The sequence below is a fragment of the Ovis aries genome, chromosome 17 (assembly GCF_016772045.2).
Source record: "Ovis aries strain OAR_USU_Benz2616 breed Rambouillet chromosome 17, ARS-UI_Ramb_v3.0, whole genome shotgun sequence".
NCBI lineage: Eukaryota > Metazoa > Chordata > Mammalia > Artiodactyla > Bovidae > Ovis > Ovis aries.
The window spans coordinates 2,883,539-2,955,627 of NC_056070.1; positions in this window are offsets into that span (position 1 = coordinate 2,883,539).

The window sequence follows — 72,089 nt, forward strand, 5'->3', positions numbered from 1 at the left end:
CCAACTCTCCTTTGGAATGAAGTCTATTTTCCTATTTGGGGGCTTGTCCATGTGACATGCTTTGGCCACTGGGAGATGAGCTCTAAATATGCTTGAATGGTGGACTCATGCTCTTGTGTTCCAGTGATTTGCAAGAGAAGAGCAAGCCCTGGGTGGCTGCTGCCCTGGACCCCAGAGTGAAAAATATGGGGCAGACCTGAGTTCATGCCAAAGCCCAGCAAACCCACAACTTGAAGCAGAGCTGTCCACTGCAGCTGAGCCTGTGTCAGCCCAGCTGAAGTTGACCTGAACTCGAGAAAAAGTGTTTATTATTGTGAAGCTCTGAGTGTGGAGTATTTTGCCATTATAGTGGTGAAGATTGTTTTACAGCTGTAGTCAGAGGTATAAAGGTCAAGTCGTTATCGCTCCTCAATAGTGGACTTGGCTCCATTTACTTCATTCTGCGTTTGCTCTATGAAACCAGAGATTCAGATTTCAAGATTTTTTTCAAGGCAAATTCTAAATGCCCAGGAAAGTTCTACCAAATTCCTTTGGAATTCGAAGAAAAGGATTTATTGGAGATGGGAATAAACATCTTTGGTGTTAGTGAACAGGAGGGAAGATCAGTAAGGAACTTCTTGCCGTAGCTACACTTGGCAAGATGGCCAGAGAGGCTACACCTGCATTCAGATGAGAGGTGCTGTCCCAGCATGACCGACACAGTTAGGAGATGCCCTACTTTGCTGAGACATATATAGAATTAGAGCATGGGTAGGTTATGTTTCTTAACAGCTAACTGTTGAAGTCAACAAAGCTGTATAACCTGCGAAAAGAGCAGTTTTAGAGGTAAAAATTGCATATTTGTGAAGAAATGGTAGATTTCACATCCTATGAATGTAAATTGGTCTAAACACTTCAGAGAACTTGGAGTAATTGGAAATTACTCCAAACATATTATATTAAATATAATATATATAATAAGTATAATATAGTATAATATAATATAGAGTTGAAGATGCTCATCTCTTAAGAGCCGGTAATGTGAGGCTAGATGTGTCCCAGTGGCACTCGACAGGACTGGTGCCACACCTGTGGGGCGTTTTTGTTTATAAGAGTGATGGGGAGTTTACTGTCAGATAGTAGGTAGGAGCCAGGTCTCCCATATGTCCTGCAATTTGAAGGCTTGTCCCATTCAAAAAAGAATTGTTCTGGGTTCTCCATGTCTTTCGATGATATACTATAACATTCATGTAGATGAAACACTTGTTATTGATTTTTTTATTTTTAAATTTTAGTTTACATAGGCAAATAGTTGATTTATAATGTTGTGTTAGGTGTACAGCAAAGTGATTCAGTTATACATATACATATATCTATTATTTTTCAGATTTTTTTCTCCAATTAGGTTATTATAGAATATTGAGAAGAGTTCCTGTGCTATACAATAGAATCTTGTTGGTTATTTATTCTATATATAGTAGTGTGTATATATTAATCCCAACCCTTTAATTTATCCCTCCTCACCCCCTTTCACCTGTGATAAACTTAATTTGTTTTCTAGGTCTGTGAATCAGTTCCTGTTTTTTAAATAAGTTAATTTGTATCATTTTTTATATTCCATATATAAGTGATATCATCTGATATTTGTCTTTCTGTGTGTGGCTTACGTTACTCAGTATGATAATTGTTAGTTCTGTCCAGGTTGCTACAAACAGCATTATTTCATTCATTTTTATGGATGAGTAATATTCTGTTGTATATGTGTACTACACTGTCTTTATCCATTTGTCAATGGACATTTAAACTGCTTCCATGTCTTGGCTATTGTAAACAGTACTGCAATGAACACTGAGGTGTATGGATCTTCTCAAATTACCATTTTCTCTGGATATATGCCCAGGAGTGAGATTGCTGGATCATAGAGTAGCTCTATTTTAGAGTTTTAAGGAACCTTCACACTATGGTCAATGGTGGCTCTACCAATTACATTCCCACCAACAGTGTAGGAGAGCTTCCTTCTCGCCACACCCTCTCCAGCATTTGTTGTTTGTAGACTTTTTGATGATGGCCATTCTGATCAGTGTGAGTTGATACCTCATTGTACTTTTGATTTGCGTTTCTCTTATAATTAGCGATATTGAGCATCTTTTCATATGCTTTTTGGCCATCTGTATGTGTTCTTTGGAGAAACGTCTATTTAGGTCTTCTGCCTAGTTTTTTGCTTGGATTACTTGTTTATCTCATATTGAGTTGCACCTGTTGTTTGTGTATTTTAGAAGTGAATCCCTTGTTGGTCTCATCATTTGCAAATATTTTCTTTCATTCTGAGGTTTGTCTTTTTTGCTTTGTTTCCTTTTCTATATAGAAGCTTTTATATTTTATTAGGTCCCATCTGTTTATTATTTATTTATTTTCATTACTAAAGGAGGTGGATCAAAGAAAAGACCTTGCTGCAATTTATGTCAAAGAGTATTCTGCCTATGTTTTCCTCTGAGTTTTACAGTATCCGGTCTTACATTTAGGTATTAATCCATTTTGAGCTTCTTTTTGTGTACACTGTTAGAAAATGTTCTAATTTTATTCTTTTACATGTAGCTGTCCAGTTTTCCCAGGATTACTTATTGAAGGGACAGTTTTTCTCCACTGTATACTCTTGCCTCCTTTGTAAGATTAATTGATGATAGGTATGTGGGTTTATTTCTAGGCATTCTATGCTATTCCATTGATCCACAAGTATGTCTTTTTGCCAGTACCACAATGTTTTGATTCAGTTCAGTTCAGTCACTCAGTCATGTCCGACTCTTTGTGACCCTATAGACTGTAGCACGCAAGGCTTCTTTGTCCATCACCAACTCCGAGAGCTTGCTCAAACTCATGTCCATTGAGTCGGTGATGGCATCCAACCACCTCGTCCTCTGCCGTCCCCTTCTCCTCCTGCCTTCAATGTTTCCCAGCATCAGGGTCTTTTCCAGTGACTCAGTCCTTTGCATCAGGTGGTCAAAGTATTGGAGGTTCAGCTTCAACATCAGTCCTTCCAATTAAATTCAGGACTGACTTCCTTTATGACTGACTGGCTTGAACTCCTTGCTGTCAGTCTCAAGCATCATTTCCAACACTGTAGCTTTATAGTATAGTCTGAAGTCAGGGAGCCTGATACTTTCCTAAGATTGCTTTGGCTATTCTGGGTCTTTTGTGTTTCTATGTAAATATTAAGACATTTTGTTGTAGATCTGCAAAAACCACACTGATAATTTGATAAGAATTGCATTGAATCTACAGATCCAATACCTTGGGTAGCATAGTCATTTTCATGATATTGATTTTTCAATACAAGAACATGGTAGGTCTATCCATCTGTTTCTGTCATCTTTGATTTCTTTGTCAGCATCTTTAAACTTTTGGAGGACAGTTCTTTTTGCCTTCTTAAGTAGCTTTACTCCTAGATATTTTATTCTTTTTGATGTGATGGTAAATGGAATTTTTTCCCTGATTTCTCTTCTTGATCTTTCATTGCTAGTATTTAGAAATGCAAGAGATTTCTGTATGTTAATTCTGTATCCTGACACTTTATTTAATTTACCGATCAGTTCTAGTATTTCCTGGTGTCATTTTCAGTACTTTCTGTGTATAGTATCATGTCATCTGCAAACTAACAGTTTTACATATTCCCTTCCAATTTAGATTTTTTAAATTTATTTTTCCTTTCTGCCATGACTAGGACTTCTAAAACTGTGCTGAATAAAACAGGCCAGACTTTAAATCACTGTTTTGTTATTGATCTTAGGGAAAATGTTTTCAGCTTTTCACTATTGAATATGTTAGCTGTGAGTTTGTCATCAGTTCAGTTCAGTTGCTCAGTCGTGTCTGAGTCTTTGTGACCCAATGTACTGCAGCATGCCAGGCCTCCCTGTCTATCACCAACTCCTGGAGTTTACCTAAACCCATGTCCATTGAGTCGGTGATGCCTTCCAACCATCTCATCCTCTGTCGTCCGCTGCTCCTCCTCCCCTCTGTCTTTCCCAGCATGAGGGTCTTTTCAAATGAGTCAGCTCTTTGCATCAGGTGGCCAAAGTATTGCAGTTTCAGCTTTAACATCAGTCCTGCCAATGAACACCCAGGACTGATCTCCTTTAGGATGGACTGGTTGGATCTCCTTGCAGTCCAAGGGACTGTCAAGAGTCTTCTCCGACACCACAGTTCAAAAGCATCAATTCTTTGGCACTCAGCTTTCCTGACAGTCCAACTCTCACATCCATACATGACTGCTGGAAAAGCCATAGCCTTGACTGGATGGACCTTAGTTAGCAAAGTAATGTGTCTGCTTTTTAATATGCAGTCTAAGTTGGTCATAACTTTCCTTCCAAGGAGTAAGCATCTTTTCATTTCATGGCTGCAGTCATCATCTGCAGTAATTTTGGAGCCCCCCCAAATAAAGTCAGCCACTGTTTCCACTGTTTCCCCATCTATTTGCCCTGAAGTGTCGGACTGGATGCCGTGATCTTAGGTTTCTGAACGTTGAGCTGTAAGCCAACTTTTTCACTCTTCTCTTTAACTTTCATCAACAGGCTCCTTAGTTGCTCTTTGGTTTCTGCCATAAGGATGGTGTCATCTGCATATCTGAGGTGATTGATATTTCTCCTGGCAATCTTGATTCCAGCCCAGTATTTCTCATGATGTACTCTCCATATAAGTTAAATAAGCAGGATGACAATATACAGCCTTGACGTACTCTTTTTCCTATTTGGAACCAGTCCATTTTTCAATGTCCAGTTTTAACTTCCGGACCTGCATACAGATTTCTCAAGAGGCAGGTCAGGTGGTCTGGTATTCCCATCTCTTTCAGAATTCTCCACAGTTTGCTGTGATCCACACAGTCAAAGGCTTTGGCATAGTCAATAAAGCAGAAATAGATGGTTTTTCTTTGGAACTCACTTGCTTTTCTGATAATCCAGTGGATGTTGGCAATTTGATCTCTGGTTCCGCTGCCTTTTCTAAAACCAGCTTGAACATCAGAAAGTTCACGGTTCACGTATTGCTGAAGCCTGGCTTGGAGAATTTTGAGCATTACTTTACTAGCATGTGAGATGAGTGCAATTGTGTGGTAGTTTTAACATTATTTGGCCATTGCCTTCTTTGGGACTGGAATGAAAACTGACCTTTTCCAGTTGTGTGGCCACTGCTAAGTTTTCCAAATTTGCTGACATATTGAGTGCAGCACTTTCACAGCATCATCTTTTAGGATTTGAGATAGCTCAACTGGAATTCCATCAGCTCCACTAGCTTTGCTCATAGTGATGCTTCCTCAGTTCAGTTCAGTTTAGTTCAGTCGCTCAGTCATGTCCGACTCTTTGCGACCCCATGAATCGCAGCACACCAGGCCTCCCTGTCCATCACCAACACCCAGAGTTCATTCAGATCCACGTCCATCGAGATAGTGATGCCATTCAACCATCTCATCCTCTGTCGTCCCCTTCTCCTCCTGCCCCCAATCCCTCCCACCATCAGAGTCTTTTCCAATGAGTCAACTCTTCGCATGAGGTGGCCAAAGTATTGGAGTTTAAGCTTTAGCATCATTCCCTCCAAAGAAATTCCAGGGCTGATCTCCTTCAGAATGGACTGGTTGGATCTCCTTGCAGTCCAAGGGACTCTCAAGAGTCTTCTCCAACACCACAGTTCAAAAGCATCAATTCTTCAGTGCTCAGCCTTCTTCACAGTCCAACTCTCACATCCATACATGACCACTGGAAAAACCATAGCCTTGACTAGACGGACATTTGTTGGCAAAGTAATGTCTCTTTTTTTGAATATGCTATCTAGGTTGGTCATAACTTTTCTTCCAAGGAGTAAGCGTCTTTTAATTTCATGGCTGCAGTCACCATCTGCAGTGATTCTGGAGCCCCCAAAAATAAATTCTGACACTGTTTCCACTGTTTCCCCATCGATTTCCCATGACGTGATGGGACCAGATGCCATGATCTTAGTTTTCTGAATGTTGAGCTTTATGCCAACTTTTTCACTCTCCTCTTTCACTTTCATCAAGAGGCTCTTTAGTTCTTCTTCACTTTCTGCCATAAAGGCGGAGTCATCTGCATATCTGAGGTTATTGATATTTCTCCTGGCAATCTTGATTCCAGCTTGTGCTTCTTCCAGCCCAGCATTTCTCATGATGTGCTCTGCATAGAAGTTAAATAAGCAGGGTGACAATATACAGCCTTGATGTACTCCTTTTCCTATTTGGAACCAGTCTGTTGTTGCATGTGCAGTTCTAATTGTTGCTTCCTGACCTGCATATAGGTTTCTCAAGAGGCATGTCAGGTGGTCTGGTATTGCCATCTCTTTCAGAAGTTTCCACAGTTTATTGTTATGCTTCCTAAGGCCCACCTAACTTCACATTCCAGGATGTCTGGCTCTGGGTGAGTGATCACACTATCGTGATTATCTGGGTCATGAAGATCTTTTTTTATATTTCTTCTGTGTATTCTTGCCACCTCTTCTTAATCTCTTCTGCTTCTGTTAGGTCCATACAATTTCTGTCCTTTATCGAGCCCATCTTTGCATGAAATGTTCCCTTGGTACTTCTAATTTCCTTGAAGAGATCTGTAGTCTTTCCTATTCTATTGTTTTCCTCTATTTCTTTGCACTGATCACTGAGGAAGGCTTTCTTATCTCTCCTTACAATTCTTTGAAACTCTGCATTCAAATGGGTATATCTTTCCTTTTCTCCTTTCTTTTTCTTTTCTCTTCTTTTCACAGTTATTTGTAAGGCCTCTTCAGACAGCCATATTGCTTTTTTTGCATTTCTTTTCCATGGGGATGGTCTTGATCCCTGTCTCCTGTACAATGTCACGAACCTCCATCCATAGTTCATCGGGCACTCTGTCTATGAGATCTAGTCCCTTAAATCTATTTCCCACTTCCACTGTATAATCATAAGGGATTGGACTTAGGTCATATCTGAATGGTATAGTGGTTTTCCCTACTCTCTTCAATTTAAGTCTGAATTTAGAAATAAGGAGTTCATGGTCTGAGCCACAGTCAGCTCCCGGTCTTGTTTTTGCTGACTGTATGGAGCTTCTCCATCTTTGGCCGCAAAGAATATAATCAATCTGATTTCGGTGTTGGCCATCTGGTAATGTCCCTGTGTAGAATCTTCTCTTGTGTTGTTGGAAGAAGGTGTTTGCTATGACCAGTGGATTCTCTTGGCAAAATTCTATTAGCCTTTGCCCTGCTTCATTCTGTAACTCAAGGCCAAATTTGCCTGTTACTCCAGGTGTTTCTTGACTTCCTACTTTTGCATTCCAGTACCCTATAATGAAAAGGACATATTTTTTGGATGTTAGTTCTAAAAGGTCTTGTAGGTCTTCACAGAACTGTTCAACTTCAGCTTCTTCAGCATTGCTGGTCAGGGCATAGACTTGGATTACTGTGATATTGAATGTTTGTCTTGGAAATGAACAGAGATCATTCTGTCATTTTTCATATTGTTTCCAAGTACTGCATTTTGGACTCTTGTTGACTATGATGGCTACTCCTTTTCTTCTAAGGGATTCTTGACCACAGTCATCTGAGTTAAATTCACCCATTCCAGTCCATTTTAGTTTTGATTCCTAAAATGTCGACGTTCACTCTTGCCATCTCCTGTTTGACCACTTCCAATTTGCCTTGATTCATGGACCTAACATTCCAGGTTCCTATGCTATATTGCTCTTTACAGTGGCCGACCTTGGTTCTATCACTGGTCACATCCACAACTGGGTGTTGTTTTTCCTTCGGCTCCCTCTGTTCATTCTTTCTGGAGTTATTTATCCGCTGCTCTCCAGTAGCATATTGGGCAACTACTGACCTGGGGAGTTCATCTTTCAGTATCCTATCCTTTTGTCTTTTCATACCGTCCATGGTGTTCTCAAGGCAAGAATACTGAAGTGGTTTGCCATTCCCTTCTCCAGTGGATCACATTTTGTCAGAACTCTCCACCATGACCCATCTCTCTTGGGTAGCTCTACCCAGCATGGGTTAGTTTCATTGAGTTAGACACGACTATGGTCATTAGTGGCGGCTGTGAGGAGATATCCCAAGTCCAAGGTAAGGAGCAGTGGCTGTGCTTTGCTGGAGCAGTCGTGAAGAGATACTCCACGTCCAAGGTAATAGAAGCCCCAGTAGGATGGTAGGTGCTAAGAGAGGGCATCAGAGGGCAGAGAGACAGTTTGTCATATACGGCCTTTATTATGTTGTATATTCCCTCTAGGGATTTCCCTGGTAGGTCAGTTGGTAAAGAATCAGCTTGCAATGCAGGAGACCCTGGTTCGATTCCTGGGCTGTGAAGATCCTCTGGAAAAATAGGCTACCTACTCCAGTGTTCTTGGGCTTTCCTAGTGCCGCAGATGGCCAAGAATTCACCTGTACTGAGAGAGACCTGAGTTCAATCTGTGGGTTAGGATGATCCCCTGGAGGAGGGTGTGGCAAACCATACCAGTATTCTTGCCTGGAGAATCCCCATGGACAGAGAAGCCTGGGGGCTACAGTCCATGGGGGTCTCAAAGTGTCAGACACAACTGAACAACTAAGCACGGCACATATTCCCTCTATGCTCATTTTCTGGAGATTTTAAAATCATAAATGGGTGTTGAATTCTGTCAAAAGCTCTTTTTTGCCTCTACTGATGCAAAATCATATGAATCATATAATCATATGGATTTTATTCTTCAATTTATTTTTGTGGTAAATCACACTGATTGATTTGCAGATATTGAAAAATGCTTGTATCCCTGGTCTAAATACCAGTTGATTATGGTGAATGATACTTTTAATGTATTGTTAGACTCAGTTTGCAAGTATTTTTTTGAGAATTTTTGCATGTAGGTTCATCAGTGATGTATGTCTGTCATTTTCTTTTTTGTGTGTGGTATCTTTACCTGGTTTTGATATCAGGGTAATGGTGGCCACATAGAATGAGTTTGGGAGTTTTCCTTCCTCTGAAAATTTTGGGAAGAGTTTCAGAAGGATAGGTGTTAACTTTTCTCTGAATGGTTGATAAAATTTACCTGTGAAGCCATCTGGTCCTGGACTTTGGTTTGCTGGGAATTTTTAAATCACAGTTCAATTTCAGTACTTGTGATTGGTCTATTCATAATTTCTATTTCTTCCTGGTTCAATCTTGGGAGATTATACTTCTAAGAATTTATCCATTTCTTCTAAGTTGTCCATTTTATTGGCATACAGTTGCTTGTAGTAGTGATCCTTTGTGTTTCCATGGTGTCAGTCGTAATTTCTTCTCATTCATTTCTAATTTTATTGACTGGAGCACTCTCCCTTTTATTCTTGATGAATCTGGCTAAAGCTCTATCAATTTTTTTTTAACCTTTCAAAAAGCCAGTTTTTTTGTTTGTTTGTTTCTTTAATCTGTGCTATTGTCTTTGTCTCTATTCTATTTCTCCTTTGATCTTTATGATCTCTTTCTTTCTACTAATTTTGAGTTCTCTTTCTTTTACTTCCTCTAGTTGGGTTAGGTGTTAGATTAGCTTGTTTATCTGAGCTTTATCTTGTTTCTTAAGGTTAGATTGTATGGCTATAAATTTCCCTCTTAGAACTGCTTTAGCTGCATCCCATAGGTTTTGAATCATTATGTTTTTGTTTTATCTCTCTCTCTCTCTTTTTTCCCATTTCCTCTTTGCTTTCTTCAGTGGTCCATTGGTTGTTTAGTAGCATACTGTTTTGCCTCCTGTGTTTGTGTTTATGTCATTTTTTTTTCTTGTGGTTGATTTCTGATCTCATAGTGTTGTGTCAGAAAAGATGCTTGATAGGATTTTAATTTTCTTAAATTTAGCAAGACTTGCTTTATTACTCAGCATGTGATATCTCCTGGAGAATGTCTCAGAATGTGTACTCTGCTCCTTTCAGATGGAATGTTCTATAGTAAAACATGTATAGATAGGATGTTCTATATATAAATATCCATTAAGTCCATCAGGTCTAATGTGTCATTTAAGGCCTGTGTTTCCTTATTGATTTTCCGTCTGGATGATCTGTCCACTGATGTGGGGTTTTAAAGTCTCCCACTACTATTTTGCTACAGTCAATTTCTCCTTTTATCGCTCTTAATGTTTGCCTTATATATTGCGGTGATCCTATATTGGGTGCATATATATTTACAGTTGTTATATCTTCTTCTTGGTTCCATCCCTTGGTCATTATGTATCATCTTCATTTCTTGTAACAGTCTTTATTTTGAAGTCTGTTTTGTCTGAATGAGTATTGCTGCTCCAGCTTTTTTTTTTTTCCTCCTATTTGCATGGGGTAACTTTTTCTGACCCTTCACTCTCAGTGAGTATGTGTCCCTGGATATGAAGTGGATCCCTTGGAGACATAATTTATATGGGTCTTGGCTTTGTATCCTTTCAGCTAGTCTGTTTTTTGATTGGAGCATTTAATTCATTTGTATTGAAAGTAATTACTGATATGTATGTTCTTATTGCTTTGGAGAAGGAAATGGAAACCCACTCCAGTACTCTTGTCTGGAAAATTGCATGGATGGAGGAGCCTGGTAGGCTACAGTCCATGGGATCACAAAGAGTCAGACATGACTGAGCGACTTCACTTTCTTTCTATAGTTCCTTTTGGAGAAGGAAATGGCAACCCACTCCAGTATTCTGGCCTGGAGAAGCCCATGGACAGAAGGGCCTGGTGCACTGTGGTCTATGGGGTTGCAAAGAGTAGAACATGACTAATCAACTAACACACACACACACACACACACACACACACACACACACACACGTTCTTATTGGTATGTCATTAATTGATTTGGATTTGTTTTTGTGGGTCTTTTTCCTTCCCTTCCACTTTCGCTCTCTTCTCTTGTGCTTTGATAAGTATCTTTAGTGTTCTGTTTGGATTCCTGTTTCTTTTTTGTGTGTATAGCTATTGTATATTTTTGGTTTGTGGTTAGCACAAGGTTTTAATATAGCAGCCTATCTATATACACACACACAAGATCATTTTAAGTAGCTGGTGTCTTAATTTCAAATGCAATTCTAATTTTTATTCTTCTCTCATGATTGCTGGCTTTGCTATCATATTTGTGTGGGGATGATTTCCTATCTTTACTGTATGTTTGCCTTTACTGGTCAGTTTTCTCATTCGTAATTTTGTTTTAGTTGTGGCCTTCTCTTCTTTGCCTAGAGAAGTTTGTTTACTATTTGCTGTAAGTTGGTTTGGTGGTACTGAATTCCTTTAGCTTTTTCTTACACGTAAAGCTTTTGATTTCTCCCTACTGAATTTCAATGAGAACCTTGCTGAATAGAGTATTCTTGGTTGCAGGTATTCTTTCTACAGTAGGGCGTATTTTTCCCTTTCATCACTTTAAATATATCATGCCACTCCTTTCTGGCCTGCAGAGTTTCTGCTGAAAAGTCAACTGATAACTTTATGTGGAATCCCTTGTATGTTATTTGTCGCTTTTCCTTTGTGCTTGTAATATTTTTTCTTTGTCTTTAATGTTTGTCTATTTAATTAACCTTGTCTCTAGAAGTTCCTCCTTGGGATTATCCTGTATGGGACTCTCTGTACTTCCTAGATTTGACTGACTATGTCCTTTCCCACATTAGGGAAATTTTCAACTATTATCTCTTCAACTATTTTCTCAGGATCCTTTTCTCTTCTCCTTCTGGGAGCCCTATACCATGATTTTTTGTGCATTTAATATTGTCCTAGTGGTTTCTGAAACTGTCTTCATTTTATTTCATTCTTTTTTCCTTATTCTGTTCCATGACAGTGATTTATACCAATTTCCCAGCTAAATAAAGCTCCTCATTTATTTTGCTAAAGATTCCTTATAGTGTTTTTCCATTTTAGTTATTGTATTGTTTTACTCTGTTCTTTTTATCTTCTAGTTCTTCATTAAACATTTCTTGTATCTTCTCAGTCTATGTCTCTATTCTTTTTCCAAGATATTAGATCATCTTTACTATTATTTCTCTGAATTCCTTTTCAGATAGATGGCCTATAACACTTAGTTGCCTGTACACTTATTGCTGTCACTTAATCGTTCTTCTGGGGTTTTATCTTGTTCCCTTGTCTGGAATATGTGCCTCTGCGGTCTCATTCTCTTTACACTTCTGTGTTTACAGCACATGTTATGCAGGCTGCAGGGCTGTAGTTCTTCTTGCTTCTGGTGTCTGTCCCCTGATGGGTTGTTGTTGCTGCTGTTCAGTCGCTCAGTCATGTCCAACTCTTTGTGACCCCATGGACTGCAGCACGCCAGGCTTCCCTGTCCTTCACTATCTCCCAGAGTTTGCTCAAACCCATGTCCATTGAGTCGGTGATGCCATCCAACCATCTCATTCTCTGTTGTCCCCTTGTTCTCCTGCCTTCAGTCTTTCCCAGGATCAGGGTCTTTTCCAATGAACTGGCTTTTCCCATCAGGTGCCAAAGTATCGGAGCTTCAGCTTCAGCATCAGTCCTTCTAATGAATATTTAGGACTGATTTCCTTCAGGATGGACTGGTTTGATCTCCTTACAGTCCAAGGGGCTCTCAAGAGTCTTCTCCAGCACCACACTGCGAAAGCATCAGTTCTTCAGCTCTTAGCCTTTTTTTTTTTTTTTTTGTCCAGCTCTCACATCTGCACATGACTACTGGAAAACACATATCTTTGACTATATGGACCTTTATACACAAAATAATCTCTCTGCTTTTTAATTCACTATCTAGGTCTGTCATTGCTTTTCTTCCAAGGATCAAGTGTCTTAATTTCCAGCCTGCAGTCACCATCCACAATGATTTTGGAGGCCAAGAAAATGATGACTATCACTGTTTCCATTGTTTATCTATTTGCCATGAAGTGATGGGACCAGATGCCACAATCTTAGTTTTTTGAAAGTTGAGTTTCTAACATCACCAGCCTCTATGAGTCTGCAATTTTAGGTGACTTCATTTCATCTCCTAATGTACTATCGTGTATCTGTGGCCATTAACATATTGAAATACCTATTGTTTTATTTAAGTTAACTTCCTTATAGCACAGTAAATACATTACATTTGATTTTTTACTATGTGTAGATAAGTTAAATTATTTATGAATTTCATTTCAAGATAGTAAATGAGGTGACACAAAATAAATTTGTGATGTTTGACTGTACTGAGAATTACCACTCTAGATAAATTCTCATATGTATCCAAAGAGGCAAATGTAGTACAGAACTGTGGTGTACAGTAACCACATGAATTAAAGTTAAATACCATTTAAAAATAAGATCCTTCACCCAGACTAGCCACATTTTAAATTCTCTAGAGCCATACGTGGCTAGAGTTATGCTACTGTAGCATCTGGATATGAGACATTTCCATCAGTCATTTCCATTTCCCACATTTCTAGTGGGCAGAACTAATGGTCTAGAGTTAAGGCAACAATACTCATAATATCAAAACCCTAGAAATAATCTAAATGTCCACTAACAGGGGAATGGATAAGAAGGTGGAAATCTATACAGCAGTGAAAATAAATGATTATGTGTATCAACACAGATGAATCTCATAAACAAAATTGTGAAAAGCCAAGACCTGTGTTTTGACAGTATTTTAACTTAACAATGCTGTGTGTGGTTTACAGATCCATATGTAGCAAAAGCATTTTTAAAACGCATGGGAATAATAAACACCAAGTTCAGGACAGCAGTTCCCTCTGGCAGCAAGGAAGGAGATACAATTGAGAAGAGTGAAATGAAAGCTTCCCTGCGCTGCTAAAGTTTTATTTCTTCACGTTTCAGTTCAGTTCAGTTCAGTTGCTCAGTCGTGTCTACTTCTTTCAGACCCCATTAACTGCAGCACGCCAGGCCTCCCTGTCCACCACCAACTTTTGGAGTTCACCGAAACTCATGTTCATTGAGCCAGTGATGCCATCCAACCATCTCATCCCCTGTCGTCCCCTTCTCCTCCTGCCTTCAATCTTTCCCAACATTAGGATCTTTTCAAATGAGTCAGCTTTTCACATCAGATGGCAAAAATATTGGAGTTTCAACTTCAGCATCAGTCCTTCCAATGAACACTCAGGACTGATCTCCTTTAGGATGGACTGGTTGGATCTCTTTGCAGTCCAAGGGACTCTCAAGAGTCTTCTCCAACACCACAGTTCAAAAGCATCAATTCTTCGGTGCTCAGCTTTCTTTATAGTCCAACTCTTACATCCATACATGACAACTGGAAAAACCATAGCCTTGACTAGATGGACCTTTGTTGAGAAAGTAGTGTGTCTGCTTTTTAATATGCTGTCTAGGTTGGTCATAACTTTCCTTCCAAGGAGTAAGCATCTTTTAATTTCATGGCTGCAGTCACCATCTGCAGTGACTTTGGAGCCCAGAAAAATAAACTCAGCCATTGTTTCCACTGTTTCCCCATCTATTTGCCATGAAGTGATGGGACTGATGCCATGATCTTACTTTTTTTAATATTGAGCTTTAAGCCAACTTGTTCACTTTCTTCTTTCACTTTCATCAAGAGGCTCTTTAGTTCTTCTTCACTTGCTGCCATAAAGGTGGTGTCATCTGCATACATATCTGAGGTTATTGATATTTCTCCCGGCAATCTCGATTCCAGCTTATGCTTCATCCAGCCCAGCATTTCTCATGATGTATTCTGCATATAAGTTAGTAAACAGGGTGATAATATACAGCCTTGATGTACTCCTTTTCCTATTTGGAAACAGTCTGTGGTTCTCTGTCCAGTTCTAACTGTTGCTTCCTGACTTGCACACAGGTTTCTCAAGAGGCATGTCAGGTGGTCTGGTATTCCTATCTCTTTCAAAAATTTCCACAGTTCATTGTGATCCACATAGTCAAAGGCTTTACATAGTCAATAAAGCAGAAATTAATGATTTCTGGAACTCAATTGCTTTTTTGATGATTCAGTGGATGTTGGCAATTTGATCTCTGGTTCCTCTGCCTTTTCTAAAACCAGCTTGAACATCTGGAAGTTCACAGTTCACATACTGCTGAAGCCTGGCTTGGAGAATTTCAAGCATTACTTTACTAGCATGTGAGATGAGTGTAATTGTGCAGTAGTTTGAACATTCTTTGGCATTGCCTTTCTTGGGGATTGGAATGAAAACTGACTTTTCAAGTCCTGTGGTCACTGCTGGGTTTTCCAAATTTGCTGGCATATTGAGTGCAGCACTTTCACAGCATCATCTTTCAGGATTTGAAATAGCTCAACTGGAATTCCATCAGCTCCACTAGCTTTGTTCATAGTGATGCTTTCTAAGGCCCACTTGACTTCGCCTTCAAGGATGTCTGGCTCTAGGTAAGTGATCACACCATTGTGATTATCTGGTTTGTGAAAATCTTTTTTGTACAGTTCTTCTGTGTATTCTTGCCATCTCTTCTTAATCTCTTCTGCTTCTGTTAGGTCCCTATCATTTCTGCCCTTTACTGAGCCCATCTTTGCATAAAATGTTCCCTTGGTACCTCTAATTTTCTTGAAGAGATCTCTAGTCTTTTCCATTCTATTGTTTTCCTCTATTTTTTTGCATTGATCACTGAGGAAGGCTTTCTTATCTCTCCTTGCTATTCTTTGGAACTCTGCATTCAGATGCCTATATCTTTCCTTTTCTCCTTTGCTTTTTGTTTCTCTTCTTTTCACAGTTATTTGTAAGGCCTCTTCAGACAGCCATTTGCCGTTTTGTATTTATTTTTCTTGGGGATAGTCTTGATCCCTGTCTCCTGTACAATGTCACGATCTCCATCCATAGTTCATCACGCACTTTATCAGATCTAGTCCCTTTAATCTATTTCCCACTTCCACTGTATAATCATAAGGGATTTTATTTAGGTCATATCTGAATGATCTAGTGGTTTTCCCCCATTTTCTTCAATAAGTCTGAATTTGGCAATAAGGAGGTCATTATCTGAGCCACAGTCAGCTCCTGGTCTTGATTTTGCTGACTGTATGGAGCTTCTCCATCTTTGGCTGCAAAGAATATAATCAATCTGATTTCGGTGTTGATCATATGGAGATGTCCATGTATAGAGTCTTCTCTTGTGTTGTTGGAAAAGAGTTGTTCATTACATTTTGTTTTTGATAAAAAGGGTATACATTTTTTTTCTTTTTTTGTACACAAAATAAAATTTTAAATGGAGCACATGGCTATGTTTTGCTTATTTCTCTATGCTGCTGCTGCTGCTGCTAAGTCGCTTCAGTCATGTCCATTTTGCTTTGTGCTAAATAAATCCTGGCACAGAGTAGGTGTTCAATTAAAGTCACCTTAATAGTTCAAATAAAGGAAAGTTCACAATGTTACAGTTTTGGCTGTTAAAATATTTCCATCCTATCACATTAGAGTCATTAGGTTATGTAGCAACACAAACTTTTCAAAAGCATGTGTTCATTTTACAAATATTTATTAAGGTCCTGGGCTTCCCAGGTGGCTCAGTGGTGAAGAACCCACCTGCCAATGCAGGAGACATGGGCTCAGTTTCTGGGTTGGGAAGATCTCCTGGAGGAGAAAATGGAAACCCAGTCCAGTATTCTTGCCTGGAGAATTCTTGTCCCATGGACAGAGGAACCTGGAGGGCTATAGTCTATAGGGTCACAAAAGAGTAGGACACGATTGAGCAACAGCACACACGCACACATGAAGGGCTTACTCTATGCCAAGCACTCCTCCAGTGTTAAGGGTACAACAGAGAACATAAAATTCTCTGCTCTCAGAGGGCTTACACTTGAGTGTAAGGTGAGGGTGCAGGGGTGAGAGTGCAGCAGAAGAGTATTGGTAATAAAAAATAAGTAAGTAAAACCGACAGTAGGTCAGATAGGAATAAGGGCCCTCAAGATAAATGAATCAGGGTAGGGGGACAGGAAATGTTAGAAGGTTTTAGGCACAATTAAACAGGGTTGCCAGGTTGTTCTCTTTGAAAAGCTGACTTCTTGAGTTGAGACCTGAAGGGATAGAGAGGCAGTGAGAATCTGAGTCAGAGGGAGAAGGACGTGCAAAGACCTCGAGGCAGCCTGGAAAGGAGGCCAGTGAGGCTGGAACCGAGGGAGTGCCTGGGAGATGGTTGGAGAGGGGATCCGAGGCTAGACATTTTAAGGACTTTGACTTTTACTCTAGGTGATACTGAAGAGGTGGAACAAAGGACAGACATGGTCTGACTTACACGTTTAAAGGATGACTCTCTTTTGGGAATAGAAGATAGTGGAGAGTAGAAATAGGGACACCAGTTAGGCGATTATTGCAATAACTGAGGCTCTGCTGCAACGAGGGTGGCAATAGTGGAGGGGATAAGTGGACAGAGGTTTGGCATGTTTTGAAGGCATAGGTGCAGAGCTGTTGCTGATGGACTGTATGTGAAGCATGAGAAAAAGAGAGCAGGCAGGGATGACATGAAGGTTTTTGGCTTGAAGCAGTCATTTACTGAGAAGAGGAGGTATTGGATGGTGGTGGAGTGAAGTTCAGCTGGGACATGTTAAGCTTGAAATGCTTACTAGGCATCCAAGTGGGACTGCTAATTAAACAACTGATGTATGAGTAAGGTAGAGGAAAACACAGAAGCTGGAAAAATTAATTTGAAAGCCATTAGTATACATGTTCTAACTGTTGCTTCTTGATTTGACTGCCTACAGATTTCTCAGGAGGCAGGTAGGTTGGTTTCCATCTCTTTAAGAATTTTCCATAGTTTTTTGTGATCCACACAGTCAAAGGCTTTGGCATAGTCAAGAAAGTAGAAGTAGATGTTTTTCTGGAACTCTCTTGCTTTTTCAATGATCCAGTGGATGTTAGCAATTTGACATCTGGTTCCTCTGCCTTTTCTAAATCCAGCTTGAACATACCTGCCTCCTGAGAGATCTGTATGCACGTCAAGAAACAACAATCAGAAAGGAACATGAAACAATAGACTGGTTCAAAATTGGGAAAGGAGTACATCAAGGTTGTATATTGTCACCCTGCTTATTTAACTTATATGCAGCGTACATCATGTGAAATGCCAGGCTGGATTAAAGCACAAGCTAGAATCAAGGTTACCAGGAGAAATATCAATAACCTCAGATATGCAGATGACACCACCCTTATGGCAGCAAGCAAAGAAGAACTAAAGAGCCTCTTGATGAAAGTGAAAGAGGAGAGTGAAAACTCTAGCTTAAAACTCAACATTTGAAAAACTAAGATCATGACATCTGGTCCCATCACTTCATGGCAAATAGATGGGGAAACAATGGAAATAGTGACAGATTTGAACTTTTGTTGGCTCCAAAATCACTGCAGATGGTGACTGCAGCCATGAACTTAGAAGATGCTTGCTCCTTGAAAGAAAAGATATGACAAACATAGTGTATTAAAAAGCAGAGACATTAATTTGCCAGCAAAGGTCCATCTAGTCAAAGCTATGGTTTTTCCAGTGGTCATGTACACATGTGAGAGTTGGATCATAAAGAAAGCTGAGTGCTGAAGAACTGATGCTTTTGAACTGTGGTGCTGGAAAAGACTCTTGAGAGTCCCTTGGACTGCAAGGAGATCCAACCAGTTCATCCTAAAGGAGATCAGTCCTGGGTGTTCATTGGAAGGACTGATGCTAAAGCTGGAACTCCAATACTTTGGCCACCTCATGCGAAGAGTTGACTCATTGGAAAATACCCTGATGTTGGGTGGGATTAGGGGCAGAAGGAGAAGGCAATGGCAGGGGATGCCATGGTTGGATGGCATCATTGGCTCAACGCACATGAATTTCAATAAACTCTGGGAGTTGGTGAAGGACAGGGAAGCCTGGCATGCTGTAGTCCATGGGATCACAGAGTAAGACAGGACTGAGTAACTGAACTGAACTGAGCATTTGGTAGGTGGCACTAGGGATAAAGATTCAGCTTGCCAATGCAGCAGAGAGGCAGGTTCCATCCCTGGGTCAGGAAGGTCCCCTGGATAAGGGGATAGCAACCCACTCCAGTATTCTTGTCAGGAAAATCCCATGTAGAAAGGAGTCTGACAGGTTGCATGCAGTCCATGGGGTCGCAGAGAGTCAGACACAACTGTGGTTCAGTTCAGTTCAGTTCAGTCACTTAGTCGTGTCTGACTCTCTGCGACCCCATGAATTGCAGCACGTCAGGCCTCCCTGCCCACCACCAACTCCCGGAGTTCACCCAAATTCATGTCCATCAAGTCGGTGATACCATCCAGCCATCTCATCCTCTGTTGTCCCCTTCTCCTCCTGCCCTCAATCCCTCCCAGCATCAGAGTCTTTCCAATGAGTCAACTCTTTGCATTTGACTCAGATGACCATTATATCTACTACTGTGGGCAGGAACTCCTTAGAAGAAATGGAGTAGCCATCATGGTCAACAAAAGAGTTCGAAATGCAGCACTTGGATGCAATCTCAAAAACAACAGAATGATCTCTGTTCATTTCCAAGGCAAACCATTCAATATCACAATAATCCAACTCTATGCCCCAACCAGTAATGTTGAAGAAGCTGAAGTTGAAAGGTTCTATGAAGACCTCCAAGACCTTTTAGAACTAACACCCCAAAAAGGTGTCTTTTTCATTATAGAGGACTGGAATGCAAAAGTAGGAAGTCAAGAAACACATATAGGTGGTATCTGAAATACAGGTGGTATCTGAAGGTTAAAGATAGGATGAGATACTTGCGGGTGTAAGTGCAGCTAGAAATGAGGTGAGGTCCAAGGACCATATCTTGAACATTGCCATGTTTAAAAGAGGAAGAGGAATATCCAGCAAATGACACAGAGGATTATCAGACAAGGAGATAGGAGACCCCCACGCAACTGTAGTGCTGTGGGAGCCAATTAAAGTACTTAAAGGAGAAGTGCCTAGCAGTGTCAGAAATGCTCAGGGTCCAAGTGAGATGATTATAAGAGACCACAGAATTAAACAAAATAAAGGTTTTGGGAGACTCTGACAAGGGCAGTTCTGGGGAAATGGTAGCATGTTAGGGATAGACAATTCTTCTGAGGCTGTTTTCTTGCCTCATCTGACTTTTAGACAGAAAGAAATTCCATGTGTTCCTGATGAAATTGACACAAATATATACTGTAAAGCAGCAGCAGTCTGGTCATATCATGCCTTATTTCATTCTAAAGGAACAGAGCTCAAAACATCTAGAAAATACCACAAAAGTGCAATAACCCACTTCACTTTCTTAAAACAGAAAATTGTTTTCTGTACCAGGAGGAACTGAACTAGGAATTCTGGTTGCCTAACTGAAGTGGCCACCTTCCTCCAACTATGTTATGTGAAGCCAAAGAATTCCCTTTCATTTGTCAACAAATCAAACTTCCCTCAAGTTAGTTGCTGGAAAAATAGATTAGCTCAGGCTTGTGCTATTACCTTATAATGCCATTTATCTCCTGAGAACTTTAACCCCAGGGGCCAATGCATCTGTCTGATTCATCCAGGGTCAGCACAGGTGAGTCTCAGATAATGCCAGCCTCCTGTTCAAAAGCCTCGGTAGAGCTGCCATGAGTCTAGGAGAATTACGAACAAGATGTGGCAGGAGGAGAGGCCTCTGATCCCTGATCCACCCTGCTCTCTCTGCATCCAGAAAACCGGACTGAGGGGAACGACAGAGAGAGGACTGATTTTAGCCTATCATTTGCAAACTTACACTTTTGGACAACTTCCAAAGCACTACTGTCTGACTATATGCTAAAGAGAAAAAAAAAATTAAAACAATGTCCTTCTTATAATGTAGGGATTTGCTAAATTATTATGATATAACACCAAACTCCAGTGTGGCCCATTACAACAAAAGATTGATTTTCTCATTCTGTAGGGTGCTGTGAGATCTTCAGAAAACACAGGTTAAACAATGTCTAGAATTTGAAAGTAGGAACCAGTATTAGAGGAATAATTTGATAATTAAAAATTCTCATGGGGGACTTCCCTGGTGGTCTAGTGGCTAAGACTATGAGCTCCCAGTGCAAGGGTCCTGGGTTCAATCCCTGGTCAGGGAACTAGATCCCACATGCTACAGCTAAGGGTTTGCATGCAGCAACTAAGACCCAGTACAAATCAATAAATACACATTAAAAAAATTTTTTTTATGGAGTGGAGTCAAGTTATTATTGCAACTGAAATAGCTGCAAGAGATAAGAAATTTTCATATTTTTGAATCAAATTGTATTTATTTAATACATTTTTCTAATTTAAATATTCAATTTGTAGGATAAACTATTTTAACAGCCAGTAGAACTCTTAATATTTACTGCAAAATATTCTTTTGGGTTCTGTTTTTTTTTTTTTTTTTGATGGAGATATCTTCCTCTTCCTCCAAAAACCAAAATGTAATCATAAATTTTGAGACTTCTCAAACAGAACCTTTTGAGATATAGAGTAGAAAAAAAATGAGCTATCTTTTCTTTCTCTCTGCCCATACTCAACATCTAGTGAATTTACAATTTAATCAAAAACAGGAATGAGAAAAGAGCTATATGATCTAAATTACAGATATTAGAAAAAATATTGCTTTATAAAAACATGGCAAGAGAATATTATTTAAAAAATTGGGGTTTGGCATTTCAGAATATCTTGTCTCTGTATTAAGTATATCTGAGAATGTGAGCTGAATATCTAGGTATTTGACAGATCCATAAACAGTAAGGAAGGACTCTAACAACTGCATTGTGGAGAACAATCATAAAGTTAAGTTACTCTTAAGAAAGAACTTAATTAAACTCTGAAGAGAGAACTTAATTAAACTTACATTCATAACAAAATTATTTTAGAGAAGGATGCAACATTTTGGTGCATTTCAATTATATTAAGAGTACACTTGCATTCAAAACTTATGTGTATTGCACTCTATACTATGTACTGTGAAGTCAAGTGGGCCATAGGAAACACTACTACAAATAAAGCTGGTGGAGGTGATGGAATTCCAGCTGAGCTCTTTCAAATCCTAAAAGATGATGCTGTTAAAGTGCTGCACTCAGATATGCCAGCAGATTTGGAAAACTCAGCAGTGGCCATAGGACTGGAAAAGGTCAGTTTTCATTTCAGTTCCAAAGAAAGGCAATTTAAAGAATGTTCAGACTACTATGCAACTGTGCTCATTTCCCACGCTAATAAGGTTAGGCTCAAAATCCTTCAAACTAGGCTCCAGCAGTACATGAACTGAGAACTTCCAGATGTACAAGCTGGGTTTAGAAAAGGCAGAGGAATCAGAGATCAAATTTCCAATAATTGTTATATCATAGAGAAAGCAAAGGAATGCCAGAAAAACATCTACTTCTGCTTCATCAACTATGCTGAAGCCTTTGACTGAGTGGATCACAACGAGCTGTGGAAAATTCTTAAAGAGCTGGGGTTACCAGACCACCTTACTTGTCTCCAGAAAAACCTATATGCAGGTAAAGAAGCAACAAAACCTTATGTGCAACGATTGACTGGTTCAAATTTTGGAAAGGAGTACAACAGGCTATATATTGTCACTCTGTTTATTTAATTTCTATGCAGAGTACATCATGAGAAATACCAGGCTGGATGCCTCACAAGCTGGAATCAAGATTGCCAGCATAAATATCAACAATATGCTATTTGCATATGATACCAGTCAGAAAGTGAAGAGGAGCTCTTGATGAGGATGAAAGAGGAGACTGAAATAGCTGGCTTAAAAGTCAACGTTCTAAAAACAAAGATCATGGCATCCAGTCCCATCACTTCATGGCAAATAGAAGGGGAAAAGTGAAAGCAGTGACAGATTTTATTTTCCTGAGCTCCAAAATCACTGCAGACAGTGACTTCAGCCATGACATTTAAAAAACATTTGCTCCTTGGAAGGAAAGCTGTGACAAACCTAGACAGCGTACAAAAAGCAAGGACATCAATCACCTTGCCACTAAAGATCTATAGTCAAAGCTATGGTTTTTTCAGTAGTCAAGTATGGATGTAAGAGTTAGATTGTAAAGAAGGCTGAGCACCAAAGAATGATACTTTCCAATTGTGGTGCTGGAGAAGACTCTTGAGAGTTCCTTGAACTGCAAGGAGATCAAACCAGTCAATCCTAAAGGAAATCAACACTGAATATTCATTGGAAGGACTGATGCTAAAGCTGAAGCTCCAATAACTTTGTCCACCTGATGCAAAGAGCTGACTCATTAGAAAAGACCCTGATGCTGGGAAAGACTGAAGGCAAAAGGAGAAGGGGCGGCAGAGGAAGAAGAGATGATTAGATAGCATCACTGACTCAATAGACATGCGTTTGAGCAAACTCCAGGAGAGAGTGAAGGACAGGGAATCCTGGCGAGCTGCAGTCCATGGGGTTTAAAGAGTCGGACAGGACTTAGCAACTGAACAACAATGACAACAGCAATTGTTATACAGCTGTAGGATCAGAACTCGGAGAAGGCAATGGCACCCCACTCCAGCACTCTTGCCTGGAAAATCCCATGGATGGAGGAGCCTAGTGGGCTACAGTCCATGGGGTCGCTAAGAGTCGGACAGGACTGAGCAACTTCACTTTCACTTTTCACTTTCCTGCATTGGAGAAGGAAATGGCAACACACTCCAGTATTCTTGTCTGGAGAATCCCAGGGACGGGGGAGCCTGGTGGGCTGCCATCTACGGGGTCGCACAGAGTTGGACACGACTGAAGCGACTTAGCAGCAGCAGCAGAATCAGAACTCAGATTTATTGAATCTCAACAAAATGTTTTTTGCCACTACCTTAACCTGATAAAATAAAAAGTGCTGCACAGGGTAGACATTATAATCCAAACAAATATCTTATGGCTGATTTCATATTGATATATGGCAGAAATCAACACAGTATTGTAATTATCCTTGAATTAAAACTATTAAGAAAAAACCCAAATAAATATATACTTTCATCTTTCTATGAGAAAGACTAATAAAGGGACCTAATTTATACTGAGAATTTTCTATGTAGAGGAAGGGAATAAGCAAAGGAAAGAAGCATTTCAGGTGCAACATAAACAGAGATGCATGTACTTTCTCATTCCTGAGATTAAAAAAAATAATAATAATAACACATGGCATGTTAGAGGAACTGAAAGCAGGGCTGGAGTGTGGGAACTCAGAGAGGTCCTCAAAGCTCCCTGGGGAGATGGACAGAGGTTGGTCCAAGTGGAAGCACGGAGTCCTGGACTGGGTTTTTTCCTAGATGCGAAGGAATTCACAGAAGGATGCTTAGCAGAGGGGCCATGTGCCCAATATCTTGACTATGTAAAAGAAATGTTTTTGCCTCTAATGTGTAAACCATATACAATATCAGGTTCCAAAATAGGATATTCATTAGAGTTCATCTCACTCCTGTTTTACAAGCACCCACTTCTCTGTCTCAGATCAAACACTATTTCTTCTTTTCATTTTTTTTTACAAAAATTGAAATACACACATTGTTTGCATTTTGCTTTATTTCCTTAACCATCTTAGAGCACTTTTCACATCAGCTCACTTAGAGCTGACCAAAAGCTGCATAGTACACCATTGCATGGATATACAAGTCTTTATTTAAATCAGTTTTCCCTTTATAGATATTTAGGAGGTATACCGGAGAAGGCAATGGAGACCCACTCCAGTACTCTCGCCTGGAAAATCCCACGGACAGAGGAGCCTGGTGGGCTGCAGGCCATGGGGTCGCTAAGAGTCGGGCACAACTGAGCGACTTCGCTTTCACTTTTTACTTTCGTGCATTGGAGAAGGAAATGGCAACGCACTCCAGTATTCTTGCCTGGAGAATCCCAGGGACAGAGGAGCCTAGTGGGCTGCTGTCTATGGGGTCGCACAGAGTTGGACATGACTGAAGCGACTTAGCAGCAGCAGGAGATATACACACATATATGTACATACACGTATGCCACATTGAGTAGGCATATATCATTTTGCCTTTCTGTAAGATACTTAAAGGATGAAATTCCAGAAATAAGCAGCTGGGTCATAAAGGCTTTACATACATTTAATTTTGATAGATAATGCCATATTGTTCCCTAAGGTGAGTAAATTAATTTATACTCCCATCAAGGTGTTGAGCACCTATTATCCTATTATCACTCTGTCGTGTCCAACTCTTTGCAACTACTCAGACTGCCACCCATCAGGCTCCTCTGTTCATGGAATTTTTCCAGGCAAGAATACTGGAGTGGATTGCCATTTCTTTCTTCAGGGGAATCTTCCCAACCCAGGGAGCAAACCCGCATGTCCTGCATCCCCTGCATTGGCAGGCGGGTTCTTTACCATCGAGTCACCTGGGAAGCCCTCTTGCCAACACAAGATATGATCAGAATTGTTAGAATTCACCAGTCTGCTAGATGGAAAATGGCATCTTGTTGTAACTTGAATTTCTGTTATGAAGAGGACAGGTCATCTCCACTGCACATGGCAAAGACTTGAAGGGGGCGAGAGTGAAGTCAGGGAGAGCCGTGGGCCCGGCTGGGATGGCTGGGTGTGGCAGTGGAGACTGGGCAAAGCCCCACACGCCGTGCAGGTGGAACTGAACCAGCAGGGTGAAGCTGTGCACAGCACTGACTCTGGGGGTCAAAGGTGACGCAGGTGTGTGAATGATGGTGGGAGAGGGATTTGGAAGTGACATGTGAGGCTGAATGAAGACCTCAAGCTCCTTTAGGACAAACGTGCTATTTTAGTGTTGCCTAGGAGAAATGCATGCCGAGATGTTGTGGAGGCATTGGATATGCAGGTCTGAAGCTTGGAAGGCAGGTCTAGGCTGGGGAGGTACATTCAGGACAGCCCATACTTGCAACACACTTTACCTAGGGAAGCCGTGGAAGGGTTTCAGATCATTCAAGATGTACCTCAGTGTGACACTCCATTGACCAAAACATAAAATCTATAGAAATGTGAGTTCTTTAAGAAATCTTGATTCAAGTACTCTCATAAATGTAGGTAGAGCTAGGACTGGGAAGGATGCATCTTCTGAGAGAAGGAATAGATGTTTTATGAAAAGTTCTTGTTAAAAATAAGCTATATCTCCATCTTTACATTTTTCAGTCTTTCTTTTATATTCAACCTTTAAAAAAATAAAAGGACTTCTGTAGCACATTTGGGAAACACAAAAAATCATAAAGAAGCCATATAATCCATTAGGTAGAGAACATATCACAGATTTAGTTATCTGTAGGATTCTATGTTTGGAGAAGGCAATGGCACCCCACTCCAGTACTCTTGCCTGGAAAATCCCATGGATGGAGGAGCCTGGTAGGCTGCAGTCCATGGGGTCACTAAGAGTCAGACACGACTGAGCAACTTCACTTTCACTTTTCACTTTCATGCATTGGAGAAGGAAATGGCAACCCGCTCCAGTGTTCTTGCCTGGAGAATCCCAGGGATGGGGGAGCCTGGTGGGCTGCCATCTACGGGATCACACAGAGCCAGACACGACTGAAGCGACTTAGCAGCAGCAGCAGCAGGATTTTATGTAGATAGTATAACATAGTCTTTGATTTAACAATATAATGTGAATATTTACATGCCAGTATTCTTCAAAATATTATTTAAAACTGTCTCCATATGAAAGTGTCTTCACTTAATACAAATATTGTGTATTATAATTTAAAATAATTTTTTCTAAATTGTACACACATACTTTTCATTTCTTTATTTGTAGTAGAGCTCACATTTCGACATGCTTACTGCCTATATGTATCAATGAGTTTTTCTTATTTTATTCACAGTTTTTGAAATCAGTAATTAATGCTGTGAGAATATCTACAAATAATAACTTCCTTTCCTTTAAAAGAATAACCGGCTTTATACAGCCATCATTACATTTGCTGTCCACTCACTTTCATTAGCTACTTACTCTAACTTTGAACTTTTATTTTTGTGAAAATTAACACCAAAATATCCAGAAGCATATTTTTCTTTGCCTCAAATCAACTTACAGAGCAATGAAACTCAATTAATCGAAATCAACTTTATTCTCTTATCAATACCACCTAATTCTAATTTCTCACTGTCGCAGAATAAATGAGTCTGGCCTATATATACCAATCTAATTTGGACAACTTCATTTTCTAATCTTTCTATAACAATTCTAATATTTTTGAGCAGAAATATAAAAAGATATGAACTGAGACACAAGAGGGTCTGACGGAAGCGTTGTTTATAGGGCCAAAGGACTGGAAACAACCTAAATGCCCACCATAAAGGACTGTCACAGTCATAGGGTAAAATATAACGTGGCTGTGACAAGGAATTGAGGACATGAGGAGGAGGGAAACTATAATCTATTGGCTTAAAAAAATCAATGTTTAGTGTGACTTGCACTGTAACTGTGTGAAAAATGGAGATATTGTATATAACACTATTGCTTGATTTTTAAGAAGCAGCTGTAAATAAATTCTTGTCCACATATAGAGGGTTTATAAGAAAGTTTTAACCTTCTGGAGTGGAACTAGGGACTTGGATTTAAGGTGGAAAGCTAACTTAATTCTCACTCTGTTTTCTGTTGTGTTGTTTGAACTCTGTTGTGCATTTTTAAAAAATTTAAAAGTAAACAGAGACATAAAATTACTCATCTCAGCCCATGCCATGCACGCCACCTCCCTCCTCCTTCGCTCACTGCCTTGGGGAGACAAGCATTGCTTCTCCCCACCCTCGGCTCTGCAGCCACACTCTGACGATTCGACCCTAGTCACACTCCACTTTCCTGAACTGGTTCTTCATTAACTGATGCTAATCCCTCTTTTAGAAATGTGACACACTTCATGGGAAAGCTTCTGCCTGAACTCTGTTCTGCTGATAATGTTAGTCTCTTCTGTCCAATAACAAACACATCATTGTGACTCTTGTTTATCATTCTTGCTTCCTATTCTCCCCTACTGTCACCCCAAAGTTTGCTTGCCCACAGAAAACTGCACAGAAGGCCCCACATAGCTATTATATCACATTGACAGTAAACTGTAGCTATAAGGTGATTTTTTTAAAAAGTCAAGACAATTGTAAGAGAAGGGATTTGATAGTAGCTGTGCCCTCTGGAATACTATAAGACTAGAGTTGGGGGTTGACCTGTCCATGACCTACATCTGTCACAGAAAAATAAACAGCTAAAATAAACATTAGTGATGCACTTTCTACATACTATTGCTACTGACATCTCATTATATAATTTGGAGCAGAAACTATCTTATTATCAATCGACAGGAATCTGAGGCTAGGTTTGTGCATGAAACAGTAATTTACACTCACAGTATTAACCTCCAGTCTTGGTTCTGTTGAGGTCAACTACATGTTTCTAATTATTCTACTTCCTCTAAATCCAGAAGATAAAACGTTTTCTGGGGAGGAGGGTGATACTTTCCTCCAAACAAAAGGGGACAACATAGCCAACTATTAAACCAAGGACCCAACACACTTATGAGATCAGTCAAAATATTTATATATACTCAAGCACTTTGAAATCTCAAGCTGCTTTGACCAGCTGTCATTTTGGTGTCAAACTCCGGTCATTTTAATATGAAACAAAGGTCAATTGAGGGTTTGTCTTCCTCTTCTCCTATTAGTGAGATACTCTATAGCTACTGAACTCTGCTTAAACTCCCGAAAGTAGGTCCCCACTCCAGACTGCTGTTATCCAGGCCTGTGGGGTTTCATGACTGTTTATAAATAAAATGCAAAGAAATGGAGAAAAGTAAAAATGTCAAATTAATATTTTATGGTATTGTCAACAACCAAAAAGATAGACAACCCAGTATGTCCTATGCATGGTTTTGGCACTGATGGCTAGGAAACATTTGCATGTAAGAATGATATCCAGTGTGTGCACCATGCCAATACATCTTTCTCTCTGCATCTAAAATAAGATGGCACCAACATAAGAGCTATAGACTTCCATGTGTGAAATATATGAAAGGTCTTGTCATGGTATGAAGTGTACAGTGCAGGGAATAGAAATAACTATACAACATCTCTGTATGCTGCCTAGACTTATGTTAGTGATCATTTTCAAATGTATAGAAATATCAAGTCATTGTGTTGTATAATAGGAACTAACAGGGTTTTAGCTCAAGTATACTTCAAAAATAAAGAGTCATAGAAAAAGAGATCAGATTTGTCGTAATCAGAAAGGTACAGACTTCCAGTTATGAAACAAATAAATATGGAGATGTAATGTACAGCATAATAAACAGAATTAACACTGCTGCAGCTGCTGCTGAGTCACGTCAGAGATGGCAGCCCACCAGGCTCCCCCGTCCCTGGGATTCTCCAGGCAAGAACACTGGAGTGGGTTGCCATTTCCTTCTCCAATGCATGAAAGTGAAAAGTGAAAGTGAAGTCGCTCAGTCGTGTCCGACTCTTAGTGACACCATGGACTGCAGCCCACCAGGCTCCTCCGTCCATGGGATTTTCCAGGCAAGAGTACTGGAGTGGGCCGCCATTGCCTTCTCTGAGAATTAACACTATTGTATGTTAAATATGAAAGTTGTTAAGAGAGTAAATCCTAAGAATTCTCACCAAAGGGAAAATATTTTTCAATTTCTTTGATTTTGTATTTGTACGAGAAGATAGACATTCATTAAGCTTATTGTGGCAATCATTTTATGATGCACATAAGTCAAATAATTATGTTGTATGTTGTACACCTTAAACTTACACACTGCTGTATGTCAATTATATCTTAAAAAAAAACTAGAAGAGGAAAAAATTAAAAATAATAAGACAGCATAGTCTTTTTTCCATTGCTCATTCTAAAAACTCCACTATAAAGATCATTACTTTAGCTATAAGAACTTCCTTCATAGCTCAGTTGGTAAAGAGTCTGCCTGCAATGCAGGAGACTTGGGTTCAATTCCTGGGTCAGGAAGATCCTCTGGAGAAGGAAATGGCAATCCACTCCAGTATTCTCGCCTGGAGAATCCCCATGGACAGAGGAGCCAGGCAAGCTACAGCCCATCGGATCCTAAGAGTTGGACACACCTTAGTGAATAAGCCACCGCCACCAAGGATCACCACAAATTCTAATAGATTGTTGGTCTTAAAAATACATGTTTATTTCTAAAGTTTAATCTCTCAGTTTTCTGTTTAACCCTCGAATTTATATGCTAATACCTATTCCTGGCTGTTTTTCCTAGACTTTTAATTCTCACCTTAAGTTTTTTTTGCTAACCTGCATCAGGATAATTAATTATATGAGATTATTTTATTAGTCATCACATTAAAGAAGAAGGGCCTAGAATTACACATTCAAACCATGAAAATGAGGGAAAGTATTTGCAGGTATCCCCTTGGTTCCCTTTAAGTGAGGTTCTGAGTAACGCACTAGTCCATTCATCCGTCGTTGAACATAAATGTGCCGCGCATCCGCCGCGAGCCCGGCATGACCATCTGCTGGGGAGGTGGTGGTGAACGAAAACCATCACTTATCCTCTGAGAAATGGTAAAGACACGACAGATCAATCATGCAGACAGTGGTGAGTTTTATGACAAAAAGTAGTAGGCGTACAGGACAGTGAGAGAGGAGGTGCTGCTTCGGCTGTGTGATGAAGACGGCCTCTCTGGAGAGGGCCATCTGATACCCACACCAGCAGAGGCCATCGGGATTGAGTCAGGAGAACAGGAGACCTGGGCTTGGCGTGTTCAAGGAGCAGAAAGAAGGCAGGGAGTGAGGGCGAGGCGTGGGAGGTGATGTCAGGGAGATAAGCAGGCCTCAGGGAAGGAAGGCGCCTTCGCCACAGGAGGAGTTTGTTTTCTGTGCTAACGGTCGTGGGAAACCATCACTGGGAAGATCACTCTGGAGCCTGTGTAGAGAAGTGCAGGGCTGCAGAGATGACTCTAGGAGGCTAGAAGGCCTTAAAAACAGTGCTGGCAAGGGAGGAAGTGATTTAGATTGGAGTTCAGCACAGGATATGGTAAGAACTGGGTGCCTTGGACGTAGCACTGATAGGGACTTTTTGAAAATTTAAGGTAAAGAAACTTAATGTTTCCTATACTTTAGCACTTTTTATTTAGAAGAAAATGAGTAAGAGTGAACAAAAACCGTGGTATATCACTTCTTTCCAAATGGGTATAATCCTATTTCTCCAACAGCTTATTACTCTTTGACATCATTTAATCATAGAATATTAGACTTGGAAGAGATCACAGAGTTACATAACCTAATTATCTGTTTTGCTCTAGCTTGAACAGGTTGGAATCAAAGAAAGCACAGGGAATATCACATGTGGTCATTAATGCTTCCTGTTGCAATTATAATATAAATACTAATAAGCCAAAATAACAAATTGTTTTTTATGTTCACATAAGAATTCAGAATGAACAAGATTTCTTTACAAATTTTCTCTTGAGAAATAATTCTATGAGCAGCCTAGATTTCTAAAATAGCAATGGGCTGAACATAACTATCTATTTTCCTTTAATTTTGTGTGTCTAGGGGATATCTTTAACTTAAAATTTAACTACATTTCCAGGACACCAATTTTGAACTACTCACATTTCTAAGACTTTTCTTAATAAGACCCCAGATAAGGTCCCATATCATAGCTCTAATCATTAGAGAAATAGTTGGTGTGAATAAATCTTATGTATGAAAATTCTATCGTATAAAGTTGAGTAAAACATTACTACTCAACTTATAGTACTGTGTTTGATTTAAAATGGTGTTTCTGAATATTTTAGTTTAAAAACTTCATAGTCTTCATCTCCTAGAGATAGTGAAAATTTTCTGTGAAACAGAAAAAATTATTTATTCAACAAATATCTATTGAGTACCTTCAGGGGCCAGGCATTGTTCTAGTCATTGAGGATACAGCAGTGAGAGAAAGGCTATAGAAAAGCAGCCACTTGGTAATTTGTAATTACTTCATCAGAGTGATAGTGCCATGGGGAAAACCGAAGCATGGAAAAGCCGATGAGGAATGTGGTAGAAGGAACTGCTATTTTATCCATAAGAGAAAAAGCCATTCAGATAAAGGGACTCTGTGCAGGCAGAGATGACAGCAAATGCCAAATGCACGAGGGGGAAGCACGTTTGGTGTATGGGAGGAGTAATAAGAAGACGTGGGTCACAGTATTAAGCGAAGTGAAAGTGTTAGTTGCTCAGCCACGTCCAACTCTGTGAAATAGACTGTAGCCCACCAGGGTCCTCTGTCCATGGAATTCTCCAGGCAAGAATACTGGAGCGGGTAGCCATTCCCTTCTCTAGGGGATCTTTCCGACCCAGGGCTTGAACCCAGGTCTCAAACCCAGGTCTCTTGCATTGCAGGCAGGTTCTTTACCATCTGAGCCACCAGGGAAGCCCAGGTCACAATGTTAGGCAGGGGCAAAATTCTGGGGGCCTCATGGGCCACTGTGGAGACGTTGGCTTTTGCTTTGAGTAGGCAGGCACTGGAGAATTCCAAAGAGGAGAGCAGCGCAATCTGATTAAATGTTGTAACAGGGTCACTCTGGCTGCTGTTTTGATCATTGTGAATGTGTGTACAGGTGTTCACGCTGGGGGCAGGTACTCCGTGGTGGAAGAAGTGCTGTTAGGACACTACTGCAAAGATCCAGGCAAGAGAAGGTGAGAGCTTGGACCACGGTGGGCAGTGTGGAGCTGGCAAGAAGTGGTTAGTTAGGCCCTGCGCGTCAACCAAACTGCCACTAAATCTGACATGGCTCATGAAAGAGAGGAGTGAGGGGTGACTCTGTGGTTGGGGCCTGAGCAACCAGAAACATGGAGCTGCCCTTTACTGAGCGGGCAGACTGTGAGAGGCAGGTCTAGAGTGAGCCCCTGGAGCTGAGTTTTTCCCAGGGTAGGTTGGAGGCACTAATCAAACATCCAAGAGGAAACGTTGCAAAGCAGTTGAGCTATGAGTTTAGCAGCTGAAAAGGGAGGTTGTGGCAAGAAATATAAATTGAGAAGCATGAACTTTCAATAATATTTAAAGCTGTGACATCAGCGACATTTAGGGTATGGACCCTTTAAGATTTTTGTGTATGAACCCCTTTGAAAATTTGTTAAAACCCACAGACTCTTTCCCTGAATGACATTTTAAATACACAAAATAAAATATATCTTAAATATTTAGGTATATATAATTGGTATAAAGAAAGCCAGTTATAATAAAACAAGTCATCAAAACATCTAAAAGTTACACAGTAGTAAACTAATATTTTTATTGATACATTAAATAATGAGATCTAACAGTGAGCAAAATGATCACAGTCACTTCAAAGAAATCATATGCATAAATATTTCAAGATATCTGTAACAGTTATAATGAGATGGAAATATCTGCAATTTTTTACTCACATATAAACTCACAGATCTAGCTGATATTACTGTGGTTTGGTTGTCTATGTTCATGATTTCAGGAAATGCAAAGTTCATCTAGAGGTCCATGAAAATAAAGAAATGTTTCCCTTTCAAGATCACAGAGACTAGGCCTGTGGACTCCAGGTTAAGAATCCCTCACTTAGGGGTGGAACACAGCTAGAGAAGAGGGGAGGGCCACGGTGCAGAACTGGGGATTCTCCAGCATGAACAGGCAGGGGCAAAGGAGACATGGCAAGGAAAATGGAGAGAACGGGACAACAGTTAAAATTAAAAGGAGACAGTCTAAGTCAAGGAACGTGTTCCTCTTTAAATATCCTCAGTCCTACCTATGCATTTGGCAGACAGCCTCAGCGTACATACTTCACGTCCTTATCAAGTCTTTTATTTACACGTGCTTTTCCATATTGTTTTAGAATTCCAGTTCCTTGATAAGGAATTGTGTTTGTATTATATTTAGGGAAACCTAGTCCATGGGGTCGCTAGGAGTCAGATGCGACTGAGCAACTTCACTTTCACTTTTCACTTTCCTGCATTGGAGAAGGAAAAGGCAACCCACTCCAGTGTTCTTGCCTGGAGAATCCCAGGGACAGGGGAGCCTGGTGGGCTGCCATCTCTGGGGTCGCACAGAGTCGGACACGACTGAAGCAATTTAGCAGCAGCAGCAGCAGCAGGTTTTTTCCTAGAGTATCCTTTACCCAGGGCACATTAATCACTAGTATTTTCAATTTTATGTAGAGTAAATTGATTTTCTACATGACATGCTTTCCTTTCAATCACTAGATTGGATTTTATGGGAAGATTAGATTTTGTGGGATCTAATGATCCCGCAAAATAGCTACTTTATCCACTTTGGCAAATATTAAGTCACAATTCACCATCTAAACAATGAAAACAGCAGTTTATAATATATACAGAAATGTAGACTTTAATTGGCTTATTGAAGACATAAAGCTGATAATTTATGTGATGATGCTGATAAAATACAATACTCATCCATAGCCACAAATGGAAGATGGAAAGGCTGATCATTAAATTGGCAAATAGGAGGATACCGCTAATATATGTTGGAAATAGATTCATATATATTTTAGATATATACACATATATAAGATACTATAAATTGATGTGGGCATCTAAAATGAAAGCCTAGAAAGATTATGGAAAAGCTCTGACAAATGGCAACAGAATTGCAACATTAAGCCTACTACTAAAAGGCATATCAAAATCTGTTAGAGTAATGTTAAAAATAGATACAGCTTTCAAGTATCTTCCTTTAGTCTATTTAGGTTGAAAGATACTTTGAGAGCAACTGGAAAGTGTAAACACATACTGAAGATTAGACAAGGATATTGGTGTTAATTCTCTAGGGTGCAGTTACGCTGCTGTGGTTACATAGGAGGTTGTCCCAGAAATGTGGGCTGACGTGTGTAGGGCTGAAGTGTTACACTGTCTACAGTTTAAAGTTTCAGTAATCCAAGGGGGGAAAGTAAGTGTCTCTGTGTGTACTTATGTGTGTAGAGAGAAAGAGAAAGAAAAAAAAAAAAAAAAACAGAGAAAGGAGACAGGATGTGAGGGAAAGTTTTAATTACTGAATGTTAGAAAGTGACAAAGGTATTCACTCTACTAGTCTTTAAATTTTTCTATAGATGGGAAAACTATCAAAATTAAAAGCTGTGGAAAAAATTCCACAGAAATGTATAGATTGTTAATCTCCTACAATAATGGTACATAAATCTATAACAGACATACCTAAAACAAGGAGGTAATGATGTATACAGCATAAATTTTAAAAGAAATATGAATTTCATATAAACTGAATTCAAAATACAAATCATTAAATAGGACAATCATTTCATATGCATTAAAAGTGTGATACACAGGGAAAAATAACTTCCTGATGTCCCCTAGTTGTGCCCTTCCAATTCAGGGTCTCTAATCTCAACCGGATCTCACTGGGGCTCAAAAATGATCAGTCCTCAGTTTCTCCAAAGCTCCAAAGCAGTATTTACATTGTTATCATTCTCAAAAGTTCCATTACTCTTTGAGCAGATGATCTCATTTCCAAGTTGAAAGAAAACAGAACCATCAGATGGGAAGTCCTTCGCCCGCATGCTCTTTTTTTTTTTTTTTTCAAATAATTGTTTTACTGGTAAACAATTGAAAAAACAACAGTTGTTTCTCAGAGGGGGAAAATAAAGTTGTGATAGCTACTTAATAGTTTTAAATCTACTGGGACCCATGCAACAGGTACATTAGAAAAGTGCTTTGATAGTACAATAGATAACAATAACTCAACATTCATTTATTCTTTCTCTCATTGAATCAAAGAATTAAATACATACAATATGTTAGCCATTATTCATTTGTAGATTCATTAAATAAATATATTATGGATAAATACAATACATTGTACTTGCTGCTGGAAAACCTTAGAGAGTTGTTTACAATGGTAGATGCTGCCATCTGGCTGATCCAGCTGCCATTTCAAGTCTCTGATTTCTTCCACCCAGAAGAGAAGAAGAGGAACGCTTTCCCAGCCTCTCTTGGAGTGACACATGGCCATGTGACCCAGTACTGGCCAATGAGATGTGAGCAGAGGGATCCTGGAGGCCTCTGGAAACACTTTCCTGCTTGGAGGACCAAGTGTAGCCAGCACCGTCCCTCCCCCTTCCTCCTGCCTTGCTCGTGGCCCGAGAGGGAAAGGTTAATGCAAGGAGGCCACCCGCTCAGCGGACCTCGGCGAGGTGCACCCTGGCACTGAGCACAGAAGCCATGCCAGCAGGTGCTTCCCTGAGAGAAAGACTGTCACTTCAGAAAACTAAACCTCTGCAAGAGTGGGCACTCTTAGTAGCTGGGTTTTCTGTTATTTGCAGTGGACAGCATTCCTAGCTGACACTGAAGCTGTTGTCTCGAGGGCTCCTTATCCAGCACTATGGATCCCACTCCCACCTTCTCAGCGGCCCCTCTGTTGACTGCACCCCGTCCCCTTCAGCATCTTCAACCTTTCTCTCTCTAACTATTTCAGATCATCAGTGTTTCACACACTCGTTTCCCCTTACTAAATAAAACATTCATGTATGAAACAAACTGTCCCTCAACCTGCCGTCTTCCTGAGTTGCTTCTGGCTTATCTCTGCCCCTCCTTTCACCATCATTCTTCTTAAAAGAGCTGTCTACATCCACAGTCTCCAATTCCTTATTTCCTGTTTCTCGACTCACTGTATCTGGATTGTGCCCTGGCCACTACTGAAAGTGCTTTTGCCAAGGTCACCAGCTACATCTTATTGAAAAATCCTATGGGAATTTTCCTGTTTTTAACTTAGTTGACCCCTTTGTCGCATTTGACACCATGACCATACTATCCTTTTTGAAATATTTTCTCCCTTAGAATTTTAAAAAGTATTCTGTCCTAGTTTGCCTTCCTTCCTCTGGGAGAGCCTTCTGAGCCTCTTTTGAGGGATCCTGTTTTTGCCTGTTGGCTGAAATTAGTATCTATATATGGCTGCATCCCCAATCTGCATCTCTTCAGGAGCTCAAACCCTCCTCTTGCCCATGTTTTCTTTCTCCACATCCACCCAGTGCTCCAAGCCAGATTCTTAAAGGATCCTTGATGTCCCCTCTCCCCCTGTTCCTCAAATCCAGTTAATAGTAATCCCTGTGAATTCAGCATCCCAAAGCTCTGTGACCAGCCCCCTCTTTCAGTCCTGCTAATCTTCTCCCAGGTTAACCTCTTCCTGCATCAGCTTCCTAAGCCTCTCCCTCAGGTGACCTCATCTTTAGGCTGTTGTTCTGGTGGTCTTGCCACCCTCTCTTTCACTTCTAAGCTTGTGTGCATGTCCTCTGACCAGAATTTGTTTTCACAAGGCTGAGTATCACTAATGCTAACCTTTCAATTCTCAGTTTAGGTTTCCACTGCTCTGGGACCTTAAGCTGGCTGGGTGTTCCTGCTTGTGTTTGTATAACATCCTATACCCCTTCTATCTTATTTTTGTTTTGTTTTGCTATGTAAGGACACATTTCATTGCTCCAAGTACATTCCTTAGTTAGATTATAATGCCAAGATTTGAATTTTCTTGGCACTAGGACAGCAATTCTCTGCATAGCACAGGTATTCATTAATGGTTGTGGATTGAATCCCTATAATATTAAGGATCTGCACTTAAGTTTTTAAAGAATCACTTACTCTACAATGAGAAAAAGGACATAAATATAAAGAAAGCCATTAAAATTACTTTAGCAGTCATTTAGACAATTATATTCCACTTATTGAGGAGCGCGTGGAAACCCACTCCAGTGGAGAATCCCCACGATAGAGGCCTGGCGGGCTACCATCCATGGGGTCACAAAGAATCAGACATGACTGAGCAACTAAGCACAGCGCAGCATTCCACTTATTAGGATGGATATATGCTACTTTTGAAGACAAGAAGTGACCTTCTGTCATCCCTGAGGTATATAAATTGGTATTGCCTATTGCAGTAAAAATTCCAAGAAAAATAATTAAACAAGTTTTGTATAAACCACTAAATCTATGTGGACTGTCCACAAGGAAAAGGGCATAAAATGCATTCAGTCACTTTAGTGTTGGTGAGACTAGCAGAACTCTCATATACTGCTGGCAGGACAGTAAGATGATATCATCACTTTGGAAAACTCCATAACCATTTCTTAAAAATTAAACATGCACCTATCATATACCTCAGCCAGTAAAAATGCATGAGGAAAAATTATGGAGTGATAGAAATGTGCTATATATCTTGATTGTGACAATAATTATATGAGCCTACACATTTTTCAAAAGTCATCAAATTGCATACTTATATGTAAGTGACATTATCTTATGTAAATTAACTCAGTTTTCTTGATTTTTCAAAAAAATGCAAATATTTTGACTGGGTAATTTGATGAATTAAAGAAGTACTATCTTAAGATATGATAATGTTATTTTGTTTATAAAAACTAAAAAATAACATCCTATAATTTATAGTTACATCCTATTAATAACATACTGACAGAATGTTTTAATGACTAATATTTGCTTCAGAACAATTCAGACCAGAATTATGTATAAGTATTTAATAAACAAAACTTACCATATAATGAGAATTATTGAAGCTGGGTGACTGATATATGGGTAGCACTATACATTTATCTCTACTTTTTTGTAGCCTTTTGAGAATTGTTAGTTTAGAAAGTAAAGTAAATAAAAGTGTAAAAATATTTAAATGCATCCCAAAGTTTTAACATGACTTAAGTAGAAAATTTAATTAAATAAAGTCTAATTAAGTCAATCTAATTTAATCATCAGAGAAGCAGAGGCCAACAAGACTAAAATAATTTAAAAATAAGACCCTTATGTAACAGTGTTACACATAAATTCGGAAATAACAGCGTGACATTCTTGAAACATCAGATTATTACCAGGATTTACTGTAATTAGTTTTCTTTACTTAATATGCATGTGCTTCAGATTACAAAACCAAGAAGTTGCTTTGTATGATGAACCAAAGGCTGACACTTTGATCAGCTGAAGCTTTAAAAAATTTTTCAGCAATCTAATTGTCAACACAATATAATTTAATACAAAAAATGCCATCTGAATTCCAGATAAATTTTAAGATAAGCCACCTATTTCTTGATTCTAAGGAGAAAATGGATTTTTTTCCCCCCCAGGTTATGTAAGCTATGTACATGGGATTCCCTAGTGGCTCAGATGTTAAAGAATCCACCTGCACTGTGGGAGACCTTGGCTAGGAAGATAGCCTGGAAAAGGGAACAGTCACCCACCCCAGTATTCTGGCCTGGAGAATTCTATGAACAAAGGAACCTGGCAGGCTACAGTCCAGGAGGTCACAAAAAGTCAGACTGGACTGAGCGATTTTCACTTTCTTTCACTTCAAGTAGCTCAGCTGGTTAAACATCCGCTTGCAATGCAGGAGACCCCAGTTCAATTCCTGGGTCGGGAAGACCCAATGGAGAAGGGATAGGCTACCCACTCTAGTATCCTGGCCTGGAGAATTCCATGGACTGTATGGGGTCACAAAGAGTCGGACACGACTGAACGACTTTCACTTTCATGCACATGAAGTGTACGACCAAAGGGTAATATTGTCCTCTTTACTGCTAATACAAAATATGTTTCAGTACAATAAGTTCACAAAGGAAAATTATGTCTATATGCCAACACACTCAACATCCAAGAAAAAAAGATCAAGGCCAAAAAGTCAAAGAAATAAATGTCAGTTTTAAATTTTATCAATGATGTTTCAAGCCAAATATGGTATGGGGATATGATTTGGGACAAAATGCCCGACAAAAACTGTTAAATCAATTCATCCTTTCAATTCTATGTTCATATGCTTTAGGATTTCAGATCATTAGCACTTCTATGACTATTTGCTTCTCCCTCTAAATTGTAAGCTCTCTGAATGCAGGCGCTCAGTCCTAAGAAGTGTTTGTATCACCCATTAAACCCCATACAACACTGGGATTCACAAAAATAAAAGCCTGGAGCCGAATGAATAAAGCCCACCTCACATACTGTGGCACCCTAGATCTTAGAGCCATATTGCTCACAGATGGGGTGGCTGACTGCCTCACAATTTCCAGGTGGCCACGCCTGTGTGACACCCTTTCTCTGGTTAAAGACTCTACCATCCGGTCACACAAACCAAGAGCAGGCATGCAAACCAAGCCTGACTCATGAGAGTCCTTCTTCCAGATCTTAGAAATGGATTCTGAGGAGACATTGCATCCCTTTCCTCTAGAATCTGAGAGCTTTAGGCGTGTAAGCTTTGGGGCTGTCAGGGGCTGCTTGTTTAGTTGCTCAGAGAAGCTAGTTTCTACAGCCAACATCCAGAAAGCAGAGCGGGGAGACAGCACGTGCTCAGATGAGCCAGGCATCTCTGAAGTCAGCTTCACCCCTGCTCTTTCCACAGTGAGGTTCATGTAAGGACTGCATCACTAGATGCCAGAATTCCAACTAACACAGGCAGAGTTCTGTATTACTGTAAGGACTTTCGGAATTTATGGGGTCCCAAATCCTCATGCTACTTATTAGGAAGATGGATTAGAAAGGTTAAGTACCTTGCCCACAGTCTCACAATGAATTTGTAAGGAAGTAGGAAGCTCTGGAAGGTTCTACAGCTGGGCTCACCCTCACTCATCCTAACTCCAACATTTTTCAGTGTTCTTGCAGCTAGGTTGCAGGCATGTGGCCAAGGCTCCTGGCCAGCAGAGCTGTCTAGCCAGATCTTGGATGAGAAATGAGCAGTGAGAGGTGACAGCCGTGGAGGAGCTGGTGTCTTCTGGGAAGCCTGGTGGGGGAGCCGTGTGCTGCTCCCAGGACAGCGAAGGGGGCCCTGGGCGCGCACCTGCTGCCTGCCCGAGGCAGCTGTGGCTCCGAGGCACCCCTCTGTGTCTGTGCTGTGATTGAGAAGCACCCAAATTGTGTTCCCAAGATTCTGGGAGCCACCTAATAGCTTTTAATAAATCTCTTTCTGCTTAAACCACTTAGAGTTCTGCTAAGATTAGGAACCTTGACTTACATAGAATTTGGTACCTGAAAATGGGGTTCTGTGCCTAAAATGTAGAACTGGGTTCCTGGAGGAGGTGGAGCTCTGAGCAGGAAAGGCACACATACTGGAAGCAGAAAGCTAGTAACTCTGTGACACGAAATGCTGTCAAACTATCCCCGGTGCACCTCAGAAGACAGGCGAGGTGCTGTGGATGTTCTGTTAGAGGAAATAATACGAAACATTTGCCTAAATTCAGGAGACTTAATAGGAGTACTCAGAATTCCTAAACTCCTTCCCAAATTCAGTATCACTTAGAAATTGTTTTCAACTGCATCAAAACCTAAAACAAACAAACAAAAACCAGGGAGATAAATCTGGGATTTTTTTTCCTCAAGCTTTGAAGATGAATGGACATTATAAAGGAAGAGTCAGTCTACACACTTAATATGTTGAAAATGGCAATCCCAAATCATCAGGAAACAATAAAATGATGAGCAATTTGCTAAGAAGAGAGAGGAGTAGATAACATGCTATGGCGAGAGTTCACTGAGATCACTTTGTATTTCGCTCATGGACGCTGCTTTGCAGCTTAAAATGTATTTTCATATATTCCTCCTCTCTCTTCTTCCTCCTCGGTGTCTCCTCCTCCTCTCTCTCCTCCTGTCTCTCTGCCCTTCACTTCCCCCCTCCCCTTCTCCTGTCTTTCTTTGAGAACCCTATAACCCTATAGGATATCTGGACAGGCATTATTCATTATTTATCGTTGTTCTCAAAGAAGAGAAGGAACTGGAGCTTTAAAAAGTTTTACAACTATTTTAGCATTAAAAATCAAGTGTTAGAATCATTAATTAGAAGTAGAGCAGATCCAGGTTTGGTGAGGCCTGAAGCTAATATAATTTGCAGAAACCTTGCTAAGGAAAATAATACAAAACTAAAAATATAAACTCTTATATGAAAGTTAATAAGAAAAACCACAAATTATAATTTTACAAAGCTGAAAAATATCACCAATATCACAGAATATGGCAAAGAGAATTTTTTTTAGTAATTATTTGCTTAATATCTTCTCCAATATCTTTTCCTACATGTCTATGCGGCATAATCTGATCACCTCTTCATATGAAAATAATTTTTTACATATAAATGTCTATGTAAATAGTTAAAAAGCTTTTCGTTCTTCAGTGAAGCAGATTGAAATGTATTCTTTATTATTAATAGTTCTGAAAAAGATATTCAGCTTCACAACTCTTTTGTGTCCTGTAAGCTTAAGTTTGGGAAAGAAGTTTCTTTCATGCCCTTGCTATAGGAGGTCAGAACATTTCCATGCTCTTGTGCCACTTAATCTTACACGCTTTATGACAACACTCAACCCACTTGTAATGATGGTTTCTTTTGTGTGATATTATGAGTTTTATGCTATTTTATTTACGTCAGTGCTGCTCTAGGTGTGCTTGGTCATATCCAGCTCTTTGAGACTCCATGTCGCCTGCCAGGCTCCTCTGTCCATGGAACCTTCCAGGCAAGAATACTGGAGTGGATTGCCATTTCCTACTCCCGTGGGTCTTCCCAATCCAGGGACTGAACATGCATCCCTAATGTTTCCTGTATTGGCAGGTGGATTCTTTACCACTAGCGACATTGATGTTAGTATTTGTTGTCAAATCAACAAGTTAATTTACAGTTTGGTGGAAGTGGACAGAGATTATAAGAGTCCTGCAGATAAAACACCTTATTCTTAGAAAATTTACAAAACATCTGCCTCTTTGAGCACAACGGTAGGAAGGGGCCCATGCATCAGGGATCCTGGAGTTTAAGCTTCACTGGCTTTATGGTGACTATGCCTCTCTGCTTTTTCCATTATGTGTTCCTTGTTTTAATTTAACTTGATTCTTTTTGTGACTTTATTGGGATATAATTGACATAAACGTTGTATAAGTTTAAGGTGCACAATGTGATGATTTTATATAAGTATAGCTTGCAAAATGTTTACCACAATAAGGTGAGTTAACAAATCCTTTGCCTCACATAATCGCCAAATTCTTGTTATGGTGAGAGCATTAAAGCTCGACTCTCATAGCAACTTTCAAGCTTACAGTGCAGCAGCATCAACTTAGTCACCCTGCTGTACATTAGATCCCCAGAACTTATTCAACTCGGAACTGAATCGTGTACTTTTTGACTACCCCCTCCCCATGTCCCCTGCCCCTAGGCCCTGGCCACCACCGTTTGACTCTGTTTCCAGGAGCTCAATGTTTTTGATTCCATATGTAAGTGAGATCATATACTATCTATCTTTCTCTCTCTGACCTATTTGACTCAGGCTAATGACTTCAAGGTCCATCCGCGTTCACATGTGTGTATATCACAGTTTCTTTACCCATTCAACTATTGATGAACAAGTTAGTTGCTTCCATGTCTTGACTACGGTACATAATTTTGTGAGGAACATGAAGGTGCATGACTTAGCCTTTTCATTTCTTTTGGATAAATACCCAGAAATAGAATTGCTAAATCATATGGCAATTCTAGTTATAACTTTTTAAGGACTCCACATACTGTTTACTATTTTGGCTACACCAGTTTACATGGGTGTAAAAGGGTTCCCTTTTCTCTAAATCCTCACAAGCAGCTGTTAGCGCTTGTCTTTTTGATAATAGCCATTATAACAGGTAACAGGTAATAACTCACTGTGGCTCTGGTTTACGTTTTGCTGATGATCAGTGGTACTGAGCACCTTTCCATGTACTAGTACCACATTTGTATGTCTTCTTTGGAAAAATATCTTTTCAAATCATCTGCCTATTTTTAACTGGATTGTTTGGTTTTCTGCTATCGAGTTGTAAAAATTCCTTATATATTAAAAAAAATAACTCCTTGTTAGATATGTGCAAATATTTCCACCCCTTCTGTAGGTTGCCTTCTCATTTTGTGGATTATTTCTTTTTCTGTGCAGAGGCTTTTTAGTTTAATGTAGTCCCACTTCCTGGTTTTTGCTTTGCTTTAATTTTTAAAATGTAAGTCTTGCTTTGCCAAGATTCAACTCTCTGCTCCACTTTAATCATTGGTAGAAGAAGAGGAAAGAAGTGGCAAGAGAATAGAACATTTCCTGTGACATTATTGTCACTGGAACATTTTACTTCTCTTCTTGGGAACCAAAGGAGGACAGCTGCCCTCTCTCATCTGACCGACTTCATCTCTCTAAGCCTCTGTTTCTCCATATGTAAAATGGGGGTACTCAAGGCCTTTCAAAAGTTATGTCCAAATGAATGAATGAGTTCGCTGGATTAGAACTCTGAAGGCTCCCGAGAGACCTGGCCCTGTGACTGGAGCAGGACCATTTCAGATGTGAGGAGAGAGCCAGAGAGCTGTGGGGAAGGGACTTGTGTGCCAGGGGTGGTGTGGCACGTGGCACTGTGAGACCCATCACAGGGTGCCAGGACAGAATAGACCGTTCTGGAGAAGTAGATGGGAATGTGGAGGGACTGTGAGCCAGGATCGGGGTGGCGGCAGGGCACAGCAGGCCTAAAATCAACTTTACCATGTTCCTTTATCTGGGACTACACTTCAGTCCATCATTTGGAATACACATAATGGGAAATACCGACAGCACACTGAATGTCAGGAGGTTTCTAAAATTCTGGTAAGTATTATGAGAAGAGGTATATATCAGATGAATGTTTAAAAGATATTAAAATGCTCAAAGGCAAAAGGGATGGAAGTACAGTACAGTCCTTGTAACTTAGCACACATTGCCAAGTTCAGGAGGGCTAAGTAATGAATGTTATAATTGAGCTGGTGACAAGAAAGCAAGGGATTCTTGGGCAAGTTCTTAGAGTTACTGTAAAAATATGTATATCTACCCATTCCAGTCCTGGCTGGTACAATTTCTCTTCAAAAGTTTTTCACTGCCGCCTTCTATTTACGATGTTGCTATTTAGTTGCTCAGTCATGTCCAACTCTTTTTGGGACCCCATGGACTGCAGCCCATCAGGCTCCTCTGTCCATGGGATTCCCAGGCAAGCATACTGGAGTGAGCTGCCTTGGAGTGAGTTGCCATTTCCTTCTCCAGAGGATCTTCCTGACCCAGGGATCGAACCCGAGTCTCCTGCATTGCAGGCCGATTCTTTACTGCTGTGCCACTGGGGAAGGCCCTTTTGTTTATGATGTACTGAAAGCCAAAGGACTACTTCTCAGGGACCCTAGTAGCAAAGAGTAGAAATTAACAAATGAATAGGTCAAAATAAGGCACAAATCTGTGCTTGCATAGCATGAAAGATTATTTTCTGGACCATAGAAATATCTCTAGTTTGCATGATTACTATAGGGGTTTATTATTATCTGTTCCCAGTTATGCCATCCATGTCCACAAAAATAAACATCCTATTAAAAATAGATGATGAAACTCTGAGTCCCTCCTAATTTAAGAACAATTAACTTTATCTTGAGAATACTACTTGACACATGGTAATGATCACTTCAAAAATGCTAAAATTTCATTTGCAAAATTCCTTTTTTGAAATTTTTCCTCTTTTATTTCCTTGATACTGATTACTTTCTTCATATAACAGGTGATTTTAAATTACATGTGTTTCTCGTAAGAATATCCACAACATATTGATAGATGATCTATAGTTATTGCATAGTTTATTACAGAATGAATATTGTCCTACTTTGAAACAGAATTATAGCTTATAAGTATGCAAATAAAATGTCTTATTTAAAAATACTAAGAATTCAGCAACCAGTTTCTTTGGAAGGTCACTAAAAGGCAGTGGAACTTGTTCTGAGGACTAGTTCTGCCTCTTCTTCCAAAGACCGACTTGTCTTTAATTAAGTCAGTCTATTTCTACAAAACATAATTTTCCTTTTTAGCGAAATGCAGATCATATCAGCTTCCTAACCACTGCACAGAGCTATTATGATGACATCAGATATGAAACATTGCTTCAAGTACAAATATGAGATATAATTATTTTAATAAGACCAGTAATTAAACTTCTACTTTTCCCTTTTAGGTTTACTGTCAATCCCTCTGTCTAAAACCAACTTAATAAATCTATTTTGACAGTTTAATTATGTGACTAAAATGATGTTCATGGGTACATCAAGAAAAATAGACATAGATACTGCTTTCCAGCATCTTTTAATAGAGAGGCTTCCAAACAACAAATTAAAAGTTGTCTTTCACAGTAACCTTTCCTTTTAAGTTCTATACTCACTAGCTCTAGTTCAGTGGGTTAAACACGGTAATTAAGCCACCTGGAAACTAACAGAGCACATATTTCTATGAACAGTGAAACATTTACACTTTGACATCTGGTTCCTGTCTCTGGGCTTCCCAGGTAGCTCAGATGGTAAAAGTGTCTGCCTGCAATGCGGGAGACCTGGATTCAATCCCTGAGTGGGGAAGATCCCCTGGAGAAGGAAATGGCAACCCACTCCACTATTCTTGCCTGGACAATTCCATGGACAGAAGACCTGGTAGGCTACAGTCCAAGGGGTCGCAAAGAGTCGGACACGACTGAGCGAGTTCACTTTCTTGGACTTTCTTTCCTGTTTCTGGATTTTATCAAGCATCTAAAATTTCCTATATAATTCTAAATGGCCCCTAGTTTATATCCTGGCCTTACCACACACTAGTCATACAAAATAAACCACAAGAGTTTTGGTATTTTGTGAGTTTTATAAAATGAAATGAGTAACAAACTGCAAAAATTATGAAACCAAGAATTCTTTTTCTAAAAGTGTTATTGAAATAAAACAATTGGTCAAAATCCTGTGGAACTTACCCACTATTTAATATAGAAGAGAAAATTTCTAAAATTTCTAAACAGAAAAGAATCTTACTAAAGTTTTGAACAGATATTTGAGTTATTTAATGTATCTGGACTATGAATAATGATATCATTTTTCTCTTCTAAAATTTAATAAATTATCTTTTAATATTATTCAAGCCTTAATAATTCAGTCATACAGGTCTTGCTGCTGCTGCTGCTAAGTCGAGTCAGTCGTGTCCAACTCTGCGGCCCCATAGACGGCAGCCCACCAGGCTCCCCAGTCCCTGGGATTCTCCAGGCAAGAACACTGGAGTGGGTTGCCATCTCCTTCTCCAATGCATGAAAGTGAAAAATGAAAGTGAAGTCGCTCAGTCGTGTTTGACTCAAAGCGACCCCATGGACTGCAGCCTACCAGGCTCCTCCATCCATGGGATTTTCCAGGCAAGAGTGCTGGAGTGGGGTGCCATTGCCTTCTCCCATAAAGGTCTTAGGCCACTTTAAAATGAAACTCTTGCTCCTAGTCATTCAAAGTACAGACGCTAGAACTAGATGGTAGTCGGTGCAAAATCTGGCGCTGTCCCTCAGAGCTGTCAGACCACACATTACTCTCTGTGCCAGAGCTTCCTCGTTTAGAAAACAGATATGCTAACAGACCTCCCGGAAAAGACTGTGAGAGCTAAAGGACAGCACAAGGAACCCACTCAGAGCAGCGTCCGGCACTCATCAGCCCCGCAGACATTGCTCGTTGTTCACAGTCACTGTTATTTCTCTTACACTTCCCCACCTTTGGCTGATACTTAAGTAAAAGCAATCACTGTAAGCCAGGATATCTACAAATACTCTGGGACAAATAAGATGGTCAAATCATGATAAATATGACTCTTAGGACTTAAAAGTCCTAAAAAGGGTTAAAGATGTGAACAGAAAGCTTATATAGGATGTATCTATAATAATGCTGCTGGAATAAATGTATAAATGAAGGAAAAACTATCTACACAAGGTCAAATTAATTGTCCATAATTTAATGACACTTTGTCATACTTCATTTAATTTAGCCATTCATATTTTTAAAAATAACCTCAAATATCTTGGACTAAATTAATGAAATTGATTTCTAAAGGGTATTTATAATAGATATTGACATGCTTTATATGCTGAATTTTTTTTAATAAAAGCAAATGCTTAATTCTAAATCACTGATCCCTTTTTAGTCAATAGTGAGTTTTCCAGCAAGAATAGAAAAAATAATACTTCTAAAGAGCAAACAACATAGAGTAAGAACAAGGTAGAAGTTAAAAATTTAAATTCAAAACTCTAAAAAGTTTTGATGAAGACAATATATGTGACACCCAAGAGCCTAAACATAACTCAAATATTAAAGTTAGAACAAGGAAGGAAGGGAATGGAATTGGGGTAAGCTTTGCCATAGGCACACAGAATATTCAAATTGGACTATAAACTTGTTTTAAAAATATAAATTAAAAAATATATACACACTGTAAAACAGAAGTAACCCCAAATTAATTACCCATTAAAATTTAACTAGGCTAACCTTTACAATAAATACTTTCATATACAAATTAAGAATACAGTAAGTCCCCTACATACAAATGAATTCTGTTCCAAGAGCAGGTTCGTAAGTCTAGTTTGTTCATAAGTCCAACAAAGCTAGCCTAGGTACCCAACTAACACAGTTGGCTATATAGTACTATACTATAATCAGTTTATAATACTTCTCACAGAAATACTACATTAAACAATCACAAAAATAGAGAAAACATTTTTAATCTTAAGTACAGTATCTTGAAAAGTACAGTAGTACCAGCCACATCACTGCTGCTTTTATGCACGCTTCTGGACATCCTGGGCTTAAAATAAAGATACTGCACTACTGTGCTCTATACAATGCATGTGTCCTCCATGGCTCAGCCGTGCCCGACTCCCTGTGACCCCATGGACTGCAGCCTGCCAGGCTCCTCTCTCCCTGGGATTTCTCAGGCAAGAATACTGAGTGGGTTGCCATTTCCTACCCCAGGGGATCTTCGCAATCCAGGAATCAAACCTGCGTCTCTTGCGGCTCCTGCATTGGCAGCAGGTTCTTCATCACTGAACCCCCTTGGAGGCCCACTGTATACAGTATGGTGCAGTAAGGCACACAAAAGCACAGCCTTTTGTAGAGGTTTTGTGTGGGTGACAATGTACACCAGACGTGTGGACTAACTTATGTGACTGAACATGTGAATGCATGTCCACAACTTTGAAAAGTTCACAGCTTCCAGGAGCATGTGTAGGGAACTTCCTGTATAGCAACCTGCTAATTTGCACTGGAATGAGAAATCTCCTGTTCTACCCACTCTATTAAACTTTTCTTTAGCTTGTGCTCCAATGTTTACTCAGATCCTAAAACATGAACCTCACTATAATCCTCCAAACCAGTTTCTTCAGACTTGAGTTCTGCAGCAAAGTAAATATGATTTAAAAATATTCCTGAATTTATACTAGACCAACTTCAACAATCCCTTAGTTTTGGTTTGTCATCCACTTTGGATATAAACAACAATTTTAGTCAAAGCTGGGCAATCTAGGATATTAAAGGCCATGAGGCCCTCCTGAATGTAGTTTTAGCTTCAAACCACAGCATCTGACATATTATAGCCTCAATGTCCTTATTTTCTAAATAGTCTAAAATTGAAGATTTCCTATTTGACCCAGTAATTATGTGTACAAGTACCTTTTGTATTTTTAAGAAACTAGAGTCTTGGGTTTTGCTTGAAGTTTAATTATTAATTTATTATATTACATATGATCAAAGAATCAGACCTATAAAATTTCTATTCTCTGAAACAGATTATAGTAATCTTGAGGATGCTTGGAAATAAGGGGCATACTTATAGGGGGAAAATGCCCTATCTGTAGCTATTAATTCAACACTTATGTTCTAATACTCTATGTTCTTTTTAATCAACTTGATAAATATGAAGAGCTGTTGAAATCCTCCACAGCAGATCTAATAGTGCTGACTTAAACATATTAATTCTATGTTATTTATGCACGTGACAGTGCATGACCACCTTATCGCTGCTGTGTAGGTACATTTTTATGCCATTTGAATCCTACTTTAATATCAATAACTTGATTTAATTTTTCCTTGCTCTGCTGGCTCTCCACTGCTGTGCCGGTTTCCCTCCAGTTGTGGTGAGCAGGGGCTACTCTCTCGTTGCCGTGATCAGGTTTCTCACTGCAGAGACTTCTCTTGCTGCGGAGAACGGGCTCCAGGGCACGCACGCTTCAGTGGGTGGGGCTCTCGGGCTCCAGAGCGCAGGCTCAGTAGTTGTGGCGCTCTGGCTCAGTAGTTGTGGCGCGCTGGCTTAGCTGTTCCACAGCATGTAGGGTCTTTCCAGATCGGAGATTGAATTCATGTCTCCTGCATTGGCAGGTGGATTCTGTACCACTGAGTCACCCGGGAGGCCACTGCATGCATGCTAATCATTCAGTCATGTCCAGCTCTTCGAGACCCTATGGACCATAGCCCGCCAGGCTCCTCTGTCCACAGGGATTCTCCAGGCATGAATACCGGAGTGGGTTGCTATGCCCTCCTCCAGCGGATCTTCCGCATCAGGGATTGAGCCTTTGACTCTTGTGTCTCCTGCACTGGCAAGTGGGTTCTTTACCACTAGTGCCATCTGGGAAGCCGGGGGAAGCCACTACTTTACTATTCAGATCATCTCTCCCAACTTTTTTCTTCCTCATTCTCCTTCTCCTCCTCCATTTCCGCTTCCTTGCCCTCCTTCTTGTTCCTCGCATATTCTGATATGCCTAACTCTTGCATTGTTTTCCTTCCGTGTGCATCATAATACTTAGCGGGACTTTGATTTTAGCCTAAGAGACTTCATCTTCTTATTTGGGAACTTTGTTATTCTTTGTTTCACAGCTACGATTTTTGCAGTCACTTCTGAGATCTTGTTTTGTGCTTTCTGTTTCAGTGTTTGCTCTGTTTTCTGACTTTTAGAGTAGCATTCATTCATCCAGCAGCACATACTGGATATTGTGTGTCTCATGTTTTCACTGCTTTCACTTTGTTTAAGGGCCTAAGCAGGTACTCATCTTTCAGGTTTCTCTATCCAAACATCACTTAATAAAACCTTCTTTAACACTAAATCTAAACTATGTTTCCTGGGAATTCCCTGGTGGTCCAGTGGTTAGGACTGGGCACTTTCATCTCTGTGGCCCAGGTTTAACCCCTGATAAGGCAACTAAAGCTTCCACAAGCTGCAAGGTCCAGCCAAAAAAAATTATGTTCCCTTATTACTCATTTTCATAGCACTCTTTAGTATTTCTTCAAAATATGTTTCTTGATTTGTGAGTTATTAGTTTAATGTCTACCCACAGACTGAGCTCCATCCATCAGACAGCAACTTTGTCTGTCCAGGGCACAGCCAGGACCCAGAGTAGTAGTAGTGTAGTAATGGTTAGTTGAAACAGTTCAGTGTAGTTGCTCAGTCGTGTCCGACTCTTTGCAACCCCATGAATAGCAGCACGCCAGGCCTCCCTGTTCATCACCATCTCCCAGAGTTCACTCAGACTCACATCCATCGAGTCCGTGATGCCATCCAGCCATCTTATCCTTGGTTGTCCCCTTCTCCTCCTGCCCCCCATCCCTCCCAGCATCAAAGTCTTTTCCAATGAGTCAACTCTTCGCATGAGGTGGCCAAAGTACTGGAGTTTCAGCTTTAGCATCATTCCTGCCAAAGAAATCCCAGGGCTGATCTCCTTCAGAATGGACTGGTTGGATCTCCTTGCAGTCCAAGGGACTCTCAAGAGTCTTCTCCAACACCACAGTTTAGAAGCATCAATTCTTCAGCACTCAGCCTTCTTCACAGTCTAACTCTCACATCCATACATGACCACTGGAAAAGCCATAGCCTTGACTAGACGGACCTTAGTCGGCAAAGTAATGTCTGTGCTTTTGAATATGCTATCTAGGTTGGTCATAACTTTTCTTCCAAGGAGTAAGCGTCTTTTAATTTCATGGCTGCAATCACCATCTGCAGTGATTTTGGAGCCCCCCAAAAATAAAGTCTGACACTGTTTCCACTGTTTCCCCATCTATTTCCCATGAAGTGATGGGACTGGCAACAGAGGATTAATTAATTAATAATCTATTTAGTCTTACAAATTCAAATTGTAGTCCTCTTTAAGAGTACTTTGAGGGAATTCCCTGGTGGTCCAGTGCATAAGACTTGGTGCTTTCACTACAGGGGCTGAGTTCAGTCCCTGACTGGGGAACTAAAATCCTGCAGGCCACGTGGTCAAATAAATAAATACAAAACACTGATTCAATATTGACTGAAGGGATGGTGCACTATTTTCATTCATTTTCATGTTTATATTTTTTGCACTTTTAAGTGTTTTCTGATCATTATTCTTGATAAAGAATAAAACGATTTGATGACTCTTTCCCTATGAAAGAAAAAATTAGCACTAATTTGTCTATTCTTATCTCTCACCAGTGCTTACTTATTTTTATTAAAAGGGGCTTGAGTCTTTTCATCCAGAATCTCTTGATTAACTCAATAACATGGTTTAAGTACAAGACATGGAAGGGCACATTACTACTGCAGACAGGATGGAAATGTTTTGATTAAGCATCAGCAATTTTATAAAAGTTATTAGTTGAATTTGGTTATAGAAATATTATAAAAATTTTTATCTGGATTTTTTAAAAGAAAATAAAAATTTCTGGAACAAACTAAATGGTCTTCAGACACCAAACAGTTGAAGTTACCAACAAAACTGTCAATGTTTTAACAATATTACTTCTGATTCTATTGTCTATGTACAGGATGTTAACTTTCTGAACATAATCTTTAGGTTAAGAGGAAAGAATGTATAGGTTTTCTAGTAGAATTCAGAATTATCCATGAAACTTCTAATACTTACTTGTTCCCAGATAACTGTGCAGGCTAAACTCTAAAATTGTTGGTACAGGATTCATTTGTATCAGAAACTGTCACTTAAAACGTGCTGGATGAATGTATGAGTACCCAAGGGGAAAATGCTAATATGTATAAAATATTATGTTATAAAATATAAAATATTATAAAATAATGTATTAGATAATGTTATAAAATAATAATGATTCCTGTGAAACATTTTGATTGCTAACATGTCTTGAATTTAGTTATATGGGAGAGCTCATTTTCGCTTCCGACAAACTTTTTCAAAATACTCTGAGCTGTCCTCCTTTCTTTCTCAGTTGCTTTTGGCCCTCCCACTGGGCAGACAGCAGGTGCTCTAAAACCATCATGATAACAAGCATTTACCTGATGACATAAGGTTACAAATATAAACAATGATATTAATCTGTGCCAACAATAATATGCCCTAGAATGGGCCATGGAACTATTGATCAGAAACTGTTTTATCTATTCTAAGTACAAAAATAAAGTTTGTTGTCGCTTGCTGTTCAGTCACTAAGTTATGTCTAACTGTTTGTGACCACATGGACTAAAGCCAAGCTCCTCTGTCCTCTACTATCTCCTATGTATGTGTGTTCCTTGCTAAGTCATGTCCAACTCTTTGTGACCCCATGGAATGTAGGCCACCAGGCTCTTCTCTCCATGGGATTTTCCAGGCAAGAATATTGGAGTGGGTTGCTATTCCCTTCTCCAGGGAATCTCCTGACCCCAGGATCAAACCTGGGTCTATAGTTTGCTCAAATTCATGTGCATTGAGTCAGTGATGCTATCTAACCATCTCCTCCTATGCCACCCCTTCTCCTTTTGGCTTCAATCTTTCCCAGCATCAGGGTCTTTTCCAGTGAGTCAGAGCTTCAAATCAGGTGGCCAAAGTACTGGATCTTCAGTTTCAGCATCAGCCCTTCCAATGAATATTCAGGATTGATTTCCTTTAGGATTGATTAGTTTGATCTCCATGTAGTCCAAAGGACTCTCAAGAGTCCTCTGCAGCATCACAATTCAAAAGCATCAATTCTTTGGCTTACTAAGCCTTCTTTATGGTCCAACTCACACATCCATACATGACTACTGGAAAAACCATAGCTTTGACTACATGGACCTTTGTTGGCAAAGTGATATCTCTGTTTTTTAATACTCTGTCTAGGTTTGTCATAACTTTCCGTCCAAGGAGCAAGTGTCTTTGAATTTTGTGGCTGCAGTCACTGTTCTCAGTGATTTTGGAGACAAAAAAATAAAACTTGTTACTGTAAGGCCCAACCCTGGGGGCCATGATGGGCCGCCCCTCCTCGCCCTCCTGCCAGCAGGGGAAGTCCCTAATGGAAGGAGCCTCCCAGATCCCGGGGACCAATGACAGCACACATCGCCAGCTAAAGCCGCCCCACCCCAGCAACGTAGAAGGACCTGTCAGCCTGCGATGCCTCGGCCTGGTGACCTATCCGAACCCCCATCCATCTAGCCTGACCATCCCTCGCAACAAACGTATAAAAGCCACCCCCAACACAGTCCGGGCACACACTTCCTCGACCTGCCTCGTTTTGGTCTGGGAACCCCACCCGGTAGCGCTTCACCATTAAAAAGCCTTTTAGACACTTTTTGGTGTCCTGGTCTTTTACCTAACAGTTATTGCTTCCACTTTTTCTTCTTCTATTTGCCATAAAGCAATGGGACCAGATGCCATGATCTTCGTTTTCTGATTGTTGAGTTTTAAGCCAGCTTTTTCACTCTCCTCTTTCACCTTCATCAAGAAGCTCTTTAGTTTCTCTTCACTTTCTGCCATTAGATGGGTACCATCTGCATACCTGAGTCTGTTGATATCTCTCCTGGCAATCTTGATCCCTGCTTGTGATTCAACCAGTCCAAGTATTTCACATGGTGTGCTCTGCACATAAGTAAACAGGGTGACAACATACAGCCTGTCCTACTCCTTTCCCAAGGACACGTTCGGTTCTGTTGCTTTTGGACCCACATGCAGGTTTCTCAGGAAGCAGGTAAGGTAGTCTGGCACTTTCATCTCTTTAAGAATTTTCCACAGTTTGTTGTGATCCACACAGTCAAAGGCTTTAGTGTAGTCAATGAAGCAGAAGTAGATGTTTTTCTGGAACTCCCTTTTTTTTTCCATGATCCAACAAATGCTGGCAATTTGATCTTACATTTTCTTAAATGAGACAGTGATTTTCATAGAGGTAAAGTGGAAGTTTCAACAATATAAATGGGGGCAAGGAGTAACATTATGACATAAATGTAGTTTCACTGTAGAAATTTAGATAAATAAAAATAAATTATTTTAATTCAAGTTGTGGTTTTATTTTTTAACAGACATATATGGCAGAGGATAGGTCAATCATACAGAGTTTAAAGCAACTCAAAATTATTGCTTGCGTTAGTACAGATATTATGTTGTTATTCAGTCACTCAGTAGTGTCCGACTCTTTGCAACCCCATGGACTGCAGCACGCCATGCTTTCCTGTTTTTGACCATTTCCCAGAGCTAGCTCAAAACTCATGTCATCATGTCAGTGATGCCATCCAACCATTTTGTCCTCTGTTGTCCACTTCTCCTCCTGCCTTCAATCTTCCCAACATCAGGGTTTTTTCCAGTGAGTCAACTCTTCACATCAAGTGGCCAAAGTATTGGAGCTTCAGCTTCAGCATCAGTCTTTCCAATGAATATTCAGGACTGATTTCCTTAAGGATTGACTGGTTTGAGCTCCTTTTGGTCCAAGGGGCTCTCAAGAGTCTTCTCCAACACCACAGTTCAAAAGCATCAGTTCTTCGATGTTCAGCTTTCTTTATAGTCCAACCGTCACATCCATACCTGACTATTGGAAAAACCATAGCTTTGACTATACAGATCTTTGTTGACCAAGTAATGTTTCTGTCTCTGCTTTTTAATATACTGTCTAGGTTTGTCATAGCTTTTCTTTCAAGGAGCAAGCATCTTTTAATTTTATGGCTGCAGCCACCATCTGCTGTGATTTTGGAGCCCCCCAAAATAAAGTCTCTCACTGTTTCCATTGTTTACCCATCTATTTGCCATAAAGTGATGGGACCAGATGTCACGATCTTAGTTTTTTTAATGTTGAGTTTCAAGCCAGCTTTTTCTCTATCCTATTTCTTCCTCATCAAGAGGCTTTTTAGTTCCTCTTTGCTTTCTGCCTTAAGGGTCGTGTCATCTGCATATCTGAGGTTACTGATATTTCTCCCAGCAACCTTGATTCCAGCTTGCGCTTCATCCAGCCTGGCATTTCACAGGACGTATTCTGCATAGAAGTTAAATGAGCATGGTGACAATATACAGCTTAAACGTAGTCCTTTCCCATTAGTTACCGGTTAAAACTATATGAAGAAACTGGCCCACCTATGGAGGGATATCTCAATTACTAAGTAACAAAAACAAACAAAAGCGTAGCAATTCAAGAGTAAATTGAGACAAAGTTCATTATAAGAAATATGCTCTTTGAAAACTACTTTTATGTCAACAGTGAATAAATTACTAAAATTATTCACTAGCCAAATAATTAAATAACTAATTACAACTACATTTGACTTTTATTTTGGAATTTGGAAAATTGTTTTTGTGGTTTTAAATTTTCCTGCTATTTAAGCTGCCAATCAAGCTTTTTACTCTACTTTGGCTGTGAATTTGGAAATACTCTATTGGAAACAATCTAAATGTCCCACAGGAGGGTGCTGGTTAAATATGCCATGATATATATAGATAATGGAGTGCTATGAAGCACTCCTGAAATAAAAAGCATTTAACCATGAGGAAATACTCCTGACATTAAGTTTTTAAAAGATGCAGAAACAGTATTTAATATAATCTAAATTTGTATTTGTATTTGAATGTGATTGCCACCCCCCCCCTTTTTTATGCTAGTCTGAATTTAGTTTTCATCTCTTGCAATCAAAAAAGTCCTAAATAGAAACTTGTAGGTTATTAAGGAAAATTAATTTTAAGAACTTTTCTGAACAGTTTGTTTTTTAAAAACTGACACCTTATTTTTAGAAATAGTATCACTTTATAGCTTTCAGAGTCCTTGTTAAAGCCATAGAATAAAACAAAAGCACATATGCCTAAAATTATGTTTTCTGCCATAGACGTATGTTGAAAAAACAACATTATTTTTAGTATCTTATAAATATACATTGTATGCATCAATACTTCAGAACCTATCCTTCTCTATGTCGCTCTGCAATCATGGTACTACCATACACACTCGTAAATTTGAGTAAATGATGATTATCTTAAATTTAAGAAACTGCCTTATTATAAAGTGTAATCAGAAGTTTTGCAATTTACATATACCAATTAATCTTAACCAATACCAGGAAACCAAAGATATTCTGTGGGCTTATTCTCCTACCATGTTTTTTGCCCACTTTCTACAAGAAAATGCTTTCATACCTAACTAAATGCCCTATCTGTTGTATAAAGGCAAATTTATGCACCTCCTCCCTGAACTCTAAACAGGCAACAAAATAACACCTGTGAAAAGATCTTATAAGAGGAAGAAGGAAGAGACTCCTTTGCTCCTTGAACCTGCAACGCTCCATCTTCAATATCTAAACAGTGGAGAGAAACAGCATCACTTATTTTAATATAAAACATGTTCATAATTTTTAATGAAAAATTGTTTATAAAAATGAACTAAAAATTAAAGAATACAGAATATTAGTGATTCCCTTAAAATGAGTAATACAACTTATTTTAACTTGCTCTTCATTTAAATTACATCACTGACCAGACCACAAGAGGCCTTTTCAGCTTCTGAGCATAGCCTGTGAAACACAAAGTCTTTATTAGCTTTGCCAATGATACTGTCATTACCAAGTAAAGTGTCAGGAAACTTGGGCTAATTACAGCTCAACAGAGTTCACATTCTGATCTTATAAATGCAGTTGTGTGTTGTCGTATACATATCTATGCCCATTAAGTACAATCTTCCTCTGAACTAAAAATACATCTAAAATACTCTTCAGTGTGAATAAATTATGGTCTGAGAATAAAGTGGGCATTAATAAGAACTGCTTCTGAGCAAGGAGATGCATAGCAATGTATAAATAATATACATGCTTGCATTTGGTAAATGTAACACATGTATATGTAGTTTTTTGCAAACAACAGAAAACTTTCAAGAGAAGCAAAAATGTTGTTACTATTTTTATATCACTGAGAGCATTCTGAGAGTTTTTCAGTCTAATTCATTTATAAATACTGTGCAATAAATACAAAGAAATAATCTAAAATTCTCAAAAAAATGATTACAAATGTATTATAGTTTTATCACACCTTTATCTTTAGTGTCTATTTGATCAAAGACAGCATTTTGCTTATGGGAGCATGAAACTGTCAACAATTCACCCTTCAAAGCTATAAGGATTTGAAAGCCTGGGAGACCTGGATTTAATTCCCAGCTGAGCTTCTCCAGCAAGTTACTCAACCTCTGTCTCCCTTCCCTCTTGGAAAACAAGCAGGATAACTACTTCAGAAGAGAGTTATAAAGATTAAAAACCTCTAAGGAGATGATCTCTCACCACAGCAGCAGTAACCAACAGCTCATGCTCAGTTAATTTTCCCCTTTCCTTCCCAAGTGATCCTTCAAAAACCATGTGGATTTTGAACTGAATTCCTAGTTGGAAAACATTCAAAGGTAAAACATAATTGATTCATATTCCAAAATTTGAAATGGATACTTTATTTTTTAAATTTAAATGTATTTATTTTAATTGGAGGCTAATTACTTTACAACATTGTATTGGTTTTGCCATACATCAACATAAATTCACCACAATATCCACGTGTTCCCCATCCTGAATCCCCCTCCCTCCTCCCTCCCCATACCATCCCTCTGGGTCATCCCAGTGCACCAGCCCCAAGCATCCTGTATCCTGCATCGAACCTGGACTGGCGATTTGTATCTTATATGACATTATACATGTTTCAGTGTCATTCTTCCAAATCATCCCACCCTCTCCCTCTCCCACAGAGTCCAAAAGACTGTTCTATACATCTGTGTCTCTTTTGCTGTCTCACATACAGGGTTATCATTACCATCTTTCTAAATTCCATATATATGTGTTAGTATACTGTATTGGCAGAGAACGCAATGGCTCCCCACTCCAGTACTATTGCCTGGAAAAGGTGGAGGAGCCTGGTAGGCTGCAATCCATGGGGTCGCAAAGAGTCAGACATGACTGAGCAACTTCGTTTTCACTTTTCACTTTCATGCACTGGAGAAGGAAATGGCAACCCACTCCAGTGTTCTTGCCTGGAGAATCCCAGGGATGGGGGAGCCTGGTTGGCTGCCCTCTATGGGGTCGCACAGAGTCGGACACGACTGAAGCAACTTAGCAGCAGCAGCAGCAGCAGCATACTGTATTGCTGTTTTTCTTTCTGGCTTACTTCAGTCTGTATAATAGGCTCCAGTTTCATCCATCTCATTAGAACTGATTCAAACATATTCTTTTTAACGGCTGAGTAATACTCCATTGTGTATATGTACCACAGCTTTCTTATCCATTCATCTGCTGATGGACATCTAGGTTGCTTCCATGTCCTGGCTATTATAAACAGTGCTGCGATGAACACTGGGGTACACGTGTCTCTTTCAAGTCTGGTTTCCTCGGTGTGCATGCCCAGCAGTGGGATTGCTGGGTCACAAGGCAGTTCTATATCCAGTTTTTTAAGGAATCTCCACACTGTTCTCCATAGTGGCTGTACTAGTTTGCATTCCCATGAGCAGTGTAAGAGGGTTCCCTTTTCTCCACACCCTCTCCAGCAATTATTGCTTGTAGACTTTTGGGATCACAGCCATTCTGACTGGAGTGAAATGGTACCTCATTGTGGTTTTGATTTGCATTTCTCTGATAATGAGTGATGCTGAGCATCTTTTCATGTGTTTGTTAGCCATCTGTATGTCTTCTTTGGAGAAATGTCTATTTAGTTCTTTGGCCTTTTTTTTGATTGGGTCATTTATTTTTCTGGAATTGAGCTGCAGGAGTTGCTTGTATATTTTTGAGATTAGTTGTTTGTCAGTCACCTCATTTGCTATTATCTTCTCCCATTCTGAAGGCTGTCTTTTCATTTTGCTTATAGTTTCCTTTGTTGTGCAGAAGCTTTTAATTTTAATTAGGTCCCATTTGTTTATTTTTGCTTTTTATTTCCAATATTCTGGGAGGTGGATCATAGAGGATCCTGCTGTGATTTATGTCAGAGAGTGTTTTGCCTATGTTCTCCCTAGGAGTTTTATAGTTTCTGGTCTTACGTTTAGATCTTTAATCCATTTTGAGTTTATTTTTGTGTATGGTGTTAGAAAGTGTTCTAGTTTCATTCTTTTACAAGTGGTTGACCAGTTTTCCCAGCACCACTTGTTAAAGAGATTTAAAAGTCCCTAGTATCTAAGTGATTTGAAACAACCATATTTCAATAGATCAAACAAAGTTTTCTTATAATTTGTTACATCTTATGATGCAATTAGCTTCATCTTTAAATGAATATACAAGTACTGGTTTAAAATCAAGATGCTGGTCAAACAGAAATATAATAGAACCCCTGAATTTGGGAATATAGTGGAACCAAACAGCCTGCAGTACCATGAAGTCAACAAAGTAAACACTGGAAAGAGATAGTTGGCCTTGTTGACTCTGTTAAACATGTCAAAGTACTGCATCTAAAAATATTTGAAAAATCTGCCTATTTTCCATCTGTTGTATTTCTCAGAGAATAAAAGTTCATTGTAAGTTCAAATCTGTCATATCAGGTCATTTACAAAGTAAAAGTTCACTGGGAGTTTACTAAAGACTAAAGTGAAAAAAAAAAAGAATAAATATAACTAATTGCAGCTATGTTATACTGCATTGTGACCAAAGCATCTTTAAGCTTCGTGAATAAAAATTACAAATTTTAAAAGACCGTGTGCCGTGCATAAGGGCGACAATATAAGGAGGGTGCCTATAAGAGCATCCTTGGGGCTGTTTTGACAGAAGAAGCTGTAGATCCATTTGGGTTACTCTGATATTAAAGTACACCAGCTGTCATATACTGTATAGAATAATTTGTTTAAACTACATACTTAAGAACACTAATATAGCGATTTAGAAAAAGAGTAAAATGTCAGAAATAGTAAATAAATATAATCTTGCTATTTAACTGACAAGAGGTGATTTTTAATTTGCAGTTGCTAAAACTGCTATTCAAGAACACCACAGGAAGCCAAGAAAAATGTTTGAGTTGGAAGAAAATTACTGTCATTGAAAAAAAGTTTAAATTGAACAAACAGCCAATATTTCTCGAATTGCTGAAGCAAAAATTGAGGTTTTATTTTGGGTAAAACCTTCACATATTTTGAGAATGTTTAGAAGAATAATTTCAAGGAAAATAATGGTGAACTTGTATATAAAATTTAGAACATAACTGCTGGGTTTCCAGATTAAAAACATTTTCTTATTTCTTCTGTCAAATGTGTGACCCCAGCTTTACAACAGAGCTTTAAATCTATGACTTGCTTCTTACGTTGCAAAGCACATTTAGCTCTCTCCATATTGAAAATATGTCAATATTTTCTCCATGTTGTATTGTCAAATGGTTTTAATGGATCATGCCATTTATTCATTCATTCACTCAATAGCTGTTAATTTGGTATTTATCATTTACAAGATGCTATGCTAAGGATTATAAAAGACACTAATTAACCAGACAAAAGTTTTGTTTTCAGAAGGCTACAACCCAGTAGAAGAAATATGGAATAAAATGAATATATAAATAAATAATACAAGGTTGAAATCATTTAGTGCCATGGGAAGGATACAGGTAAATGATTTGGAAGTGGGTAGAAGACACCGTTTCCAGGTGGCAAACTAATCTTGAAGTTAATTGCTAGCTGAATACCTGATTAAGTTATTTTTTGGTCAAATTGTAAAACATGAATTAAGAGCAAACTTAAAAAAAAAAATCTCTTAACCACCTCATGTCAACTATCTTCTAATATATGCCATTGATCTCATTCCAAAAATGTCAAGTTTTTTCCCACATTTTGCTAAGAAAAGATGGTATTATATTTGGAAACAATTACTCTTTTATTTGTTAAAAAAACGTGTAGAAAGAGAGAGAGAGAATTTAAAATATTTAGGACAGAATTTAGAACATTTTAAAACAAAACCCTATTAGTAGTCACGGAGCTGGAATTTCAGTAATAGAGGCCTGAGAAAAGTCACAGATGATGTCAGGTAAGAGGAAACGCTGTGGGTTGTAGATTTCATGTACCAGCTATTCAGTTGCAGAACCAAAGAAGACTACCCCACCACACATATACACACACTGTGCCAGGGGGCTTGGATAGGATGAACTGTCCATCAGGAAAACATTCTAGTATGGGAAATCCTATATTGTGACTAGGTGAAAAACAGGGAAATCTATGGTTTACAGAAGTCAGAAGAAAAGCTGAGGAAAAGAGACTAAGTATGTCAAACAGTACTTCTGATGTCTTACAATTACCCAAAGACTCACTATGTATTTTGCATATCCTAGCTTTATATTCAACGTTACACCTTTCGAAATCACACAATGATTTATTAGTGTGTAATGAGCACTGAATACAGAGGGTATCTGGGGTCCAAGGAGAAAGAAATCATACTGAGAGGAAGGGATGAAGATTTGGTGGAGAGATTCAGATACTGTTTTTCAGAAAGTTTGGAAACAGTCTCTGTGTCCTTCTGATGTGAGAGTGATGAGAATCCCAGATGATACTCAAGGATAAGAAGTTGAAGTGAGACTGCAGGAGCTGTGGTGGTTAAGGAGAAGTGCACATCGTGAGATTCCTGTCCAGTGGGATTTCTCTGGTCCCTAGAGAGCCTCAGCCTACAGCACAGCTCACTCCATTGGTGATCCGCTGGGTTTCCCTCCCTCCTCTTACTGCTTATTATAAACCCAGGCAGGGGAGACTTGGGCCTCAGCTTTCAAGGAGCATTTAATTTATAAAGTTAATCATTTTTTCACTAAGAAATATGAAACAATTAAAAATTATAAATAAACAGAAATACAGGGTAATTTAGAGATATAACTTGTAACCTTAGTTTGGCCCTACAATGGTCATTTAGTAATGCTCAATATTAAACACAATCATTTTGAATAATAAGGAAAAGACTTCTCTTTGATTTTGGGAGAAAAGAACATTTCACTGAGGTAGGCCGTAATATGAACATGAACATTAACGGTATGAAAAGGCAAAAGATAGGACACTGAAAGCTGAACTCTCCAGGTCAGCAGGTGCCCAATATGTTACTGGAGAGCAGTGGAGAAATAACTCCAGAAAGAATGAAGAGAGGGAGCCAAAGCAAAAACAATACCCAGTTGTGGATGTGACTGGTGACAGAAGCAAGGTCCGATGCTGTAAAGAGCACTATTGCACAAGAACCTGGAATGTTAGGTCCATGAATCAAGGCAAATTGGAAGTGGTCAAACAGGAGATGGCAAGAGTGAACATCGACATTTTAGGAATCAGTGAATCAAAATGAACTGGAATGGGTGAATTTAACTCAGATGACCATGATATCTACTCCTGTGGGCAAGAATCCCTTAGAAGAAATGGAGTAGTCGTCATAGTCAGCAAAAGAGTCTGAAATGCAGTACTTGGATGCATTCTCAAAAATGACAGAATGATCTCTGTTTGCTTCCAAGGCAAACCATTCAATAACACAGTAATCCAAGTCTATACTCCAACCAGTAATGCTGAGCAAGCTGAGGTTCAATGGTTCTTTTAAGACCTATAAGACCTTCTAGAACTAAGACACCAAAAAAGATGTACTTTTCGTTATAGGGGACTGGAATGCAAAAGTAGGAAGTCAAGAAACACCTGGAGTAACAGGCAAATTTGGCCTTGGAGTACAAAAGGAAGCAGGGAAAAGGCTAATAGAGTTTTGCCAAGAGAATCCACTGGTCATAGCAAACACCTTCTTCCAACAACACAAGAGAAGACTCTACACATGGACATTACCAGATGGCCAACACGGAAATCAGATTGATTATATATTTGCAGCCAAAGATGGAGAAGCTCCATACAGTCAGCAAAAACAAGACCAGGAGCTGACTGTGGCTCAGATCATGAACTCCTTATTGCCAAATTCAGACTCAAATTGAAGAGAGTAGGGAAAACCATTAGACCATTCAGGTATGACCTAAATCAAATCCCTTAAAATTATACAGTGGAAGTGGGAAATAGATTTAAGGGACTAGATCTAATAGACAAGAGTGCCTGATGGACTATGGATGGAAGTTCATGTCATCGTACAGGAGATAGAGATCAAGACCATCCCCAAGAAAAAGAAATGCAAAAAAGCAAACTGACTCTCTGAGGAGGCTTTACAAATACCCGAGAAAAGAAGAAAAGTGAAAAACAAAGGAGAAAAGGAAAGATATATCCATTTGAATGCAGAGTTCCAAAGAATAGCAAGGAAAGATAAGAAAACCTTCCCCAGTGATCAGGGCAAAGAAATAGAGGAAAACAATAGAATGAGAAAGACTAGACATCTCTTCAAAAAAATTAGAGATAGCAAGGGAACTTTTCATGCAAAGATGGGCAAAATAAAGGACACAAGTGGGATGGACCTAACAGAAGCAGGAGATTAAGAAGAGGTGCCAAGAATACACAGAAGAACTATACAAAAAAGATCTTCATGACCCAAATAATCACAATGGTGTGATCACTCACCTAGACCCAGACATCCTAAATGTGAAGTCAACTGGGCCTTAGGAAGTATCACTATGAACAAAGCTAGTAGAGGTGATGGAATTCCAGTTGAGCCATTTCAAATCCTTAAAGATGATGCTGTGAAAGTGCTGCACTCAATATGCCAGCAAGTTTAGAAAACTTAGCAGTGGCCACAGGACTAGAAAAGGTCAGTTTTCATTCCAATCCCAAAGAAAGGCAGTGCCAAAGAATGTTCAAACTACCGTATAATTGTACTCATCTCACACGCTAGTAAAGTAATCCTTAAAATTCTCCAAGCCAGACTTCAACAGTACATGAATCATGGACTTCCAGATATTCAAGCTGGTTTTAGAAAAGGCAGAGGAACCAGAGAGCAAATTGCCAACATCCGCTGAATTGTCAAAAAAGCAAGAGAGTTCCAGAAAAACATATTTCTGCTTTATTGACTATGCCAAAGCCTTGACTGTGTGGATCACAATAAACTGTGGAAATTCTTGAAAGAGATCGGAATAACAGACCACCTGACCTGCCTCTTGAGAAACCTGTATGCAGGTTAGGAGGCCACAGTTAGAACTGGACATGGAACAACAGACCGGTTCCAAATCAGGAAAGGAGTACATCAAGGCTGTATATTGTCACCCTGCTTATTTAACTTCTACGCAGAGTACATCATGAGAAACACGGGGCTAGATGAAGCACAAGCTGGAATCAAGATTTCTGGGAGAAATATCAATCACCTCAGATAGGCAGATGACACCACCTTATGGCAGAAAGTGAAGAAGAACTAAAGAGCCTCTTGATGAAAGTGAAAGAGGAGAGTGAAAAAGTTGGCTTTAAAGCTCAACATTCAGAAAACTAATATCATGGCATGTGGTCCCATCACTTCATGGCAAATAGATGTGGAAACAAAAGAAACAATGTCAGACTTTATTTTTTTGGCTCCAAAATCACTGCAGATGGTGACTGCAGCCATGAAATTAAAAGACAGTTACTCCTTGGAAGGAAAGTTATGATCATCATAGACAGCTATTAAAAAGCAGAGACATTACTTTGCAAACGAAGGTCCATCTGGTCAAGGCTATGGCTTTTCCAGTAGTCATGTATGGATGTGAGAGTTGGACTATAAAGAAAGCTGAGTGCAGAAGAATTGATGCCTTTGAACTGTGGTGTTAGAGTAGACTTTTGAAAGTCCCTTGGACAGCAAGGAGATCCAACCAGTCCATTCTAAAAGAGATAAGTCCTCGTGTTCATTGGAAGGACTGATGCTGAAGCTGAATACTTTGGCCACCTCATGCAAAGAGCTGACTCATTGGAAAGACCCTGATGCTGGGAAAGATTGAGGGCAGGAGGAGAAGGGGACGACAGAGAACGAGATGGTTGGAAGGCATCACTGACATGATGGACACGAGTTTGGGTGAATTCCAGGTGTAGGTGATGGACAGGGAGGCCTGTCATCCTGCAGTCCATGCGGTCGCAAGGAGTTGGACATGACTGAACAACTGAACTGAACTGAACTGAATTGAGGCCATAATATAACTTTAAAAGTCAAAGTGACTAGATCATAGATTAAAAAAATAATGAAAGCTGATGCATTTTTTCAATATTTCTAAAATGTTGTGAAGGACAATAAAACAAGATATTTCTATGGAAAAACAAACCAACTTCTTAGATGGAAAACATTATTTAAAAAATGTTGGTTCTAACAAATTTGTACACTGCAAATAAATCCAACCGGAATCAACTTCTTTCAATAAAAGAATCTTTTTATTTATTTTATTTGTTTATTTATTTCCAGTTTCATGTGGAAGGATGAAGGACAGAAAACAGCAAAACACTTCTCAAGAGGTCGGGGAGTGAAGAAGGACTTGGCTCATCACCAATATCTGAATGTTTGCATATGCATTTAAACCCACATATGATTATCTGAGGATTAATAAAAGTATGAAGTACGAAAAATATAAAAGAACATATGCTAGGTCGGTAGCATGATTACACGGGCAGAAGTGATACTGAGAGTGAGAGAGAGGATTGATGGAAAAAGGGAGCCAAACAAATCGTTTTAAAAAGCTGCATTAAAGTAAGCAGGTAGGATATGACCACGTTTACTCACTTATGACAAATATTGTGTGTATGTGTGTGTGTGTGTGTATTTAAACCTATCTATCTAGATGTAACACTTTTAACTGTTAGAGGAAAACAGACAATTCCAAGACAGAAAGAAGGATGAGAGAATGACTGGGCAATTGCTGGACACAGAGGGCAGAAGGGTGGGGCTGGGCTGTCTTCCACGGTCTCAGCTGTCCTCCTTAACCGCTTGATCTCTTCCTCTAGGGCACCCTGTGGTGGCAGCACCCCATCTTAGACTGTACTCTCTTCCTCCCACTACCTCTGAATTTAATCTGTACTTCCCCATGACTCAGCCTTGCCCTCCCTGGGTTGGCTGATACTCTGCACCCTCCAAGCCACACATCCCTCCCAAGGCTTTGCCACTGTCTCTCATGGAGTGTCACGGAAATCTCCAAGTCTTTCCCTACATTCTGCCAACCTACTTTCAACTGCTGATAGAGGATCATTCTGAGGGAGAGAGTGCAGGGCTGAAGACCATTTCCCAGGGCGCGGGACCGCTCACATTGTCACACTTTCCTACCAGCCTGGCATCATGAGACAGTCAAGGAGGAAGAGAAAATAGGAGTAGCAGCACCCACCTGGCTCCAGACATGCCTCGAAGGAAGAGTGGGGACGAGAGAGTGCAGAGCCACGGTCTAGATTGAGCAGGTTCTGGAAGGTCCTCTAGAGACCCCTACTTGACACTGAAGGCAAAGGCCTAGGTACTGTAAGCTTCACACTGGTGAGCTGGCTCATGTCCTAGAGGCTTCTCAGAGGCTTCTTAGAGTCAGGACTAAGCCTTCTGGTACTAATAACGAAGCCCTGGATGGAATAGGGTGTTAGAAAAAGTAATTGACTAGTGTAAGCTGGTATTTCAACGTTCCACTCTATTTAGTGTATTTAATCCTTAAAGAGAGAGACTCTCTTTTTAGATTAGGTGCTGTATTAGTTTCCTGAGGTCATCACAACAAAGTGAAAAGTGCAAGTGTCAGGCGTGTCTAACTCTGCCACGCTATGGACCTCATGGAGCCCACCAGGCTCCTCTGTGCAGAGATTCTCCAGGCAAGAACACTGGAGCAGCCATGCCCTTCTCCAGGAGATCTTCCTGACCCAGGGATGAAACCCAGGTCTCCTGTTTTGCAGGGAGGTTCTTTACCATCTGAGCTACCAGGGAAGCCCTGTCAAAGTACTCCCCCACACTGGCTGACTTCAAGAAACCCTTGTTTTCTCAGTTCTGGAGGCTGGAAGTTTGAAATCAAGTCCACAGGCAGAGTCTGCTGTCTCTGAAGGCTCTAGGGGACAGTCCTTTCTTGCCCTTTCCTATTTTCTGCTGGTTGCTGGCAATCTGGTGTTCCCTGGCTTGTAGGCACATAATTCCTGTTCTCACATGGTGCTTTCCCTGTGTGTCTTCGCATTGTCTTCTCTCTGTAGGTGTCTTTACGCCCAAATGTCTCCATTTTTATAAGAACAAAAGTCCTATTGCATTAAGGCCCACTCAAATGATCCCATTTTGATTTCATTACTTCTGTAAAGCCTTTATGTGGGTTTCCCCAGTAGCTCAGTGGTAAACAATCCATCTGCAATGCAGGAGACAAAGAGACACAGGTTCCATCACTGTGTTGGGAAGATTCCCTGGAGGAGAAAATGGCAACCCACTCCAGTAATCTTGCCTGAAGAATCCCACGGACAGAGGAGCCTGGTGGCCTACAGTCCATGGGTTCGCAAAGAATTGGACACAACTTAGCAACTGAACAACAGAAAAGCCCCTGTGTACAAATAAGATCACATTCTAAGGTCCTGGGGTTAGAACTTCAACATTCTCTTTAGAGGATACAATTCTACCCTAAGACAGGCAAACTTCATCTCACCAATGAAGACCAAAATAACAGGAATATGAAAACATTATATATTATTGAGAGAAGTGTGATTTTTAAGATGCCAAATAGGATGATCCTGAAACTTAGTTCTGGATCCTAATAAGATAATTATGGCTAGGACATAAAATTTGTTTGTATTTCACAGTAAAAATAAAGCAATACACAATACAAATTTTAAAAGAGCAAATAAAAATGAGATATAATTAAATATGGTTTAATGAACAAATAATAAAATTTCTAAAATGTAGATGCTATAATGCCACCCAAAACCTTTATAATATATGGATTGCTTCCTACCGGTCTGGCACCAATTGCCAATCTGTGATTATTCTGCCAGTAATCTATTCAATGAGATGGCCTGCAACATTGCAAAGTAAACAAAAAATAGCATTAATATGATAAGCAAAACTTTTCAATACTTGTCCAAATATAAAATAAGTAAGTAAGTGTTAATTATCAGTCGTGTCTGACTCATTGTGACCCCCTGGATGTAACCTGCCAGACCTCTGTGCATGGAATTCTCCAGGCAAGAATACTGGAATGGGTTGCCATTTCCTCCACCAGGGGACCTTCCTGACCCAGAGATTGAAACCAGGTCTCCTGCATTACAGGCAGATTCTTTACCATCTCTTCTTGTTCAACCGCTCAGTCGTGTCTGACTCTTTGCAACCCCATGGACTGCAGCATGTCAGGCTTCCTGTCCTTCACCAACTCCTGGAGCTTGCTCAAACTCATGTCCATTGAGTCAGTGATGGCATCCAACCATCTCATCCTCTGGCATCCCCTTCTTCTCTTGCATCAGGGTCTTTCCTAATGAGTCAGTTCTTCACATCAAGTGACCAAAATATTGGAGCTTCAGCTTCAGCACCAGTCCTTCCAATGAATATTCAGGATTGATTTCCTTTAGGATTGACTGGTTTGATCTCTCTGCAGTCCAGGGCACTCTCAAGACTCCTCTCCAACACAGTTCAAAACATTCATTCTTCAGCTCTCAGCCTTCATTATGGTCAAACTCCCACTTCTATATGTGACTACTGAAAAAACCATAGCTTTGACTAGACAAACCTTTGCTGGAAAAGTAACATTTCTGCTTTTTAACACACTATCTAGGTTTATCATAGCTTCTCTTCCAAGGAGCAAGCATCTTAATTTCATGGCTGTAGTCACCATCTGCAGTGATTTTTGGAGCCCCCAAAATAAAGTTTCTCACTGGTTGCATTGTTTCCCCATCTATTTGCCATGAAGTGATGGGACCAGATGCCATGATCTTAGTGTTTTGAATGTTGAGTTTTAAGCCAGCTTTTTCACTCTCCTCTTTCATCTTCATCAAGAGGCTTTTTAGTTCCTCTTCACTTTCTGCCATAAGGGTGGTGTTATCTGTATATGTGAAGTTATTGATATTCCTTCCCACAATCTTGGTTCTAGCTGGTACTTCATCCAGCCCAGCATTTTGCATGATGTACTCTTGTATACAAGTTAAATAAGCAGGGTGACAATATACAGCCTTGACATACTCCTTTCCCAATTTGGAACCAGTTTCATGTCCAGTTCTAACTGTTGTTTCTTAACCTGGATACAGGCTTCTCAGGTATTCCCAACTCTAAGAATTTTCCAGTTTGTTGTGACCCACACTGATAAAGATTTTAGCATAGTAAATGAAGCAGAAGTACATGTTTTTCTGGAATTCTCTTGCTTTTTCTATGATCCAACAGATGTTGGCAATTTGATCTCTGGCTCTTCTGCCTTTTCTAAAACCAGATTGAACATCTGAAAGTTCTCAGTTCACATGCTGTTGAAGCCTAGCTTGGAGAATTTTGAGCATTACTTTCCTAGTGTGTGAGATAACTGCAATTGTGTGACAGTCTGAACTTTCTTGGGGATTACTTTTCTTTGGTAATGGAATGGAAATGAAAACTGGAAAACTGGAAATGAAAACTTTCTTTGGAACTGAAATGAAAACTGACCGTTTTGACTCCTGTGGCCACTGCTGAGTTTTCCAAATTTGCCAGCATAATGAGTGCAGCACTTTCACAGCATCATCTTTTAGGACTTGAAATAGCTCAACTGAAATTCCATCACCTCCACTAGCTTTGTTCGTAGTGATGCTTCCTAAGGCCCACTTGACTTCACATTCCAGGATGCCTGGCTCTAGGTGAGTGATCACACCATCATGATTATCTGGGTCGTGAAGGTCTTTTTTGTATGGTTCTTCCATGTATTCTTGCCACCTCTTCTTAATCTCTTCTGCTTCTGTTAGGTCCATACTGCTTCTGTCCTTTATTTTGCCCCTCTTTGCATGAAATGTTCCCTTGGTGTCTCGGATTTTCTTGAAGAGATGTCTAGTCTTTCCTTCTATTGTTTTCCTCTATTTCTCTGCATTGTTCACTGAGGAAGGCTTTCTTATCTCTCCTTTCTGTTCTTTGGAACTCTGCATTCAGATGGCTATATCTTTCCTTTTTTCCTTTACCTTTCACTTCTCCTCTTTTCTCAGCTATTTGTAATGTCTCCTCAGACAACCATTTTGCCATTTTGCATTCTTGGATAGTTTTGATCACCATTTGATTACCCTCTGAGCCGCCAACACCTGGGCAAATATAAAATAATAGGTTATAAATAAAGTTAATTTTTGAAGTTACCATCATAAAAGTGGGAAAGGTGCCATTTTCTTTGGTTTGTTTTGATAAAGAAAGTTAAAATGTAGAAAGGCTATCTTGAAATAGTAGAAAGTCCACTGGTCTAAGAACCACAGGAACTGGGGCCAAGTGGCAGACTAAGCAAAATGAGGCTAATGCCTTTCTGGTATAGATGTAAGAATTAACTGAGAAAACATATGTGAAAACACTATTAACATTTCAAAATGCTTCAGCATGTAAATTACTATCAGACTTGAAGCGTGATATTGTCGTTATGTTATAGAGTAGGAGAGATAACTTATAGACTATTTCTATCCTATTTGATATATTAATGGACTAAAACTTAGCAACAATTCATTGTTAAAATTCACTCTCCAAAAATCTGGAAGATCTGAAGCTTTTCTTTAAGAATTGAGAGCTTTAATCAACATAGAATCAACAATACATAAAATATATTGAGTTTAACCTTTTTGGACTCTGTGAATCCAAGCTCCATCACTTTACTGTCTATAAGTTTGGGAAAGTTATAGAACTCTGTTATATATCAATTTCCTCATTTTTCACATGGGTATAATGATATCTACCTAATAAATAAGTTCTAGGAATAAAAATTTTGTGATGCACCAATGGGGTTCCTTGGTTGTTCAGATGGTAAAGAATCTGCCTGCAATGCAAGAGACCCAGGTTCTATGCCTTGGTCAGGAAGACCCCCTGGAGAAGGGAATGGCAACCTACTACAGTATTCTTGTCTGTAGAATCCCCATGGACACAGGAGCCTGCTGGGCTACAGTCCTTGGGGTCACAAAGAGTCAGACATGACTGAGCAACCAACACTTTCACTGTCAATAGAATACACTCAAGAAATGATGGTGACTTTGTTTCATAAAATTTCTTGAATCTTTAAGACATATTTTAGCCTTAAAATTGTGAATTATGTTCAGTTAAGGATATATTTAGCATAATCTACAAGACACATATACTTTAATTCTGTAAAGCTTAAATAAAAATTACTGTTATATAATTAAGAGAAAATTAATACTAATATTATTATTAGTTTTACCTTCCAGCTTCTAATTAGTCAAAGTCATTGCTTTTCCAACCAAATTGTGAAAAAACATAAAGGTATTATTTTATTTATATTCTTCCATTTACATATAGAATCTTTACATAGCATGTGTTCAAGATGAAGTAATTTATTCTCTACTTGATCTAAAGTACAATTCAAGGTTACTATTATAGATTCAAATACAAAGTTATATGGAGAAACTAACAAAATCTTTTGATAAAAAGTTG